This window comes from Ochotona princeps, chromosome 8, assembly GCF_030435755.1.
Source record: "Ochotona princeps isolate mOchPri1 chromosome 8, mOchPri1.hap1, whole genome shotgun sequence".
In the NCBI taxonomy this organism is placed as follows: Eukaryota; Metazoa; Chordata; class Mammalia; order Lagomorpha; family Ochotonidae; genus Ochotona; species Ochotona princeps.
The window spans coordinates 60,063,765-60,135,164 of NC_080839.1; the positions used below are offsets into that span (position 1 = coordinate 60,063,765).

General features: G+C 48.1%; 1 protein-coding gene across 1 annotated transcript; it reads right to left on the bottom strand.

The window, feature by feature from the left end:
• Positions 1 to 342: 342 nt before the first annotated feature.
• EHD3 (EH domain containing 3) lies at positions 343 to 25,258 on the bottom strand. Its single transcript, XM_004582713.4, has 6 exons — positions 24,589 to 25,258; positions 15,707 to 15,883; positions 12,493 to 12,590; positions 5,971 to 6,383; positions 5,318 to 5,482; positions 343 to 2,402 (listed from the first exon to the last, which is right to left on the bottom strand). Exons 1-6 carry the CDS (start codon positions 24,813 to 24,815, stop codon positions 1,875 to 1,877), a joined length of 1,608 nt encoding a protein of 535 aa, XP_004582770.2. The 5' UTR covers positions 24,816 to 25,258; the 3' UTR covers positions 343 to 1,874.
• Between the last annotated feature and the right edge of the window lie 46,142 nt (positions 25,259 to 71,400).

The window sequence follows — 71,400 nt, forward strand, 5'->3', positions numbered from 1 at the left end:
GTCCCTTGCTGGACTTGGCATTTTGGGTTTTCTCCAGCAAAGGCAGAACTCTTCATCCCTGCTATCCTGTCCCTTTATTTCATGGGAGAGAAATGGTGAACTCAGAGGTTCAGGGACCTGCTCCACTCCAGGGGAGCAGGGAACTATGGCCCCAACAGCTTGGTCTGGGCTGGTCATGGGGCCCCGGGAGGCCCCAGATCCATGTGGTGCTGATAGTGGATGCTGGCCTCTGGGCAGCTCTGGAGGTTTGTCCTCTGCTACAGATACTGACAGGAACCCCGCATCAAAAACCCAGCCCCTTCCCCTCAGCTTCCCGCGCAATGATGCTCAGGGCCAAGTGGGTACCAAAGAAGTGTGCTATATTAACATGAGGGTTGATGACAATGCACTGCAGTAGTAAGCACATCAGATACATAGAGTATTCTCTCTAGTCAGAACATAGATACAAAATAAGTTATCCTTGCTTTGTTTTCCATCCCAGGAGCAGCATAGCATATGAAGTGAGTAGACAAGTGACTGTGGAGCAAGCCCGGGGTGGGGAGGATTGCAGAGAGGGCTTAGGGCACTGAGTGTAGTGGGAATCCACAGAGTCCCTGGGGACACACCTCTCAAGTCACCCTTTTGGGAGTCAGCACGTGGTCCCACCTGATACAGGAGCAGTGGCTGTGTTGCAGCTGGAGAGATGCAGGTGGCTGGGGTGGGAAGCCAGGCAGGGACAGATCCGAACAGCCTTCAGCAGGCTGCCTACACTCCTGTTGGTGCTGCTGGCCCTGTGTTGTGGCAGGAACATGGGGAGCACAGCCAGAAGGCACGGTATTCTTGGGAGGTGACAGATGGCCAGACTGATGGCCCACCAAACGCTGGCAAGGCCTTCTGCCTCCACCCTTGCCAGCCTGCTATGTGAGAGGCTGTGAAGGGGTCCTGCGGGTTGAATCTGTGCTCCTGGCTTTATCAGGGAGTAACAATGCTGGGATCCCATACATATCGCAGTGTGTGTGTATGTGAGTGAGGGGAGTCTGAATTCTAAGGCCCTGGCTATGCATGTCCTCTGCAGCCCACGACCTCTGGGAAGTGGGAAGGTCAGCTGGGCTCTTCTGAGTCACAGAGGGAGCAGGTGAGAATGCACAGCGAGCTGGGGCATCAGTGAAGACCATACAGAGTAATGCACACAGCTGGAGCATTACTGGGGGGTCAAGGGCAAGCATCTCACAGCTCAGCTCCAGGCCATGGAGCTGGTTCTAAACAAAATGCTGCAGCACAGCTCCCTCGCTCTTTCCTACCACCATCATCTCTCCTCTTCTGGGATTCTTTGAAGTTCAAAGTCAGGTTGGCTGAGGAGGAGAATATTCTCTTGGAAAAGAGTAGGATGGAACCCGGTGTCCTGGAAGAGACAACCTTTCTTCCCACCACCCATGCTTCCTCTCCCAGCTGTAAACCATTCTCTGACCTCATACCTCCTAGCCCCTGAGAACATTTCTTAATAGGAAATCAAAGAGGGAAAAATAAAAGCACAGAAGAAAAGCAAATTGCTTATTAAATGAAATCTTCTCCATCTGCCCAGAACCAAAGTGTGTAGGCACCAGAGGGAGTGGAGTGTGTGGGGATGGGTGGGCCAGCTCTGTGGCAAGTGATTTACACTGGGTCTCAAAGAAGATGTAGGGACATAGGGACCAGGAGTGCAACTTCCTTCTAGAACTCCAGGAACCTGGAGCTCTGTGCAAACAAAGGTCAGCCTGGAGGTGTGGGGCAGCCACAGAGGCAATCCCAGGACTGGCCTACCCCTGTGTGTGTGTGTGTGCGTGTGTGTGCAGTCATCACTCTCATCCCACTCTAATGCCCCACCTGACAAGTACTTCCCACCCTACCTCATCCCATCAGTCAGTGACTTTCCTCTTGGAAGGGGGCAGGAGGTGGGCGGGCAGCTCATTGGGCAGCTCGTGGCCCTCCAGCTTGACCTTGATGAGGTGGTTGGCCAGGGCAAACTCCTCATCATCCAGCATGCCGTCCTTGTCGATGTCGGCTAGCTTCCAGATTTTGCCCAGCACACTGTTGGGCAGCTTGGAGCGCACCATCTCCTTCTTGGCATTCGCGCCCGTGATCTTGCCGTCCACTGGGGACAGCGTGAAGAAAATCTCATCATACATGGGCTTGTCCCTGGCCACCACCCACTCGGCGTCATCGATGCCCTCCCCGGCTCCTTCCCCATAGCCATGCCCGAAGGGGCCTTGCAGGGTGCCCTCAAACGCTCCGCCTTTCACCATCTGGACGGGCCGCTGGGTCTCCTCCTGGCGCACCAGCACCATGAGCTGAGCAATGTCGTGCGCCAGCATGTCATCCACCACTTCCAGCAGCTTGCTCTTCAGTGGCTGGAATTTACTAAAATCCTGGGCCTGGAGCTGGTCCTGGCAAGAGGGAGAGAAGAGAGAGAGGAGGTGAGGCAGCCTACAACAAGGGAAGGAAGGAGGCAACCACATGTATGAAACACACCTTCTGCTAATGGCAGAGTATTCCCAGCCCAGCAACTCTGAGTTCGTTACCTCGTGGGGTCATGCAAGAAAGGAGAGAGGTGAGGAGACAGGTGCAGCAGGCCAAGGTTGCAGCCTGTCGGTAGACAGTGGTAGGGGTGGGACACTCTTCATGGATGTGGGTTTGGTCTCACATAATTCTGAGAGTAAATCTCCCTGTTTCTCTAGACATAGGTTGGGCTATGGAATGGACTCTGCTTCTTTCTTGGGTATTCGAGATCACATATGGCCGTTGATCCAAGTGGGGACAGTGTGACTTGTGTGTGCTGGGCTGTGGGGGGTCTGAGCCATGGGGTCTCTGCTTTAGGGAAGCTTCAGGCTTTAGTTGTATCTCTGGGGCTACCATCCCAGGGCCCTCTGAAAGTAAGAAAGTCACACTCCAGCCCCAGCAAGGGACAGAAAGTGAACCAAACCCTACTAGCAGCCAAGGCCATTCGCACAATCCATGGGTGTTCAGGAGGATGCTGGCTGGAATGACCTAGGGAAAGTTTTCCAAATGCCAGCTTCTCCCCCAAGCAGGCAAGGCAGACTCTCAAAGGCTCCCTCCTCACCTTAAGGGACCACCTACCCACATGGTCACAGAAAGACCCTCCACTCTGCACAGCCTCATGATGTGGAAGCGTCCTGGGTCTGTATGGGTGACAAGCCCAGCACTTTCTACTCCTGCCCTGGCTCTGGCCACAGCAACTCCAGGACACTGGGAAGAGGCCAGTACACAGGGAGGAGCACACTGGGTTCACCGCCGAAAACTCTAGAAACACAGCCATGTGTCAAGAGCAGGAGTGAGCCTGGGAACTTCCCATCCATGTGCGAGGGTGAGGCTGAGCAAAGGAGGCAGAGGGGACTAAACCGGGTTGGGGACGATAAGCAGTCGATGTGGGTGGGGACTGCTCCCAGGTAGGACTCCTAATGTTTTCCATCACCCACATACCCCCTTCACAAGACAGCCATGGACACTGTTGATTTAGTAGAATCTACAGAGCAGACAGAACAGGATGCCACAGAAGCAAACAAATGAGAAAGTACAAATAATTTGCATTGCACAATGACTCTTCATATTTAAAAAAACGGATGAAGCTGGCATTATAATGAGATGAGCTGCCACTGTGATGCTGGCATCTCATTTGGGCACCGGTTTGAGTCTTGGCTGTTCTACTTCTGCTGATGTGCTTGGGAAAGCAGCAGCAGAGGATGGCCTGTGTGCTTGGATCCCTGCACCTATGGGGGAGACCTGGAAAAAGCTCCTAGGCTCAGCCTTACCCAGCGCTGGCTATGGCAGCCATTTGGGGAATGAATGAGTGGATAAAAATCTCTGTCTTTCCCTTTCTTGGTCTCTTTGTAACTCTGCCTTTCAAATAATTTTTTAAAAGTGTGTGCACCCTTGCAGGTGCCATCTTCCCAAATATTTGTCTACTGGCCATTAAACTCTGAACTGAAGGACAAAGTGCAGCAATCCAAGCCAGCAGCTTTGCTATCTGTGCCTGGTCACAGCAGGTAGTTGTAGGAATAAATGGCCTTCAAACACATGTCTACTTAGGATGTGTGGGGCTTCGCTTTTCTATTTCACCAGATGGGAAACGAAAAATGCCTATTAGGGCCTATGCTGATGTTTTGAAAATCTTAGTAATGAGTGTAGAACCCAAGGCCCAACCTAAAACAGGAAGGGCAGAATCTATTATGCATTCTTCTGTAGCTTTTGGTTTTCTAATATTCTGATTAAAAGATATTTCCAAATTTTCCAGAGAGTGAGACAGATCTTCCATCTGCTGGATCACTCTCCACACGCCCACACAGTTGGTCTCGCTCAGACCTACGCCAGGACCCAGAGCTCAGTCCAGCTCTCCCACGTGGGGTGCCAGGGACCCAAGTCCTTGAGCCATCTCCTACTACTTCCTGGGGTGCCCATTAGTAGAAAGCTGGAATAAGAGGTGGAATTTAAACCAGGCACTCTGATACAAGATGCAGGTTTCCCAAGCATATCTCAACCCCTAGACCAGATGTCTGCCCCTTAAACTACATTTTTATCCTGAGATGATGCTAGAATCACAGAAGCTGCAAAAATTATATACAGGACCATCTGGTGTTCCCACTGGTAACCTCACAGCTGATGACAGCTACAGTGTCTGAAGGACCCAGTGTGGGTGTGGCACTGAGCAACTTGGACCAACCAGAGCTCACACCACTTGCACAGGACACCCTTGGCAGCCTGTTTATGGAAGAGGCAACAGATGCTCAGCCAGCTCCCTGTCCCTGCAGTGTGGTGGCTTCTTCCTGGATTATGGAGACAGCTCCTGGCAGTTCTACTTGCAGCCTGTGTGGATGCCACTCTCAGAACCCAGCCTGCTCAGCTGTCAAAGTGGACCAAGATGCCTGCTCTGAGGATCTAGGCCCGATAAAGGAGCCTGCAATATGGTCCAAAATTGGCTATCTCCCTGCTTCTCCATGGCATGGGTCCCAAGGAGACCCTGTCAGGACTGGAGGGCCTCAGTCAGGGAACAGTTCTGCTGTACAGGAGCCATTAGGGCTGCCAGGCTTGCAGTGACTGGAGATGATCACAAGCCAGAGGGGTCAGCCCCCAGACATTAGCATGGCACCTTGTACTCCCTGGGGTCATTGCACTCTGAGTGTCACCCCAGGCATAACACCCCATGGGCAACAAGTGACAGCAGGGAAGATAGCTCAAGGGCCACCACTCTGACCTTGGATCCCAGGCTGAGTCTTCCCCCTGGTCTCTAAAGAGGCTGGCAGAGTATGACACTGTCTCTTTTCCTAGAGTCCCCCATGTTCCTCACCTGCATCCGCTTCAGGTTGGGGAAGTCCCCAGGTGAGATCTGGTGCTCTCGTTCGATGCGCCCATAGATCTCAGCTAGGTTGTTCACCAGCTCCTTCTTCTTGTTGTCCTTCCCAAACACTGAGGGCATCTCCTTCTTCAGGGAGCTGATGATGTAGGCGTGCACCTGGCAACAGGACCACACAGAGATCCTCCCTTAAGGATCATGCCCACCCCTACCCTCCTCCTGCACCTCCCTCTGAAGTCCTTTCCCTCTCCAGCCTCTTGCTCTAAGCTGCTGCCAGTACTGGGCTGGGCAAGGGAAGGTCAAGGTGGGGGGTGGTATGGGAGGTGTCAGTGCAGGTGTCACTGAACACCCTAACAGTGGCCAACAATTGCTGATCACTTCTTAAGGTGCCAGACGCTGCAACAGGGACATTAGTGTGGTTGATTCCATTTGTTCCCCCCTCACCCTCTCATTATACAGATGTCTCCACACTTCCTGGTCCTCTAGGTGCCAGTGCTGGCCTGGCTGACACTCGTGATGCCTATCACTAAGGCAGGCAAGAGCTCAGCCCCCAGAGGCAGCAAGCCTGGACTCAAGCAGACGATTCCTCAAACTCTCAGCTATGTCTGCAAGGCCATCGCCCTGGGAGGGCAGGGCGGAGGCCTCACCTTGGCCAGTCTGGCTCTCTTGATGAGGTCGTTGAGCTTGCGCAGGGCAGCATTTCGTGGCAGACTCTGGATGTCCTTGAACAGGTCCTGCTCCTCAGCCTCAAAGAGCTTTCGGTTGTCAGGGATGAGCAGCGGGTGGGACCAGAAGGAGCCGATGTAGACTCGGATCACTTCGGGCGTGTTCACGATCTTGCCCAGGGACCACATGAGGGCCCCGTAGACGCGCATCAGCTGCTGCGTCTCGATCTGGTCAGCCTTGTTGAGCACCACCCGCATCTTGTCCTCATGGTTCTTGAGGGCCTTGATGACCTCCGAGAACTCATCTGAGATGTCCAGCTTGTGGGCGTCGAAGAGCAGAATGATGCGGTCTACCCGCTCAGCGAACCACTCGAGGACAGCTGCGAAGTCATAGCCTGCCAGCAGAGGGACGGTCAGCAGAATGGAGCCTGTGGGGCACCTGCTAGGTAGTGGCTTGGTGGGGGCGGGGCATCAAGGGGCAGTACAAATAATGCAGATGGGGGAGTCAGATCTGAGTTCCGATCCTGGCTCCTCCACACTCCAACATCTCAGCCTGGCACAAGTTACTCAGAGTCTCTTGGAATTTTTCCACCTCAAACATGGGCATTGGAATGGTAATGGATAAAATGGGAGCTCACCAAGTGTTAGACATTCTCAACACATCTAACCCCTGAGCTATGCACCCAGCAGCCAGGGTGCTGCCCCAGCTGTGAAAGTCACTTCAAACATCTAATTTGAGCAAAATGGCCAGCATTGCTTTCTAAGACCCCTAGAAGCAACCAAAAGGTAAACTGGAAGATACTGGTGATGCTGGGCCTGGAAGAAATCAGCAATTCTTGTTAGGATACATGACTTATTCCCATGTGCACTCCTGGGGTATTTTTTCATCTGCAACTGCCTGGAATTCCCAACTCTCAAAACCACAAGGGCTTTCTTCCTTAAGATGTGACTAGATGTCTCACTGTGCCACCTGGGTTATAGGGAGCTGCTTCAGGTCAGGGTGATATCAGGCACTCCAGAGCACCTACTGGGCTCACTCCCCCATCATGTGGACCATGGGAGGTGGGAGAAGGAGGCTGAATTAGGAGTTTATATAATCAGAGTTGGAAGGAGCCTTATTTCTCTGTCTCAGCCCCCTCTTGCATAGAATAGGGTGACCATAGGTAAGGGAGTGAGGCTTAGAGGGGTCAAGTGGCTGTCCCATGGGCATTAAACCCTGGTACTAAGGCCCCTTCCCTGGATGCTGATGGGATCACCAGCACAAGTATTCAAAGGGGACACACACCCTGGGCACCCAACACCCACTACAATGTTTGTGCAGGAAATCAAGACACTAGGCAGACACAAGCAGTTCCTGCCAGGGACCAGCAGGCAAACTACTCAATGCCAAGTGATAAACTTGGCCTTGGGAAGCTGTGACAGCCTGGGTCATCAGTCTTCAACCTCAGGTTAACCATCATCCATTTTCAACATGTTACAATCCACTTATCTGGAGCCTTCCCACCCCTAAGTTTCTGACTGGGTAGGGCTGGGTTGGGCATTTCACACTGCTGGGCCACCCTAGGAGTTACTGTTTCTTTATCATCATCACCATCATCTTTGCCTACACACATACTTGTAGAGCACTCACCAGGTGGCCAGCACTACCCAAGTGACCCCCTTCTGTAGTCCTCAGGATGACCCTTCAAGGCAAACACTCAACTTAGCCCCTTGTTTCCAAAGAGTCACCAACATCCCAGCAGGGGGCATGTGGCTCCAGGCCAGCACTCTTAACCCACGACCCCCACCGAGACCTGCAGGCTGCGGTTTCAGACCAAGGTTCAGATGCAGCGGGGTTGCAGGTAGATGGGACCTGAGAGCCAGGATTTAGATATGCTCCCCACCCACATGGCCCCCTGGAGCATCCAGGGGTGTATGAAAGCATTATGGCTCACCCCCTTTATAAAGAGCTGCTAAGAGATAGCAGGTGACCAGAGGAGCACAGAGTGAGCCCATATCAGTGTGGACTCAGCTATAAACGGGCTGTGTGTCCCCAGGCAGGCAGGGGACCCTCTTGGTTCCTTGGTCAAACCATGATATTGAGCTGGGCAGTCTGTGAGCTTCATTTCTCAGCTTACAATTCTCTGTTGCTTAGATAAGGCAAGGCAGCAGGAAGCGCAGCAGGATGGACTGAAACTAGGATGCTGTCTCCACTACCATGTCCCGGGCTTGCCTAGATGAAGTCTAAGCCTGCCTGGTCCAGGCAGGTGGCTTCCCAGAAACCTTTCTGTGACTTCCTCCTCCTCTTGCAAATGTTGCGTGCTCTGGCCAGATGCTGTTAAATGACAGACACAGCCAGGCCCAATGCCTTTGCCCCAGGAGAGGCTGTGAGGACTGAGGGCATCGATTGGGTGATGCTTTCCGGGGATCCTGGGCAGCACAGCCTCCTTGTCTGCAGCTGGCCCAGAGTGGATGGGGCCTTCATGCCAGTGCTTTGGTACTTCTGTGATGTGGACCTGCATACACAGGGTTAGCTGCCCCATTTCTTTCCTGGACAAGCCTAAAGCTCAGTTGTCTCAGCTTCTAAAATGGGGACGATCATGACTATAGGAAAGGTCCATGGTGGCACTATGACAACAAATGGGGTGGCAGCAGCAGGGCTGTCCCTAGTCTGCAGACTCTGTTTCATTTACAGGTGCCCTGCATGCGCAGGTCAAGCCACATCCCCCTCTCTGATCGCAGGAACAGGAGCCCAGGAGCCTGTTCCCCCAGCTCAGGTTGTGAGAACACGGACTGGGGGCTGAGTGGAGAGGCTGCCCTTCCTGGAATTCCTTTAGACAAATCTGCAGGCTCTGAGATCTGGGGGCAGGCGCCAGGCTGGGGACTGTGCAGCCTTCAGGGGCCTGTGGTCAGCTCCCCCGCCCCTCACCAATGACTGCCTCAGCTTCAAGCTCCAGGGGACTGGAACAAAAAGCATTGCTAAGTAGTGCCTGGCAGAGGGAATCGATGAGCCAAATGCAATCAGCAAGGCCACTCCTTCATCACACGCCAGCCTCCTACACAGGGGCCTGGCTCTACACTGGCAGTGGCATGAGCACGTAGGATCTTGGGAGCTCTGTACCGGCTGGGATGCAGACAGGGCCGGCACCTCTGACAGGGCAGGGAGAGGACAGAGGCCAAGGCGTTTGGCAAGCTCACACAACCACGGGGTGTCAACTCAAACCTAGGACCCAGACCCTGGCCTCCTGCTTTCCTCTGAGTCAAACTGAACATGAGTGTGTTTCCCAGGCCTGAGCCCTCCACCCAAGCACGCCCCTCAGTGTACTCCAAAGTCCCAAATCTCTCCAAAAAACATGATTTAAGGGTGTTTTAGCAAGACAGATGAAAGGTATCGATTTCCAAAATGATACGCACTAATTCCCAAATTCCCTAGGAAAAGATGCCACATTAAGGACCCCTTGGAAGTAAGTCAAGAGTGACCTGAGCAGACAGGTCCCTTTTAAGGGTGCCATGCCTCAGCTGCTGGGTCCAGGCATGAGTGCCCACATGGGCTTGAATGGACAGTTGCAGACCCAGCTCTAATGCGGGTGCCATGGAAAAGACAGACAAGGGATGTGAGGCTGAGCACATCAGCATGGATTCTCCAAGGTCTGAACCCCTAAGCACTCCCAGGGGAAGCCTGTGGATGAGATTTGCTCTCCCTGCTGCCCCTAGCCAGCAAAAGTCTTGGGTGGCTGGTGATGATGCCCTGTCAGGAGCTCAGGGCACCAGCTGTGCAGCAACTGTGGGGCTTGGGCGGGACTCTGAGCTGCTCTGGTCCAGCAGAGTGTACCTGTCGGGGTGGGGTCTGAGGGCAGCAGCCCCTAGCCATGCACCTGTGCAGGGAGCACAGAGTCCAAGGGTGGCTTTTCTAGGCTGGGGAGGAGGGGGTAGATTTCGGGCTGAGAAGCGGCAGGAAATGTGGTTCCCAGTGCAAGGCCACACGGCTTTCCGGAGCCCACCCGCTGCTGCCACATCCTTGCTCCTTTCCAGTAAGAAGGCTGGCTCTGCACATCCTGCTGCTTCCAGGAACTGCCTCCTTCCTGCCTCTCCTGCCCACCCTGAGGAGACAAGCTGGTCTGACACAGCTCACGCTTGGCTTCCCAGGTGCTCCTGGCTTCATACCACAGACTCCCCCAAGCCTGAGGCCCGGGTAGAGAAGCCACACACCGAGAAGGGGCCACATGTCTCTGGGCTCTGGCCTTGGGAGCAGCTCACCTTCCTGGGGGGTAGGGGTAGTCCAGGGTAGCTATGGGGGCCCCTGTGCTATCATGGCACCAAATACCTCCTTTTCCTGGTGAGTCAACCCCAGGCCGGGCCAGGCTGGGCAGGAGGCTCAATGAGCAGAAAGGGGTTGCATTTCACGCTTGTTTATAGGCGTATGGCCAGAAGTCCGCACACAGAGCGTGGTCTGCAGACCTAACCATGGTCCTGTGCTGGCTAGAGGCAGTGGGGAAGGGAGCATGAAACTGCCTCTGTAGCCCAAACTGGGCAGCTAAGAGCCCAGGCTAGAACTTGGGACAAAATGAGCTCAGGTCGCTGTACATGTGTGCATATACAGGTGCAGGTGGGGAAGTAGCTGCAATTGAGATGATGAAGCGATCTGTTCAGTGGGCAGCTTGCCTGGTTGAGTGTTCCTGGTAACGAGGGTGTTTGTAGGCCCCTGACTCCTGGTCTCTCAGGGTGCTGAGGCCAGCACTGCCCCAGGCTGGCAATGCAGTGCAGCTGGCCTGGTCCCCAGCTTGCTTGCATCACCGGCTGCTTTTGCTAGCAGCAGCATTTATGGGTAGTCTGGACTCAGAAGGGCAGACCACAAAGTGACCACTGGGCTCATAAAGGCTGAGAACACAGGCGCTGTCACTTCTCCCAGGGATGGGTGGTAGCTGGTGCTTGGTCAGTGTGGGTAGAAGGGGACGGGAAGTGCAGGCAAGCATGCCACCCATCCAGGTTGTGCAGGCAAGTCACAGAGGGTTCAACAACCAAGGCAGGAGAGAGAGCAGAGGCAGGGGAAAACAGACTGGCAGGACAGTTAAGGAAGGCAGGAATCACCGAAATCAGGGCTGTAACATAAGGGGTGTACTACCCCTGAGCTAGGCTCCCTGGATGCCTGCATGGGACACATTGTGATACCCAGTGGACAGTTTCCCAAATGCCCCCCAACTCAGCTGCTTTCTTCCCTGCCTTCACACCCTGGCAACAGAGGCGACAGGACAGGGGGTGGAGCATGAGAGACAAGGTGAGGCTTTCTCTCACAGATTCTCTGCCTTCCCCTCTCTCCACCTGCTCTGGAGCAGAGACTCCAGGCTGAAGGTCCCTTAAGGACAGGACATGGGGGTACAGGGAAGCTTGGCCTTTGAGCCTGCAGCCAGGGCAGACTTTGTCCATTCATGCATAGCACAGGGCACCCCAAAGAGCCCCATATGGGCCTGTCACCCCCTGTCCTGCTGCTGTCTACAGGAGCACCCAACTGAAGGCCCAACCCCCCATGATGCCACAGCCTCAGGCAGCACAGCCTCAGGCAGCACAGCCCCAGATTTGCTGCAGCGCAACAGCACAGGGTTGAGGCTCACTCTGCCGGGCAGAAGTCCCAGCCTTTCCTGGAGACCTATCTCCCAGTGCCTGACTGTCTTGGTTCTAGTCCCAACTCCTAGCACCAACGCCGTGAAGGGTCTGGCTTTATCTGATTTTTTTTCCCCAAAGATCCAACATGTGGCACAGACAGGATGGGGGCAGGGAGCTACCGTGCATAGCTTTAAAAGCATCAACCTGGTACTTCAGCACTGGAGAAAACGGAACGGTGATGATGATGGTGATGATGCCTTGTTATTCCTCATGCATACCAGATGCTGACTACATGCCAGCCACTGGCATCTTGGCCCACAGTCTTTCACTGAATCTTCAAAAACTCCTGTAAGATGAGTAATGCTCTTTTCCCATCTTAAATATGCGACCCAAGTGAAGACAGACACCTGCTCAGAGGTGGCCAGTCTGGCCCTAGATTCTGTCCTTGTAAGAACACTAGTGTGTGTGTGTGTGTGTGTGTGTGTGCGTGCGCGCGCAGTGAGCAGGGCTTATGAGGTTTCCACATGTGCTGTCCTTTCCCCCTCAGGATCTGAGCATGGGGTTGCCCTCTACATGCACCCCCTTCTCCATGCCAGCTAGGGTTCTCTGTGGGCAGCATAGAGTGGCCCAGCCTCAGCTGGAGCCATGAGTTGGGACCATGACAGGTTCCCCTTGGAGAGTGAACATCACAGGCTCAGCAATGTTTCCATTCTCCAGATGAGAGGATTGAGGCCAGACGTTGAGCTGTGCGGTTCCTGCGTTCATCCACTGGCCCCTGCCCTAAAGCACCTACACAGCACACCTGGCGGGGTGGGGCAGCTTGAGGGACAGCAAGGCCCCTGAGGCTTCTCCTGAGGCCCAGAGGAGTGACGACACAGGAACCTCCTGGGAAGTCCAGAGCCATTGCCTATGCGCCCGGCTTACCTCGGCTGATCCTCTGCTTCTCCCCAGACAGGATTCCCGGCGTGTCGATGACGCTGATGCTCTCCAGCACGGGGTTGGGCAGCTGGGCACACACAAACCTGCACAGGCCAGAGGAACCCTGCCATGAGCCCTCGTGAGCCGAGCATCAACAGCCAAGTGACTGTGCATCCTGCACAATGGGGTGACTGAAGCCCTACTGTATATGGACAGTATGTGGTTGCCAGGGGGCTGAGGGTCACCTTTGGGTGAAGCCCAGGAAGCAGTGGTTACTGGAGATTTTCAGAACCTCAGTCCCTGCCATCAAAGAGCCCAGCTTGGTGGAAGACAGGAATCAGTTCCACAGACAAGGGAGCAGTGAACCTGCACCCACAGAGGACATCAGTGAAAGTTCTGGAAGACAAATGGCTTCTGTGGAGAACTTTTTGGAGGATGTGGTATCAGAGATGACCTTGCAGGAACGGCTCTTCAGGCGTCTAGTGGCTATGTGAACACCAAACAGCATTCCCACCATGAACGGTCTGCCTTGTTCAGGTCTCTGATGGGGGCTGTAACATGGGATTGTCGCAGCAACAGCATGACAGTGAAAAGCTGGAAATCTAAGGTTCTGGTTGCAGTGAAGCGGGCAGCAGATGGAAGGGGCCTCCCCACTCTCCGCACCCCTGCAGTCTTCCCAGCAGATGTGCCTGGTTGACCCCATCCCATCCACCCACATGGTGAGTGCTCCTGGAGAGAACTGTAAACCCTTCACCGTGAGTGGGCACATTCTTCCATTCTCCCTGCCTCACAGGCCTCACCAGTGCCCTGCCATGCCTGCCCTCAGCTATCACGGGTTCCCTCCTTGCCCACAGCTCCATGCACTGGAGTCTGCCTACTACTTCTCCCACCCTCATACCGGTCGCCACCCCCCGAGGTTCCCATAGCCACTGCAATGGGGCCTAGCATCAGTTGGAAGAAAACCTGAACTCTGCACCACAGCAGGGGCCAGGGAGTGAGTGGGCTGCCAGCGCTCTGCAGGGCCATGTTTCTGGGTCTCCGCAGGCTGATGCTGCAGGAGCAGGTGCAGGCTCTTGGCCGAGCCCACCTCCTCAGGCTCCATGTTTGCTCCCTCAATCACAGGCCTGGCCAGTGACTCCAGACCCCGTGACGGCAATACATGCTCTGTGTCTGCCATCCTCGTCTCAAAGCCTACCCCCATATTTCTATTCTAAGTTGTTTTTGGTCAAAACAAATGTATGAGGTAAGCAATGTAAAGTGTAGGAAGGCATAAAGTGAAAGACAAAGGCCCACTCCCCCTCCTTTCCCCACCACCCCAGCTCTACACCTTGCATTCAACCAGTGTAAGCAGTTCAGGCTGCCACACCATACATAGCTTTTCCCTTTCTCCCTAGGCTTTGTCTTACACACCTGCAGGAAGAGATGCAGAAGACTGGCAGTTTGCATCTTCATTCTTTTATGGACAAAGGTGATAAGGAGGTGATGGCCCCCAGGCCCCTCCTCCTGGTATCCAAACATCTAACAGCAGTATTAGCATGACTTACAGGCTTTAAGGCCTGGCATGGGGCTCCTGGGAACACACTAGCCTGTGATGGTAATGTCACATCTCTTCCCATATACTGTCATCAACAGAGGCATGACAGTCCAAAGTAGGGTTAACCACTAACCCCATGTTCCTTTCTGCCAACCATGCCAATGACCTCTGTGTGCCCCTGGCTTTTCCTTCCTCTCTCTGCTCACTTCTACCGTCAGCAGGAAGCTATGCCTCACCTGATCCCATCACTCATTGCAACTCAATGTGTCCAAATTCACATCCCTCAGCCCCTACCCCCATGTCACCTCCTCTGCTGGTCCTTCTAACTCATCCTTCTTAGCCAGGCTTGCCCCCCAGATTGGAAGGGAGTGCCCCTGTCATTGAGAGGAGGGCAGAGTCAAGTTCATTGTTTAGAAGAGTTGTCCGGGCAAGGAATTGTCCTTTTGGGCAAGGAGCCTCAACTTTCACAGCTGGAAAATGGCACTGGTGGATGTCTGCTTTCCTCACCAAGTAAAGGAACTGGAGAAAAAAACTGCATTGCCATGCTCTGACATGCTCCTTGTTTGTTCCCACATGCCAGGCGCCAAGGGTTTTGTTATCTCCCCGTGCCTCCCTCTGCCCCAGGAGAGAGGGTCTACCACCATCTACTCTGTGACAGAAAAGGTCAGATAGAAAGATCTTTGGTAACCTGGTCACAATCGGTGGACTGGCAGCAGCTGAACTTAAGCCGAAGCCATAATCTTCATCCATTTTTTTAAACAATTATTTATCTGTAAGCAGAGAGGGACACAGAGCTCCCATCTGCTGGTTCATTTCCTGAATACGTGCAATCACCAGGCCTGGACCAAAGCCAGGAGCCAGGGAGTCAATCTAGGTCTCCCAGGCAGAGCCATCAGTGCTGCTTGCCAGGGTTTGCATTGGCAGGAAGTTGCTGGGGCCAGGAGACGGGGTACACAATCTAGGTGCTGTTTTAGGAGACAGTGGCAACTTAATCAGCATCTAAAGCAACTCCCCCATCCCCCCAGCTTCTTCATCTATACTCCAAATATCTCCAATCTGAAAAAAAAAAAAACTAGCTTTAAGAGTACTAGGTGTGATGTGCATTTAAAATTGGATATATAAGAAAAACAAGTGCAATAAGGAGTGGCCTGCCTTTTAGGAGGTCAACTACTGACATGGTGGCCCAGTTAGCTTGCCAGGCATTCCCACACGCTGCTCAGGCCCTCCTGAGCTCGCTGTCTGATGGCCTGAACTTGTCCCAGGGAGGGAGGCATCCTGTCTAAAGACTCAGTAGGTGCAGTAGCAGTCAACACTTGAACACAAGGGTTCTTTGCACCAAATACATCCAGGAACAGGGAAGTACTTCCCTGGATTCTCTGCAGCTGGCTACAGATCCCACCTATCACATGGGTGCATGCACGGAGCTCTGTATAGCGAAACCTTCCATGGCTATCTCGGGAGGAGGCGGAGACTAGGGTACCATGGTTGAAGTCCCTGATGATCCTGTGCTGCTTTTTCATTAGGAGGATCATCCCAGAGATTGAAGCACCCTCATCTCCTGGTGACAATGGACACAGCCAGCAGCAGACAGTCAAGACGCTCCAGGTACGGAAAAGATCCTGCCCCCTCCCCCACAGCCCTTCACTGCCTAGACTCCTCAGGAGGCAGTACTTGCTGTGTGCTCACCTGTTCAAGAAGGCGTTGCCAAAGGCGTTGAGCTTCCTGAAGGGTTTCTTGGGATCCACCACGAGGGCATTTCCAGGAATTATTCCCTCCACGTCTCCCTGCATTACCGCAATGAAGGAATCGGTGGTAGGCTCGGGTCCGATTCTCATGCCTGGGAAGTCCTGTTCCAGCAGGTACCTGGTGGAAGTGAACACAGTCCTCAGGGATGCTGTTCATGAACCAGGCGTGCGTAGAATGGGAGTTCCAGGAGGGGTAGAGACACAGAACTTGGCTGGGGAGGTGGAACTTCAGCTCTGCCTCAAATACCCAAGCATTAGGGCAGGGGGGCAGAGGACTTCCTAACTGGAGGTACTGCCCAAGTACCTTCAGGAAAGCATGGTGGGAACTAGGCCACCCACAGGCTGCTGGCTTTGCATGGGTTTGCTTGTTTTTGTGGCATGACCTACCTGGGCAGGAGAGCCAAGATCTGATACCCTCCCTTGCTTGCTGCGGTGCAGGCCTCAGGTGGTCCTCCTCCCTTCTGAGGGCTTCTTAGGACCCTGGTCAAGCTGGTTTCTAAGGAACCTTCTATTCTAGTAACCCAAGCTCTTTGGCCCACCACACACAGGATCCATTTGTGGATGGTGTCTGGGTTGTGGTGGCTCACACCCACATTGCTCCTGCCCCTCAGTTATGGGCACTCAAGCTGGGCAGACCTACCGCTCCCTTGAGTGTCTGGCTGTGGCTGAGGTGGGAGGAACTTCCTCTTTCTCTTTCTTGACCTGGGTGTGAGGTGTGAGCCCAAGGTCACCTGCCTCTGGAAGTCAAGTGCAAAGGCACTGGAGAGTCAGCATGAGGAAGGAATGGTCTCTATGGATTCCAGAGCCCCCTGGGAGCACAGGACAGCTTTGTGCCCAAATAGCAAGAAGTCAGATGCAAGGAGTGAGCCCAGAACCACCTTGTGGTTGTGACAGGCCAGAGCAGAGTCCCGGCGACATGGTTCAAGACACTGACGTCCAGGAGTTAAGGGCTGCTGCTATTCTGGTGAACCTTGGTGGTGGCGTGAGGGCCTCAGGTCCAGGCTCTGGTCCACTCCATCAGGTGGGGCTCTGACAGTTACGAGTACAAGAAGCTCTCCAGAGTGCCTCAAGTGTGCAGCCAGGGCTAACAACTGCTCCTGACCAACCCTTCTGCTTCCCTGAGAACACCCACGACATTCAGTGTACTGCCACACTCCATTGTTCTTGACATTTTGTTGACTATCTCGTCTAGGGCTCTGCAGGAAATTCCAGAGGCAACTGAAGGACAGGGAAGGAGGATGCACTGTCTCAGAGTTACACTGCCCCAGCAGAGCTGGAATACAAACCCACCTTAGTGTGACAGCAAGCCCTATACCCTCACCCACTGGCTCCCGCCCTGAGGAAATCATTCCCAAAGGAGCTGGTCAAGGTCCCTTGGGCAGTCAAAGCAGAGCTGCTACAAACCCAGGCAGGGCCTCAGCTCCATCAGTAGGATCAAAACTTGGGGTCACAGTTCAGCCTCAGAGCCCAGGGTGTGGCGTGCAAGGGCTGTTACGATCAAGTGGCCAGCTTCAGGACTCAAGCCTGAGCTCTACTACCTTTGCATGCTGGGTCAGGGTCAGGGCCAGGGCCAGGGCCAGGGCCAGGGAGGTGTCCTCCCACCTGCTGCCAGGTTCATGGACATGTCCACTGGTGCCTTCGAGAAACATTATGAGCTGCTGCCAGATTCTGTAACCACAGGGGTATTTAAGCTGGGTCGCAACAGGCTCCCTCCCCAGGGAACAGGTGGAAGATCTGTGGCAAGTTAGGCCAAAGCTGATAATCTGCTCAGTATACGGAGTGCAGTGGCCCAGGAGGCTTTCTGGCTGCCTTGGAAGACTGTATCTTTCCAGGATGCCAGCCCAGAGACTGGGGTGGGAAGGCAGGATTTTCTCTGGTCACAGGATTGTTGGGAAGCTGGCACTGAGGGCGATAGAGAAGACACTGCAACCGCAGCACAGTTGGATTGTACAAGTGCCTGCTCCTTTAGGGCGTCATGGAAAGATGGGAACCTCAGCACCCCGAGTTTCTCCACCCATGAGGGATATGTCCCTCAGAAGGCACGCACCTCTGGCTCTCAGTCCCTGCCAACTAGAACAGGGATGACACTGCAGATGTAAGGCACATCTGTGAGGAGCCAGGCCCTGTTCTAACCCTTGCAGGGAGTCTCTGACATCCCCTTCACATCTCCTCCACTGTTAGTCCTATAAACCCTCCCCATAGGTTGTGCTGAGGTCTCTGTAAACACAGACCCAGCACCTGGCACCAAACCCTCACCTCATTGTAAGGAGCAGGAGGAAGCATGAGAACTGGCTCCAAGGGGCGCATCAGCCCTTGGATGGGAGAACCTGTGCTCCTAACCTCCTAATGCTCAGTCCCCCATTTTGCCTTAGGTCCCGCCTAGGCCAGTAAATGCAACCATGTCTGGGTACAGACCACCCAGCATTGGACCATGGGGAGGTGGGATAAGAAAAGCCAAGAAGGAGCACACATCAGCAGGAGACTGACTGGGGACAAGCTGAGACTTTACTTACCCCCTCCATCCAGGAATAGCCCCTTTCCATAGATTACAGCCATGGGATTCACAGCTCAGCATCCGGGTTGGGGCTTGCAAAATCTGCAGCCCTGAGGTGACTAAAGGTCAACCCAGGCATGCGGGCTCTGATAGGACCATTGTGGCACTCACAGAGTAGAAGGCCACATTCCGCATGACAAGCAGGCGTGTGCTGTGGTGACAGGAGCACTGGAAGGAGGAGTTCCAGGCAGAGCCCAGCACATGTGCATGGTGGGAGGGGTCATCCAAGGCTCTGCACAAAGCTGGGATGGATAAGGGTGGACAGAACCCCTCTGAGGCTTCAAGAAAGCTCAGAATGAATAGGGCCAAACAACACTGATGTGAGTGGCTCACATCCTGTCCCCGAGGGAGGTATGGTGTACCAGGCAGATGGACAAAGGGTGGTGCTGCTGACCTGACAGAGCAGCTTCCAGAGTTGGGGGAGGGGTAATAAAGCCCTAGGTTAGGCTTGCTGTCCTCCTTGCTACCAGGACCCCAAGTTCGCCAGCCATAGAACAACATGCAGGAAGCAGGTTCAGCCAAGCAGAGAGGCAAGGCTGGGGGCACCCTCAGGGACACTTGGGTATGGCATGAAGCACCAGGTGCCCAAGTCACAGGTACCACTATGCCCCAAAGAGAAATTTATTAAGGAATCTCACACATGGCTTCTCTGTGGGATGGTGTAAGCATCCCCGCAGCAGGGTGAGAAAGAGAGGTAGGGTCCAGGTGGGAAGAGCTGGCATCCCCCAGGGGGAAGGAGGGCCAGGACCCAGGACCTGGGACCCTACTCTTTTCTCCTGCTGTGTGCAAACTCAAGTACAGGCTGCCCATGTTCAGGGCCAACTTAGGATCTGAAACAGTCCCAGAGCTGAAACAGTTTGGGTACACCCCTCCCTTGCCATCCACCACAAATCTTGCAAATACAAATGTCCCAACAGGTGCATAGAGGCCCAAGGCAGTTCTGACTTAAGCGTTCTTGTGAGCACCACTTTGTTTTTCATGTTTGCTGAAGGATTTCATCACATTTCTCTCAGTTTTCTGGGCCCAGCTTGGCTGGCAGTCAAAGCAAGTGGACTGCTTCCCTGGTGACCTTAGTATTCAAGGTGAAGTGTGGCACTAAGTGTCTGAAGCCAGTCTGTCCCTGAGAACCCATCCCTGCAATAGTGAGGCCAGGACCATAGGCTGCCACTGTGACCATGCCCAGGAGAAGGGAATAGAGGGGCTGGGGCTCACAAACACTGCGGATGCAGGCATGCAGCTGGGGCAGGGGCTGGGGCAGGTGGTTCAGCAAAGTGGGCAAGTCAACCAACAGCCTTGGTCACCTGGCTTCTGAAATGGGAACAGGAACTAGTGCCAAATAACCTCAGCTTGAGTGAAAGTCTGCAATTACACGAGTTTCAGAAAAGCAAGAGCTGCACTAGACATTGGCCCATTTGGGCAGAGACAGTAATTAGAGAGAATGAACAGCCTGGCATTGTCTGTATGCAATCAGCATATTCCTGCCTCATTCCCAAATCCAGTTCAAACACCTCCTTCATGAAGGTTCTGTGACTCATTCCTACCTTGTCCCCCAGCTGGCTTGTGCTACCTCACTTCCCTGTAAGCCTTATAGCTCTGAATCTGCACACCTTTTAGATGCTCTAAAAGACTTGGCACTTTCTACAGGAATTCAGCTAATACATCCATATTGCAGCTAAGTTCATTCCTAAGCCAGAGAGTTCCAGCTTTAAAACCAAGATCAGGAAACAAATTCTTGCCCTGTCAGCGCCATGCAGGACTTTGGAGAAACCATAGAGCATCCACAGACACAGAGGGGAGTAGAAGATGGAAAACTCTGGAATGTCAAGTTGAATATAAAGCAGAGTCCACCAGGCAATCTCATCTGACAGGAGAGTCAAGTGCCCAGGCGGCCCACCTCCTGCTGGCCTCCCCTGACCCGACTGCGTGCACCCTGCAGGAGTCCAGCCTGCCCAGACACTATGCTGCTCTGCTCACAGAGGCTGGCCTCATGTATATCCTCCAGCCCTAGGAGGCATGGAGATGTGCCATGCCCCTCCCTGACATAGCAACTACAGTAGAGCCGGAGGAAGGCTTCCTCCCACCTGCTGAGGCTGAGGCGCCAAATCCAAGCAGGGCAGTGGAACATATAACCACTGTAACTCTCGTAATCCTGTCATCCCAATGGTAGCCCTGGAAGGCAGTGACTACTATCCACATGATGCAAATAAGGAAACTGAGGCATAACAGAGCTGGGAGGCCCAACCTCAGGTCACCTTCCTAACCCAGGACTCCTGACTCGGCAGTGGTGGAGCCTGGGTTTTGCTGACTTAGTCCAGGTGCCCTGGCCTCTGTCCCACTGTCATTGGTCTTGGATGGAGGCCATTTTCCTTCCAGTTCCTTCCAGTGAAACCTGATAACCTCTAGGCACTGACTTTTTAAGGCAGATCCTAAGCTGGACCTGAGGTAGGCAGACATGGTTTCTCTGGCCTTGGGGCATCTGTCTCCCTCTATGAACCCATTCCCATGCAGAAACCACAGAGCAGAGCCCTAGAACCAGGGCACCCACTGCTCTCAGAGGCAGGGAGAAGAAGGCGGATGCAGGCAGCATGGCTTGTAGGATGGTCTCCTTGTGGGTTCTCAAACCCTCTGGCTTTCTAGGGCAGCGAGGCTACCGTGCCTGCAGCAGGAAGGTCTGGGCAGGTAGGTCCAAGGGATGACGAAGGACAAGGAGCTAAAAGCAAATGACAAGTCACCTTTGGGTGAGGTTAGGACACAAACAAAGAGCTCCAACAGCATGGGAGGCTAGGAGGGCCAGTGGAATGGTTATCACAGCCCAGCACTTTCAGCCCCTGCAGCCTACGGAGAGCTGGGGCCTAAGAGCCAGGCACCTACCTAGCCACACCTAATCCCCATGACCTGTGCCCTGGCTCAGCATGGCCCAAGCATAGCTCCCCTTATTGGGGCCTTGGAGCAGCCAACCCCAAAGGTTCCCCTGCAGAGGAAAGGAGCTTCAGAGTGGGCCAGAAGGAGGGAGCGGAGGCTGCGTGCCAGTGCGAAAAACGGCGAGGTGAGAGAAAGGATACAGGCAGGAACAGGCAGCCGGGGCCGGAGGGACAGTGTGCTACTGTCGGGCAGAGAGGCACTCTGTGTGGCAGGGAGCAGCCGGGCCCATTTACTGTTTATTTGATTACTCAGGGTTGCCGGGCTGGGAGCCAGGGAAGTTATTTCAGACAGAGATCACAGCACATTAATTAGTTGTTAGAAGAATGTGTTTTTGTGTGTGTGTTTCCTGAGACAAGAAACGGTCCCCGTGGCAAGCACATCAAGCTGCCAGTGGATGGGTGCTCTGTGGGCACAGCGCCAAGGGCTGGGGACCGCAAGGCAAGGCTGTGTGGATGGAGACTCGGGCCCTGGGGCAGAGGAGCTGAGCATCAGCAGAGGACAGAGGCAGGGAAGGGGAGAGGGGGAGGAGCCAGGAGCTGGGGAAGGCATGCCTCATCCACTCTGGGAAGCTACATTTTGCACCCTCTTTGGAAAGCAACTGTGAAATAAGACTCTTGGTGGAAAAGTTGGGAAAGCAAAAATTTCAGAACAGAAGCGAGGCAGTAGAACCTTTTGCCCGACAGTTCTACTTCTGGGAAGTGCTGAGGAAACAGTCCGCGTGTGGATGGAACTGCCTGGTGATTTGACCTTGGCCAGAAAAGCACTGATGACGCCAAACATTTTAAAAGAAAGTGGCTGGTTCAATGAACAATTTTACATACACACACACGAAGAATTTTACATACACACATACACAAAACTTAGGGGAGACTGCAAAGATCAACCTGATTAGGGGCAAAACGTTTTGAAATTTATGTATTTTTTTTCACAATATTCATTATACATGACCTTTTCAAAATCCCCTTGTAGAAGACACAGTGAATTATTACATAGCTGTTAAAGCTTGAAGCATTTTTCCTGGAAGCATTTAGAAAAAAAAAAAAAGAAAGAAAAAAAGAAAATCCAGCATCTAAAATTATATAAATGGCAGGATCTTCTCTGGGTTATAACATAGCTAAAATTACTGGGAAGATAAATATATAATATTTAAGATGTTTTCCCACTGAGTCATAGCATTCTGGACCTTTTTCTTTCTCGAATTTATTCTTCTCCACAATTTCCAACTTTAAAAAATACTTTTTTTTTTGCAATTGCAAACAAGTATGTTGTTTGGTCTTGGAGGAGGTCCCTGGGGTACAACCCCTCATAAGTGTGTTGGCTGGATGTCTCTCGGGGGAAGAGATCTGGATGCGTGAGTTAAATCCAGTAAGTGACCAGAGCACACAGGGAGAACTTCTGTATGTGGAGGATAAGCAAGCAGAGGGCTCTGCCTGGGCTGGCCTTCCTGGCTCCCTCAGATAAGGAATAATCTGTGGCCATTTGACTCTGCCCCTTTCCAGGACCCAGGAACAGCCAGCAGGAACCCAGACAAAGACAGGGTTCAGAAGGCCTCTGCTACTTGCACACTTGCCTGTCCTGTCTTTCCCTTCAGTTTTGAAGCACGTCTGTTGGGAACCTGCTCTGGGTCAGGTCCTGGAGGCTTCCTTGTTGAGGGCCCGTGCCCTGGGCTGCAGGCGCATGCAACAGTGAGCTGAAACACTCCCAAGAGGGGAGGCTGAGCGATGCCAGGAGCCATCTGCAAACGGTGTGTGCATCCTGCCAGGCACAAACCAAGCCAGGTGGTGGGCGGTGGGGGGGGGGAAGAGATGGCAAAGGAAACATCACCCAGAATCTAGGGGGCTCTGATGGGCCTTGGGCAGCGATGGCGTTTAAGGAAACAAGGGTATGGATTAGATCAGAAGTTCTCGCCCTCAGGAGCGCAATATACGGAAACAGGGATGGATGGCATTTTCCTAAAGATAGGTCTGTAGCTTCCTTCAGATTTTCCAAGGAGGTGCTGACATTTAAAAAGGAGCCATGGACTGCAGTATTCTCCAAGGGTTCTTGCCAATCAAACAACAGAAAAGAGACAGAGGCCAATAAGCCTGTCACCCCCATCCTGGTCCCAAACTTCTTCAGCAATTAGCTGGCCTCTCAAAGCTGCCAAGTGAATTGCTGTCTGGCTCGCAGGAACAAACTGGCCTGGTTTTCTGGCCAGGCATGTCATGTTAGCACAGTGCACACCCAGCTCCCAGAGGCTGTGCTACACACTTCACCTTGGACAGCATTAGTTCTCCAAAAAACCAGTTTCCACACTCAACTTTCCCGTTTTCCTTCCCCAAAGCATGGGGCTCTGCAGGTTACAGGGACTCCTATAGTGCCTGGAGGGGTCAAGGGGATCCCTGCTTTCAAACACTCCATGGGAGACCAGAGCGCCCTGGCTGTAGGCGGGCGGCCACTGAGTGAACCCTGTTCCCACGTTGTAGGTGCCTACCTGTGGGGGAATGGTGGTCAGTGGCCTGGCCTTGAAGCCCATATGGATTGAGGACCTGAACAAAGCCTGCCCTGTAAGCAAAGGAAGGAAGACAAGGACTTTGGTGTCTGCATGATGGACATGCTGACTTTTCGTGGCTCTGTCCAGCTCAGCCATCTGTAATTCAAGGGCCTGGGTGACTCATCCTCAAAGGGACAGGCCTCTGGCCAAGCATCCTCTCCTGTGCATCTGGGACTAGCATCCCAGGCCTGCCATGCACCCGCTATATGGCTTTATTCAATTATTTAATGTACCATACCTCAGTTATCTCCCCTGCAAAGTCAAGGCCTGGATGAGACAACAATATCCCTGTGTTTCTCTAGTCTTTCACATCTTTATTAAGCCATTTAGTCCGCACAAGAGAGGAGGTATTCAGTTTCCAGACCCTGCTTTTGCCCGGGTATGCATAGGGGCTCAGCATCAGAGAAGGAAAAGATAAAAGGACAGCAGGCCCTGTCTGCCAGGCACCCAGGTGAGCTCCAGGTCACCTCTGTGCCCAGGCCTACTCCTACCTGCAACCGCCGGCCTTTCACTCACACCCTCCACCACAAGTGGTAGGCCTCTGAGAGGGAGCTGGCCCGCCCAGGTCATCCCTCACGGAGACAGCGTAAAGTGCCTCAACTGGAGGGAGCAGCAGCAGGTCCGTCCCTTCTGCCTCTGAGGCCCAACCTCATCATCCGTAAAATGGACAGAACGGGGATGGCTCTGAACTTAACCACCACCTGGGGACGAGGGCAGACGAGGAGGGGGCCCAGCAAGGAAACCACAGGGGGATAAGCCTTCCTTGCCACACACAAGGACTGCCCACCGGGCCCCAGCATCAGTGGCCGCTCACCTGATGAAGGTGGTCTTCCCGGTGGAGTACTGGCCAACCAGCAGAACCATGGGCTTGTTGTCAAAATCGGCATCCTCCAGGGCGGGCGAATGGAACTCGTGGAAACGGTAATGCTCTTCCAAGGGCAGCAGCTTGCTCTTGTAGAGTTTCTTCAGCCCCTCGCCCACAGTCTGGAAGACCTCGGGGTCCTTCCTCCGGCGATCATCACTCCCCAGCCAGCTGAACATCGCTACGGCCGCGCGCCCCGCCGCCCAGGCGCAGGCTCTCGGGGGGAAGGGAAGGGGCAGCTCACGAGGAAGGCGCGGGGCTCAGCCGCACCATGGCCGGCGCGCCGCTCGCTCTCTGCTTCATCCAGCAGCGGCGCAGGCCGGCTCGCAGGCTCTTTCGCGGGGCTGGAGCCGGAGCGTGGCGGTCTTGGAAATAAACGCAAGGAAACCTCCAGAGGCCGGAGTTCTGCGTCGCCACGCGCGCACAAGCACGGCTGACTTAAGGGATGCTCGGACAGCTCCTCAGCGGCAACCCACGGCCCCCCTGGCGCCGTTTAAATGCCAGCCGTGCAGGAAGCCGGCGAGTAAAGGAAGTTCCCGAGTCCTGGCAAGGCCTGGCTGGCCGTGCGGTCCTGGTGAGGAGAAGCCGAGTAGGGCGCCGCCATGTCTGAGGGCAGCGCTCTGGGAGCCGGGCCGACGGCGTCCCCAAGGGAACGCGCCAGCCATCAGGGCACCCCCCCCGCCTCCCCCCCCTCGCGCCCCAGGGGCCTGGCTTTGCGAACAGCGCCCTCTTCAGGGACGGCTGTGAAGACAGAATTGACCGCTTGCCTGAGAAGCTGAGGTGCATTCCCTGGGAACACAGGTAGTCTAGTATTTGGCAATATTTTTCATGGGGGGTGGAAAAAGAGGTCCAATATTAGGTTAAGTAAAGCAACTCCAGTTGTCTCACCAGTGGAGCTTTTTGCCAGGCTGAGTTCCCATCCGTTTACTCTTTGATCTGTACCTTCTTACCAATGAGACGCAACAGGCCCCGCGGCGCGAGTTCTGAGTCCTTTAGCACAGGGAAAGGTTCAGTAGCCATGACAGTGGCTACCAAGTGGAGTACCACATACACTCGTGTCCTGCAGAAGCCATCAAAGCGAGAGGCTTTGGGAGACCAGGGGAGCATGGCCGCCCCCAGACCTGGACTGCTGGCTGGGTGTTTGGTCATGAATGGACAGAGGAGACATTCCACCAGAGCAGTGACTGGTGCTTTGTGAAGCTCTAGCAACACGGAGGCATCTGGGTGTTTGCACCGCTGGGGTGTGCTCTCTGAAGGCTGTAAAGGAATGACAGAGACTAGGCAGGAGGAGCTGAGAGTGCCAAGGCAATGTTTTTCCTAGTCATTATTACACTAACAAAATGCTGCCAGTTGCAGGGGCTGGGGCTATGTTCTCTGCAAGCGCTCTCCTCTAACCTCTGCAAGGTTTCCTCTAACCTTCAAAGCTGCTGGGATTTGAATAAGATATGGCTCCTGATCTCATTCGGGAGGTCAAATCTCAAAGACATAGATTGGCACGATGAAGAACATGGAAACGTGACCCAATTTTGGTGTTGTGGAGGTAGGGCCTAGTGGAAAGTTCTTAGGTCAATTAGGGTATGCTGTGGCGAAGGCATTCTCCCAAAAGGGTTGGTTGTAAAGGTCGAGCTGATGATAATTGCTCTGATTCCTGGTTCACCATGTGATCATTCCTTGGCCACCTTCATCAGTAAGGTCCAGCTGGTCTAGGACTCCCAAATCTGGGAGCCAAGAGAAACCCTCTTCCTTTGCAGGTGGCTAGGTGGGGTATTTAGGTGTCATCATGTAAAGCTGATAAAAGCAGCCAGCCTTAGAGGCCACTGGTATCATCTCCAGCATTGAACCAAGGAAAGAGGGTGGGAATATTGGCCAGGTATAGGCAAATGGAGGTATATTGTCTTGGCGGGGGGGGGGGGGGTGGGGGTGGGTGGGTGTTATCTGACTGATCTGCTCTGTGTTAGCATCATTGTAAACAGTGTGCTCCCATCCAGAGAGCGAGCCCAGGACAGCCAGAATGGCAGGGTGAAGTTGGGATGCCCCATTATGGAAATGTTGCAAAATTTTAGTCATTCTATTGTGCTAATAAATGTGCTGTCTGAATATCTGATTTACCTTGTGTCTATTGACACTACTACTCTGGTCTAAACCCTAAATATGTGGAAATATACCTTTTAAAAAAAAAGAATCAGGTAATAGTACACATTTATATATAGCAATAAGTTATAAAAGAAAATGTAAATATCTCTCTATATAGATATATATGTATCTCACAAAATACCAAATAACTTAGGAATGGATCTAACAAGACATACAAGGTCCTCTTATGGAAACTGATAAAAATTTGATTGAAATATGTGGAAGAAATGTGACATATTTCATCAGGAAAGATTGCCTGTCACAAGGGTGTGGATTCCTGACAGCATATGAGAGGGCTTCAAAGAGTTCATGGAAATGTGGAAATATCAGGCATATGTTCCATGAAGCCCTCTCATCATTGATCAAATAACTGATGGAGCTCGTCTAAATCAAAATCCAAAGTGTTTTTCACAGAAATTAACATGGCACTTCTAAAATATATATGGAAAAGTGGTGTAAGAACTACTAAGTTTCCCCAGAAGACAGAAGACAAGGAGAAAGAAGAAAGGGAGAATAAGAGGAAGACAAAGGAGAAGGAGGCAGCTGTGTGAACAACAGGACAGCTATGTCAAAGGAGCGTGCACTGGTGGACACTATGATAAAGTCACACCCGTGAAGATAGTGTAGTTTGGCACAGAGGTAGACTGATGAAACAATGACACTGTAAAATCGCCTGCAAATATTGGCTCTGGGTATACATAGAAGTTACAATAGAGATCACACATTACAGATGGTAGAGTCAGGAAGAATTCCTTGAATAAGACACCAAAAGCACAAAATATGAATTAAAAAGCTTAGCAATAGTAAAAATAAGAACTTTTGTTTGACTAAAGATACAAAAGACAGAAGATATTTACATTACACTAAGCCAACAAAAGCACATTCTGCATACGTAATTAGTGCCTGTCTGTCAATAAGAGCCTGCAAAAGAAAAAAAAATACCGGTGAAAGTTATAAAAATTTCTCTTGCACAAGAAGCTATGCAAATATGCTAAAATCAGTCCTAAGTAAAGATGTCGAAACTCATTGGACATCAAGATCACAAAACAGAAACCTTGAGGATACCACATAGAACAGCAGGGTGGGGACCATGTGGTCCAGGAAATCCTTTAGTCTGGCCCTACCAAGGCAACCTCAGGTGGGATTCGGAATTCAGTGAGTCTATGGGAGGCTAAATTTTGAGCTTATAACTTTCTGTGGTTTGCAGATGATGTCATACATATCAAATGACCCTTGGCAGAAAAAAAAAAGTCTCCCCACCATTACCGTAGAGTCAAGGGAGTCCTTGAAGACTCCTGGTGGGTGTGTAGATTGGCATTGCCACTTGGGAAGCAGTTTGGCATTGCATAGTGAAGCTGAAAATATGCAGATTCTACTCCTTATGTCATACAAGTCCACCCCAAAGCCTTATCAAAAGAAACCCTTGTCCTCATGTGTAGGGAGATAAGTATGTTAGTGACAGCATCATTTGTGGCAGCAAAAAGGTGTCAACAATTGTCCCTCACTAAATGATAATGGATTGAACAGAATTGGGCTCCTCAAATACATGCATTATGTTGGAACCCCAAAGGCTTTTGCCAACACTTCTTTAAAGGATTAGCACTAGTGGTGGATGGAGGAGGGTGAGATGTGGTCTGATCTGGCAGCGAGGAGGTGGGACCAGCGGGAGATCCCTAGGTCTTTGGGGATTTGCTTTTGGAAGGCAGTCCTTGCAAGAGGACTGCTCCCTTAAGTTGAGGCCAGCTTGTTTTCTTGCTCTGCTTTCTGACATTCCTGGTGATCATTCCTCTCTACCTATTCCATCATTGTCAACCTCCACTAGGTGCCAGACTAAGAGAGCCATCCAATTGTGGACAATTAGCCTCCAAACCCTAAGCCAAAATAAACCTCTGTCTCAGATATTCAAAGTTATGAAAAGCTGACTAATATATCAAGAAAAGAGATACATGGGCCATATTGATGTAATAGGAATATGTAGTATATGGAGGAAGAATGAGGGGAGTGGAGCTATCAATACCAAAACAGAGTGTTGAGTGAATGAAGCCAGAGGTAGTGAATGAAGCCATGTTGTTTTTTTACAATTTGAATTATGCAAAATTTGCTGTCTTGTTTAAGATGCATGTGTATGTGGAGAGAAATTTTTAGAACCAGAAGAAAGTGTTAACACTAATTAGGAAATTATCTTTTGGGAACAAGAAAAGTAAATGGAGCTGAGGATGGATACATAAAGGAGTTCAGCAATCTTTGTAATGTTTTGGTTCTTAAATTTTGTAATCAAGACTTAGCTGCTCCTTTCTCATTCCCTTATCTTTTTTTATTCTGATCTCCAGAAATAAAACAATACACATTTTTTTCGTAATAATGGTATAAAACAAGCTCTTTATACCTGGCTCTCTTAGTCCTTTAAAATGACATGAATCATCCAATTCAAGGACTTGAAAACTGAGCAGCAATTACATCTACCCACATGTTCTTCCCCTCTCCTGTCCCCTGTCCCTTCTCCAACCTTCTGCGGAAGGGGAAGCCCTGTTGTGACTTACTACATCTTATTCCCTTTTTTGAGAACTAGAGCCGTTATATAAAAATACACATCTCATGAACATACCATTGGAGGTTTTATGTTTTGGGACTTCATGAAAAGTATTTCTTCCTGCGTGTAGCTCCCCGGAAACTTGGCTTTTCTCCCAGTTTGCAGCACTTGTGTTCAGGCCTCTCTGGGTCTTCGGGGCTGTTAGCAGGTGCATCTCCCACACCCAGCCTGTGGCTGCCTTTGCTCTGTCACCTGGCAGTGTCTGGGTGTCTCCAGTCAGGCACCCTGCATTGTGTAGTTGCTTGGTCTCTGCATCCTTTCCATGTGACCTCTGGGGAAGTAGCTTTGCTCGGATCCAAGCTGAAAGCATTTTCTTGGAATTAAAGGAGACAATGCATGTAGAGTATTTAGTGCCCTCTAGGCTGTTAATGTGTAATATTATAATCACTATTACTTGTGTTTACTACATGGTACTGCCTTGTGTGCCATTTAATAAGCTCTTGAATATACTTAATGTTTAGTAGCTTTAATAATTAATAAGGTATTTAATAAGCATATAATGCGTGAATAGTTCCTTTTGGTTCATTTGTATTTTAATTGAGATGTCTCACTGACTTCAGGGAATATAATTGCTAATAGTGGAGTCTTTGGCATTCACCTTGAAGTTGACACTGAAGCAGTGATCCTTCTAATCTCTTCTTTTGCTTATCAAGACCCCCCATGGTCTGGCCAGGAAAGAAGGGATAGAATGGGAACTGCAGTGACAGCCTAGGACATAAGCATGAGGCCCAGATGGGGAGGTTTGTCAAATCAAGAAGCATAGCTTAAGCACAGCCAACTGTCTGCCATCCTGGGGGTCCAAAGCGTCTCTCAGCCAGGCCCCACTTCTTGCTGCGGCCTGGGGAGCCTCCCGTGGTCTTGCCTGCCCACATGGGGCTCTCTCAGCAGTGCTGGACTGGACTCCTTCCACACCCTGGCCTTGTACCTGGCCTTGTCTCCTCCTCCTCCTCCTGCCCCCTGCTGGTGGGTGCCCACTCCTGCTTTGGGACTCAGCCCAGTGGTCTCCATTCTGAAGGGCAGGGTCCGCAGCTTTTGCTAAGAGCTGGCTGCCCTCTCTGTCCCCTTCTGCCAAGCTTTGTTTTTTTGTATCACCTGAATCTGGAGTCTCATTTATTGTATTTGACTGTGATTCTGTGTTCCTACGATTTGCCTCCTGAATAGATAGTGCACCTCCGTGGCTCAGAACCCTAATGGTTTTTCAGTAGGGTTGGACATCAGCTTTGTGTCTTCCTGCTGTTGAGGATCAGGCTGGGTTGTTGTGTTTTGTGTTGTGTTGCTACCACGAGATCCTTGAGACTGGACAATCGATCATTGACACACAGTGAGTAGCTCCTAGTTCTGGAAAGTGGATAGTCTGAGACAGAGGGACCATCATCTGGCAAAAGGACTTGTTGCGTCATCCCTCAGTGAGAAGGCAGTCAGGTGAGAGGAGGCAGGAGATGGAACTCTCAGCTGAACCCTTCTATAATCAGCTTTGCTCCATTCCCTGGGATGGAGCCCTTGTGACCTGAACACCCCCATCAAGTCCTTCCTGCCAGCACTATTGCACCAGGGATCAAGGCTTTTTGGTGTCACAATCAAACCGTAGGAGCTCCTTCCCTGCCTAAGACAGCACTCTCAACTGTGACATCAGACCCAGTGATCATACTTTATAATGTTGCTAGGGGGAGGAAGCTGAGGACCTAATACATGTGCGTGTATTGACGGAAAACAGTGCCCATGCTCTGTCCCTACAGAAAACACTTGAATAATACTGGTCCACTTCCCCTTGCAACAACTAAAACCAAATGGACAAAAGGGATGGAAAGTCTGGATCACAAATAAATCCTGGCTGCTCCACTACCAATCCAAATGCAGCTTCCTGCCTAGACTGCTGGGAAAGCAGCAGAAGATGGCTCAGATGTGTGGCCAGTCTTGTGGGAGACCTAGGTGGCGTTCTAAATTCTTGGTTTTGGCCTACCTAAGCCCTGCACATACAGTATGCCCCTTTGGGGAATGATCTACTAGTTGCCAAATTTCTATATTTTCCTCTCTAACTCTGCCTTTCAAATAAATGAATACATCTTTAAGATATATGTGTGTGTGTGTGTGTATGTGTGTGTATACGCACAAAAAACTACCCTTCAGCAGCTACGTCTTTATTTTAAATTTGTATTTATTTTTTTCTTTCATTTGTATTTTACTTTTACTGTTTATTTACTTTAAAATGGTTTTAGAACAATAGGTACTTTTAAAAAATTACTTTCTCCTACAATACATGTAGAGTTTTTCTGGATAGAAACTTGACAATTTTTTTCCTCTAAGTGTTGGGGACAATGTCTGTGGTTTTACATTTCTGTGTGAGACCTACAATGGCTTACCTTGTTAGGGTATAGAGGTGAGAAGTGAACATCGTTTGGAATGCTGCCTTGTGAACTCCTTTAGTCATATCACCTTTCATTCTCTTTTGATACATCAAACTTCCTAAGGAGCAATTATTATAAATGATTGAGTAATTTAAGCCCTATCTCAATATTACTTACTTCCTTTCAGTGAGCTATTCATCTGTTATTAGTAGAATGCCATTTAAGTGATAAGCCATTATGTCTTGTATAACACAGTTAAATATCCAGTATGGATAGCACCCTGTTTCTGATCAGTGTATTCGAAAACTCACTTCCTACTTATCATTTTCCTTCTTTTCTTTTCCAGTCTTTCACTTGTTCTCATTGAAAAGCAATGATGAAATCAGGAGTTGCTTTGCTTCAGTCTCTGCCATCCACCATGTGTATTTATTAACCAACTGCTCTTCTCTCTCAGCAGACCTCATGCCAGGAGAATTTTTACATCTCCTGAAAAAAAATTAAGATGATTAAATCGGAGTAAATGCTAATTTTCAGTTATATGAAGATGCTGTAATTTAATTAGCCGTGCTTAATGATGGACGCACAAGGCATTTGCACACTTGTCAGGGATAGTCAGAGCTCTGTTTCACAGTTAGCGATTCTGTTTTTGTGATCTGCAAGGCAGGAACAACACTTATATGCCTAAATCTTCATCCACAGTTTTATTTACTTAGTATGTATTTGCAAGTGGAATTATTGAGAATGTTATTACTGCTTGTAATCCTGATCACAAATTGACTTTTTAAAAGAAAAGTCATAGATGCATGTCCTTGCTCTAAGATCAGTGCTCCTATGATATTCTTCACCAGAACCGTGTGTCATCACACAAAAATTAGTTGAAAATTTTTTATCTTATAAAAATGTATAACTAAATACAGCATGATTTTTGAAAAGTCTCTGGGTCAACCATGATAGCCTGGTGGCTAATTCCTCACCTGGCATACTCCAGGATCCCATGTGGATGTTGGTTCATGTCCTGGCTCCTCTACTTCCCATCCAACAACCTGCTTGTGGCTTGGGAAAGCAGTCGAGCACAGCCCAAAGTCTTAGGATCCTCTACCCATGTGGGAGACCTGGAGGAAGCTCCTGGTTCCTGGCTTCACATCAGCTCAGCTCTGGCCATTGTGGCCACTTGGGGTGTAAACTGGTGGATGAAAGATCTTTCTTGTCTCTCCTTTTTTTTTTTCTGTAGATTTGATTTTCCAATAAAAATAAATCTTTTTAAGTTTTCTTTAAAGATTTACTTTATTTTCATTGGATGTGGTTTGATTGGGCTTTACTACAGTATCGGTTAGTAGATGCTGGCACAGGGAGCAAATTCTGTCAAGTTAAACTTCAGAACCACCTGGGCGTGATAATGACCCAGTAGGGAAACAGTGGGTGCCTCCCTCTTGGGTTGCCACTCTTATTGGTGAGCATGAGAACCAGGACTGGGGCAGGCATGGCTAGAAAGGCATGTAGCAAGCGTGGCTACACTTGGTTTGTGTAGAAGACAGGGCTGGAGACAGAACTGACCCAACAATTGCAACTAGCAGTATATGTGATAAGACTGTGCCAGACCCTGTATTGGCATGCACACACAAGAATCAGGTCTGGGATCACCTCAGATGAAGTTTCTGTGGGGATCCCCCAACTGATTCACTGGACTCAGAACCCCAACCATGGAGAGAAGTGCAGGTTCCATGGTCTGACCATGGAGTGCAGGTGTCAGAGCTGGGCCTAATCAGTGGCTTAGGTAGAGCAATAGACAGCATATCCAGGTGCATATTGAGGATATGGCAGTACATTGGAGCCTACAGTGGATGCCTGGTATCATAACAGAGGATGGAGGACAGAACAAATTGATCAATTACCCCAGCCAAATGTTGGCAGTGAAAATCTGGGCAAGCAGAGACACTTAGGTGGACTAAATCAACTAATGGAATCTGGAGAGATTTCATCTTGCTTAGAGTGGCAAGATCGGCAGTAATTCAGAACTGTTGAACTATCAAAACCACTTGAGCTGGACCCTCAGAGCTTGCCCCAAACTGGGGACCCTGGGATGGTGTCAGGAGGCTGTCCTCCATCCTAGGATACGGAGGCAGTTGGGAGGCTGGGTGTGGCTCCGTGCAGCTGACTGCCAGGTTCATGCTGCATCCTCCCGAGGTGGGAAGCTGAGTTTTCTGCATTCCCTTTGGTAAAGGTACCTCTCTCATTCATGGAGTCTTTGACTCTTGATATGACAGCCTTCCAAGGCCTCCCCACCTGACCCCATCACATTGGGTTTCGGGTTTCTACACAGCAGTTTGGGGAGTGAGAGGAAATAAGCATTGTGTCTGTAACACCTTTGAACTCCGAATCTGTCTGTTTCTGAATGAGTTAGCCTGAATGTATTTAGGCAAATTACTCTCACTTCCAGGAGTTAGGAGTTTCCCAAAACCTTCTCGGTAAGTACTCAATCCAGTCCCTAGGGAAAATTCTAACTACTAGTTAGCAAAATTGATTTTTTTTATTATGTGCCAGCTCCTGGACTTACGGTTTTATATTTATTATGAAATGAATAACTCCAGTTGTCCACTAATCATGTAGACTATGATCCCATTCTTCAGAGATAACACTAAGGCCCTCCAAGGTGAGTCAGTGCTTTGAAGCTCTTCAACTCATAAGGGGTAGCTCTAGATCAAAGGCTGGGTCTACTTGCCTCTGAACAGAAGCCCTTTCAAGGATGCCCACTCTACATTCCTGGAGAGGGCAGGGTAAGGTGAGGATCAGGTATGAGGGTATCTGGGTAGGGTGGCTTTCATTTTCAGAGTCACTTCCTTATTCACTACTCAAAAGCTTATAGACATTATGTTTCTCAGTTAAAGGGACATTGAGATATTTTCTTTTTTGTGATGCCCTTTCACTTGGAGTTGCTGAAGGAAAACATCTTTCAGCAAGGATTCTGCCTTGCTCGTATTGCTGAGGTTAGCCTGAAAACCTCATGAATGCATGTTATTGTTTGAGCAGAGAGAAAACAGTCATTTTGAGATAATGAGATAGTTTAGGGGCCAGTTGGTGTGGTTGGTGAATTCTTTCTTGGACTGTGGGTCCAGAATGTTCCGTACTGGAGACATCACTTGAGATCCTTGTGTTCAATGGCACCCTCTCCAGATTCAGGACCAGTGTGTTGGCAACTCCTGCTAGGGGCATCAGTCCAGCTGGATGCCATGGATGGCAGGACTCTTTGTACTTTCCTTCTGGCATCTTCTTGGCATTAGATATGATGACCCCTCACTTTTGCACCCTTGAGAGTACTCAGGGTTTCACTGTTGGGATATATTCCCCAACTCTACCCCTGATGACGTGAAATACCTTGTACTGCCCCTCCTCCCTTCCCAGAAGGAAACCTTGAAAACTGTATGTTTTCATTGGCAATCAATTTTCTCAGTCATGAGCATCATCCTGACAAAGTCACTACTGAGAAAGGCAGGCCAGGTTGCAAGTTAAAAGGAAGCAAAGCAAACAAACTGAAACAGGCAAGCAAGCAGTGGCAAAATGGCAAGACAACTTGGGAAGAAGATCTAAGCACCAAAGAAAGGGTCAGGAAGAAGACCATTTAGAGATAAGGTTTTTAAAAAGATTTATTTTTATTTGAAAGGTAGATTTACAGAGAGGAGAGAAAAGTTCTTTAGTAGCATGTTGGTATGGATGTGTTTATGTCAGGGATACAATTAAGAGCGGAGGCAGAAAACAAGAGATGTACACCATGAGACTTTGAAAAAGTTTAGGCAGCATTGTAATCTGCCAGGGAGCCAGAGTAGTTGCTAAAAATGAAATGGAAAAGCAAGTTGTCCTGCGGAGACTTGTTTTGTTTTGTTTTTCTCTCTTGGGCAGCATTTGTTTGGAAGAATGGTCTATCATCTCTCAATGGTGTGGTTTCTGGGTGTACCAGGAAGGCCCATCTTGCTGAACAAACTGCTCCCCACCCCCGTGCCCTCCCACCCAGTGACCTGCTGTTAATTAAAGTTCTAAGCTTTGAAGTCAGTGTCTTTGAATTTCACTGTTCCTAACCCTTGACCATTAAACTATTACCAATCATGAAGTCACTTGATCACATCCTTTCCAATGGTCATGGAAAGAAAGCTTGTTAAAGCAAGAACAGGCCGAGAATGGATTCATGAGTGTTTCCTAAGCTTGCTAGAGAAATGCTTACATGTACTGCCTAACTAAAAAATGTGATGCACCTGTCTTATATGTGTGACTTGCCCCAGTATGACTCCAAGACCTGCTATCTGGACCTGAAGCTTTGTTTTGATAACTGCTTTTATCCTGTTTGATTGCCCATGATCAAGCCATTATCCTGCATGCTAACAGTACTAAGGACTGTGTGCCCAGAGACTAAGTTCAGACCAAAGTCCATCAGCCTTGTCCCTGTCCCATTTTCAGGAATCCGCTAGTGCTCCATGGCCAGGTCACCATGGCTGATTTGGCCCCTTACTGTTAGCAGGGAGCTTGACCTTGGTATGTGTGTATATGTCCTCACCTATGAAGACCTTCCTGACAATTGCCCAGTGCTGGGATGGTGCCCTCTGTCCTCCTTGCCTCCCTGGCCAGTATGGCTCCGGCCTCCAAGCCCTTCCCAGGCAGAGCCTGTCTGGTCAATTTAAGTTCACTTAGTGTGTGGCTTATCAATCAATGTCTTTGAAATTCTAATGAGCTCTCTGATGACTTAGGAAGACACCCTTCTGCTGAGAAAATATCTCATCTGCTTTTATTTCTAAACTTCACCATGAGTCCCCTAAGGCATATTTTCTGATGACATTCTGAAAATATTATGAATGTCAAGGAATTAATAACCTAGGGCTTGAAATTTACTTTGGAACCTCAGAGATGATTTTAAATTCATGAACCATCCCACAAAGCCTCCTTTTATTGTTTTGGGTTTGGGATAGATTTCTAATGCTTGAAATTTACAAGGGGATCACTAATTATTCCTTTTCTTCTTCTGAACTTGCTGTTCCTTCTCTCCCACTCATTAAGCCCTCTTTCTCGTTTCTTTGATTCTGGTTTTGAATACCTATAGGAAATGAATGAAAACTGAATGGGAAAAACAATCAAGGAATAGTACAACCTGTTGCCTTGAAGTGTTTGTGCACAGACCCTTGCGTCAGAGCCTTGCATCATTGTCCTAGAGCTGCCAGGAGCAACTGGCTAGAGTAATGGTTACACATATGTATGTCATTGCAATTGTGTTGGACATATGATTTGTATTTTTTCAAAAATATTTATTTACTTGAAATAATTAGAGGAATACACACACACACACACACACACGGAGAGAGAGAGTGTGTTAGTTATCTAACCTGGTTCTCTCTCCAAATTGTCACAACAGCTAACAAACTCTGGGCCAAGCTGAAGCTAGGAGCTTCCTCCAAGTCTCCTAAGTGGTTGCAGGAGCCCAAGCACTCAGTCCATCTTCTAACTGCTTTTCCCAGGCACCTTAGCAGAGAACTAAATCAGAAGTGGAGCAGCCAGGAAACAAACCAGTGCCCATGGGATGCAGGAGTTGCCAATGGTATCTTTATCCACTATAGCAAAAACCCATGCCCTAATTTACATGTTTTCAAAAATGTAAGTCTAATAAAATAATATAGATGACTTGTACCATGATGAGCTGTCACTGTTTGCTAAAGCAAAGACCTTAATCTATTTTCCAACTGGACTTTTTCAGCTCTTTTTTGACTGTTCCAAATTATATTAATCAGGCATTCATGTGGGTCAAGGGTCTTCTACTTAAGAGAATGCAGCTACTAAACAGGCAGTAGAAAGACTAGTGAACCCATCACTCTTCAGGGGAAGCTAGTTTGATGAGATAGTTTTCCAGGGCGTTGGAAAAATGAGAGTTTTGACTGCAAGAGAGGGAAACAGCTATTTCCAAGAGTGTACTTGGGTTTATGGGTAGGGCAGGTTGTTAAGGTCACTTGGGATTTTCTGTAAGAAAGTACCAGGATGTGGGCCTAGATTGATGGCTTAATGGCTAAATCCTCACCTTGCAAGTGCTGGTATCCCATGTGGATATTGGTTCATGTCCTGGCTGTTCTACTTCTTATCCAGCTCTCTGCTTGTGTCCTTGGAGAGCAGAGTAAGATGATCCAAAGCCTTGGAACCCTGCACCCATGTAAGAAACCTGGAAGAAGCTCTTGGCTCCTAACTTTGGGTTGACTCAACTCCAGCTGATGTGGTCATTTGGGGGGTGAACCAGAGGATGGAGGATCTGTCTCTCTGTCTCTCCTTTTCTCTGTGGATTTGATCTGCCTTTCTAATAAAAATGAGTTGATTAGAAAAAAATAAAGGTACCATAGGCAAATCTGATATCCTTTAATGCTTGTTCAAGGCTGACCCCAAAGAGTCACAGAATGTTGTGACAGAATAGCGAGAGATGAGGGAGCACAATGTCCCTGTCTCACTATAGTGAGTTCCAGATGGGGAAACAGCTCATGTTAACTGGATGATCAGTGCACCTGCACCTTTATTTCTTGAGCCTTGAACAGTGCCCATTCTGCAGTCCTCTGCTGTGGCCTCCAGGAGAAGGTGACACTTCCTTCCTTCCTTTCTCCTTCTCACCTCCAGGGTCCAGAACTCCAGCAAGTGCTCAGCTTCTGCTGCCTTGGAGCTTATGTAATATTCTGAAGCTTCACCATGCCAAATGCCTTCATTTCATAAGAAAACAAGTACCTGGTCATAAATAGCAAGCTTGCCAACCCACTTTTGGTTCACAGCTCCTCCTAGGTCAACGTCTGCCTGTGCCATGCAGAAACTGAAGGGGCATTGCCCCATGTACTTGATTTTATTGCCTTTCTCATGTCTCCTGGGGAGGCCTTACCTGATCTCTACCTGCCAGAAGGTCAGGGGGCTGGTATAAGAGACCACTGAGCCTTCAAAGGTATCTGTGAGATGATATAATTCTCAGGTCTTTCCTCTGTGTCTTAATGGGCCAGCTAATCCCTGGCACAGTTTAGAAAAAGCCCCATGATGAACACAATACAAAAAGCACACAGAGCGTGAGCCCACCCCTGTACTAGGTGCAGAGTGAGGTTCTGTAGGAAGAGATACATCCCCCAGGCTGGAGTTTCTAAACAGTGAAGAATATAATGGGGGATACTTTGGTGGTTGGCTGTGCGAATGAAAAGACTTAAGTTGTGTCTGGAAGGCAGAATCAACAGTAACAATGAACCTCTACCTTCATGCCTGCAGACCTGTGTTTAGCTTTTATATAATTTTCCTCTGTTTATGCTTTGAGTCTTAAGTTAGAGATAAGTGGTTCTGATTTCTCAGAAGAGAAAACTGAAGTTTTTACCCCTGAACTTTTGATCTCTAAATCCACTGCCCCCTCATCCCTGTAATCCATGCTGCTTGCTAGTGGCAGTTATCTTGGGTAAGTTGCTGTTTGTACTTCAGTTTCTTTTCCCTTGCTTCATTCCTTTCTCTCTCTCTCTCTCTCTCTCTCTCTCTCTCTCTCTCTCTCTCTCCCCCTCTCCCCCTCCCTTGTAAAAATGTGCATAATAATAGAACCACCTTCTGAGATGAGAATTCAATGAGACATTATGTGCAGTTTGTGTGTCATGAATACTCAATAAATATTACAGTATCATTATAATACTAGTAAAATGGGGGAAATGATAGTCCAATAGAAAAAATAGAGGTGTGAAAGAGTGGAGTTAGAATAAAGACAGAGGAGCATGTTGGGAGGGAGAGGACTGGGGAGTTCCAGAGGTAAGTGACTGATTCACCTAACATATGAATATCTGCTGAGTGTCAGGCATGGGTCTAGGTTCTGCAGATCCAAAGGGTGTGGGCATGGAGGTAAACAAACCAGAGCTGCCTTGGTTATAATGAAAATGTGTACAACTAGTGGTGGGTGCCTAGAAGGACCCTGGGTGAGTGGAAAAGTCTTCACCCAATAATGACTCAGTGAGTGCCAGAAGACATTTTGTGGGAAGAAATCATCAGACTTAAAGTCAGATGTAGAGCACTGAACCCAGGATGGAATGTGAGAAATAACCAGTACAGGTTGTTTAGTCACCTTGGGGAATTAGGACAGCAGGTGTGGGAAGGAAGAGGAAGCTCTCTGCAAAGCACGCATCACAAAATTCTCCAGGTTAGCAAGAAACTTCCCCCAAGGACTGCATCAGACTCTGAAGACTCCAAAAGAAAATCACCAGTTACTAACTGTTCCCTAATTTCTACCCATGACCAGGAACCTCGGTCTTTGCTTGTTGGTAGCCTGTGAATGAGTAGAGATGTGAGTAAGTGGGGCCAATGAAGTGTACTTAGGATCATTTCTCCAAACACCTCCCTGGCATGCATGTGAAAAGATGACAAACTCTTCATCAAGGCTTACTGGAGCACACTCTGTTCTTTGAGTATTGTAAGAAAATAACTGGCTTTTCACAATACCATCAGCAATCACTGGGTACTCCCCTCCTTTCTGGAGAACTCTTGGGGGGAAGTTAAGATCCTGTGAGGTGCAGACTCTCAGCTAAGCACCCATAGTACAAAGAGCTCAGGTACAAAAGTTGGTTTCAATTGCTCCTGACTGTATCACGGCTATACCTAATGGATGCTCTGGAGAACTGTATCAGGCTGCTTGAAGAAGCAAGGTCTCCAATGCAGGTGAACTTCTTTAGAGCCAATGAATGGCCCAGTATCTCACAGACTGGGGTGGGAGGGTGGGGAGGAGAGTGTCTAGGTGCAGAAGGCAAGAGGGAGAGATTACCCTGAAGGCTGGAAAATCAACTTTTGTTCTCAGTTTTGACATATTGTCTCAGCATGACCTTGAGGGATGCTTTAGCCCTTTGACATCAGTCTCATTATAAAGAAGGCCAGGGATGCCTTCCAACCTGGATCATTTTTCTTAGCTACATTTAGCTAAGAAACAAAAAGTTGTTTTGATAGAGTTATTGAGGTGCTCAGTACTATCCTTCCCTAGTACACAAACCATTCCAGGGCCCTTTGGAGCTGCCTGGTTGGGAGGGCTCTGCAGCTGCCTGAGACTTGTGGGATCCTAAAAGTCCCGCAGACAGACTGCTGTCTGGGTACTGTTAGGCAGGAGGCCTGCTTTCTTCCTGTTGTAAAATGGGATGTGAAGACTCAGGGGCTGATGTCTGCTTTCTGTGAGTTAAATAGCATCCTACATGATAGTAGCCAGTGTGATGCTGATGGTAGCTCTCATCTAGACTAGAAACCTAGAAATCATTTTTTGAGTAAGCCTGGGAAGTTGCTAATGGATGTTCTGGAGAACTCTGGAATGAGGCAGTTGGTTCGCAGGTCAGTATCTGACTCTCTCCTAGGGAGGCAGAGGGTGGCACTGTTCCGTGGCTAGAAGGCTGCTTGGACACTGGTTCAAGTTGCCAGATCTAGTTAACATGAGCTCATGTCTGAAGCTATGAATTCTCACTTGAGCATATGAAGTGGGTCTATGTTTCCCAACCTGGGGACATCTTCCAGGCCTGATGGGGTAAGAGAGCATCTTTAACTTTCTAGAATGCGAGTTCTCAAATCGATTGGCAACTGCCCATTACAGTCTAAGCACCTAGAGTGTAAGCCTGGCTACTGGACTGTGACTTCCTTGAGAGTGAAAACAGTCTCATTCATCCCATTCTCCTTCTCTTACCCTGGGGTGGCGGGAGGGGAGGGGAGAGCAATGCTTGGTCCAGGGGGAGACTCAGTAAAGCTTTTTGTTAAACAAATTGCATCTTGTACTCTTCAAAATCCCTTATATGTTTCTCTCCTGACCATCCAAAGAATCAATAGAAAAACAGAGTTGGTCTAATCACCAGTAGCATATTTAGTGTGGTGATAAATTGTTCCACCTCAGGGGTAACCATTGCATTGACTTCTAACAGATAGAACTGGACTTTCCATCTTTGAAAATTTGCATAAAATATTGAGACTCACAGCAAAGAAAAGTAAAAGTCTGGGGCAGCCAATGTTATTTGGAGCTAGTCAATATTCTTATTTATATGCATTGTCTTTCCAGGGCTTATGTGGAATGTACGTATGTGTTTAAGGCACTGGGATCATGTTCTCTATACAGCTTCCTTGCTGATTGTGTATGTGTCTGTGGTATTCATTTTGTGAAATAATCTTTTTGCCCATGGAATCATTGATTCCTGCATCTTGATTAATGGCACCAAGTTACTGATATGATAACCTGGGTTGCTTATTAAATGTGAAGATTTCTATGTATTGTTGCTATTGTAAAATAAGACCCTTGAATTTTTCTGCATGGCGTATTTACCTTGTGTTCATTGATCATGGATTTTGTTCTTTCCTATACTTTTCTTTTGAACATTTTCTTGACTGTTCTATATGTATAATAATGTCTTTTAAGAATAGTAATTATTGGTTTTTTGCTTCCTACCTTTTAGCCTGCCTTCATTTAGCTTTACAATAAATACTAGCATGTTAACTGAGCTGAGAGTTACAGAAGGGCGGGAAACCTCTGAAGTTAGGGTTTGGGGTGTGAAGTGTCCTCTGCTGATTGAGTGTCTCCTCACATTCCTCACTCAGTGATGCTCCTTGATGCTCACAGGCGGCCTCTGATAGGTCCAGGACATTAAGCTTGGGGCCCATGAACATCATGCATCATCATAATGCTCTCCTGAACCCCTGCATGTATAGTTAGAGCGAGCATAGCCAGGATAGAAAAAGCAAAGATTGAGACTAAGGCTGTTTTTTTGCTCAGTCAGTATGAATGGGTCCTGACCTAGGGGAACATGAAAGAACAGTCCTAGTACTGTCAGAGGAGCCACAAAAGAACTCTCAGGCCCAGGGAGGATGCCTTGACTGCACCTTCTGCTATCTTGTATCCCAGACTGCTTTCCCATTGCCACAGGCATGGTCTTGGTTTTGGGGCCTGCTCTATGAGCATACGCCTACAGTAGCCAAATGAATTTTCAGGTATAACCAAGGGCTATTTGGTCATTTGCACAGAGGTCGTCTGGGAAGGAGCCAGTTCTATCCACAGCCTGTAACTTGTAAGGGTAACTCTCCACCCACATCTACTCCCTGATTCTCATTAAGTCGACCTAGGAGCACCTGTCTAAATACACACTGCTTGTCCAAGCACGGCCTCATTCTGTAGTCTGGACAGTGGTGTGCATCTTGTGATAGGAATTTTGTCGTCTGAACCCATGCAACAGCAAGCCTGCCACAACATGACACATTTCCAGACTTGGAAGCACCTAGGTCTGTATCACCTCTGAAGTCATGAGACCCTCCATCTTTGATCCCATTACAAGCAGTAAAAGCCTACAGTGACAAAGATGTGAGACATTACCTTTGTGCGGCTTCAAGTTTGTTTATCAGAGTACATGCAGTAGAAGAAACCTGTTAGGAAGAGATATGGGTTAGGCTGGCAGATGTTTTGTCTGCTCTTCCATATTAGGAAGAAAAACTCAGGGGCATACCTAAGACCTGAGTAATGGCTTTGGGATCTCTGTGAGCTGGATTAAAAGTGCTGTGTCTTCCCTTGATGTGTGCATGCAGTGGTGGCAGATAAGAAGTGCTAGGCACTCCAGGAAGACTACCTAGGAGAAGGGCTCAAGTCAGACTTTGGAAGATGATGGATGGGATCTTGACAAATGGAGAAGGCCTTCATTGGTTCCTGCAGCTATGAAAGGATCCTCCCATTTGGCACAGACACACTATTAGGCTACGTTTAGTGCTGACACACCTAGCCTGCTCCAAGCACCACATTGGGCTTGAGAGGCAGTTGCTGGCCCTGATGGTCGAGCACTTGTATGAGCATCAGGGTTCTGTATAGAACCAGGGAAATTATCTTCCAACCTCCACTACTAACCTGTTAGAACTATAGAGTCAGGTAGAGATTTCTCTTACCTAAGCTGAAGCCTGGCAGATGGTAAGCTCCTAATAAAATATTTTGGTTTGATCCAGTTCTAACACCTGGAAAATAAGGGGGACTTGAAATGACTGATGGCTTCTAAGCCCTTAAAGTATGAGGAGATGCATGATGATCATACTTGCTGGCTCAACCCTTTGTCCTTGTGTTTCTCTGGGATTTCACTTAAAGGAGGAGTTCTAGGGCCCGGTGGCGTGGCCTAGCAGCTAAAGTCCTCGCCTTGAAGGCCCCGGGATCCCATATGGGCGCCGGTTCTAATCCCGGCAGCTCCACTTCCCATCCAGCTCCCTGCTTGTGGCCTGGGAAGGCAGTCGAGGACGGCCCAATGCATTGGGACCCTGCACCCACGTGGGAGACCCGGAAGAGGTTCCTGGTTCCCGGCATCGGATTGGCGCGTACCAGCCCGTTGTGGCTCACTTGGGGAGTGAATCATCGGATGGAAGATCTTCCTCTCTGTCTCTCCTCCTCTGTGTATATCTGGCTGTGATAAAATGAATAAATCTTTTTTAAAAAAAAAAAAGGAGGAGTTCTAGCGAACTAGATGACTTCTAAGGCTCCTTCTGACTCTGACGTTTTTTAAATTCTGAATGGACAACAATAACAGAGGCTGTAGAATTCTTGACTTTACAAAATCACAGCTGTGCAAAAGCAAGTGCAGGTGCTCTAAGGATGTGAAGGAACACTGGAGTTGGTGGGGCCCAGGGGGCTTTACAGAGCTCTTAATGTGAAGCTCAGGAGCTTCAGACAAGGGATCCACTGACAGTAAAAATGTCTGTAAAATTTTACCTGTCACCATACACCAGTTGAGAGTGCTGTGTGCAGTGGACATCTACGTGGGGGATTGCTGTAAAGGACATGATGGAGATGGGCAACTGCTGCAGTGGCTGAAGCAAGGAAATGGTTCATCCTTCTGCTGTAATAGATCTGGAGGTGCATTTGTTCAAAGAAGTCATGAAGTCCTAGGCTCCTTCTAGCCTGTGGGTTTTGTCCTACTGGGCCCAAGATAGCTGCTCTGTCTCCAGAACTCACATCTTAATTTCCAGCAAGGAAAAAGTGGTGAAACCAAATGGATGCCAGCTGAAACTATCCCCTTTCATTTAAAAAAATTCCCAGTGTTTCCAAAAGCCTCTCCTAATAGACTTCTGCCTTTATCTCACTGGCCAGGACTGTATTATATGGTCAGCCTGCCCTGCACAAAGCCCCAGGAAATTTTGTAGCTGGGTCAGCAAAATTGGGCTTCTGATAAGGGAAGGGTGAGAATGAGTAGATACAGGCAGTTGTATTTGCCGGTAATCTCCACGTGAGAAGTTTTAATTTTATTTAATTTTTTAAAGATTCATTTATTTTTATTGTAAGATCAGATTTACAGAGAGAAAGAGAGACAGAAAGATCTGTTCACTGATTCACTCCCCAAGTAGCCACAATGGCCAGAGCTGAACTGATCTGAAGCCAGTAGTCAGGAACTTCTTCTGCATCTCCCATGCAGGTACAGGGGCCCAATGCTTTGGGTCATCCTCTATTGCTTTCCCAGGCCACAGGCATAGAGTTAAATGGGAAGTGGAGCAGCTGGGATATGAACTGGTGCCCATATGTGATCCTGGTGCATGCAAGGAGAGGACTTTAGCCAATAGGTTACCACGCCAGGCCTCCTAGGTTTGTTGTTGTTGTTGTTTTAAGCTGTCCTAATGGTCTTTAAGGAAGAGGTTCATTTTGAAGAGACTGTGGAAGGAGGTTTTACAAGGGAGAGCAAGGAAACCATTGGGGTAGGGAGGATGGTGTGTGGCCAGCTTTTATGGAGGACAGGACATGCAACCATTGCTCCCTGCTGCCCTGGCAGGCACAGGAATCTTGAGCCCAAAGGGCCAACTTCGCCTTCCAACTTCCCTCCTTGCTGCCTTCCTACAGCATAGAAGTGCCTCCGTGACTTCAGGATGGTCAGGATCCAGAATGTTTCCTGGGAGCTGCTGAGTCCTTTCCCTTCATTTCAGCTTTTTCAGTGGGATCCCAGATCTCACCAGGACCCCCAGCCATAGTACAAGTACTCAAGGACCACCCCCTGCTCCCATCTCTGACACAAGAACTGGGCCCACAGCTTCAGGTCTTTTCTTTCTCCCTGGCTCATTTCTCCTCTTACCTTCTTTCCATCTTTCTAAGGAAAGATGTCTGTTCTGTTCTTCCTGCAAGTGTCTCCATAGTCATCTTTCCTGTGCAGGTGGAAGGCCCCTGTTGGGCAGCTGCCTGTGGAGGGCCACTCTCTTGGAAGCTCAGCGGCTTCCCAGCCATTCTGAGCTCCATCAGTAGCCAGCTGACCTTCCAGGGACTAGCTAGGGGCAGGGGAAGGGGGCCAGTGTGAAAGTTAGGCAAGAGAAGGCTTCAGAAGGAGGCTTCAATTTACACATTCAGACTTGTGCTTCCTTTGGGTCCAAGCAGGATCCAGAAGCTTTCAAACCGTAAGGCACAATCCTTCACATCATTAAGGTTCCTTGTATGTTGACTGCTTTTTCTTTTGCCATAATCATCGGTGCTAATGTTTGTGGAGGGCTTGTCAGCCTGGACTAAACCTCATGCATGTTTATTTTTTCATTGATTCCTTCAGCAATGCTATTATGAGGTATCTAGTCTCATCCCCCCTTTACCATTGGAGAAAACAATGCTGAGATGAAGTGAATTGCGTTAGGCTGTACAATATGATTCCACCAAGGTCCTGGGTGTCCTAGCCTAGTGTTCGTTGTGGTTCTCTTTCTTGTACATCTAGACTGGCAGCTATTCCCTGGTTGTGTTTAGTGACCTGTGGATACTCTGGTTAGAGTCTGATTGGGTGCCTGCATTTAACTCATGTCAACCTAAGCATCTCTCCCAAGAGCTATGGGTTCTATAGGCTGAACTGGCTTTAGGGTGTAAACAGAGAAAGGCCAAGTGGCAAGGGCCTTTCTCCTGTCATGAACACTTACAGAATATTCACACCACGTTAACACTGTAGAATGTCTGAGTATCCTTCCAAAAATTTGTGGAGACTGAACTTTTTAATGCACTACAGTTTTTTTTTATTAATGCATGTTTTCTACGAATTTTCCTCTGGTATGTAGATTACAAAAACTTTGCACCAAGATGAACTTATCTTTGAATTCCATTTTTCATGAAATTTCGAAGGTGCTGCCATAGAAACATGTGCATTATTGTTACGTTTTTAAATTGTTTATTTAATTTATTTGAAAGAAAGGGGGAGAGGGAGAGAGAGAGAGAGAGAGAGAGAGAGAGAGAGAGAGAGAGAATGAATCGCCTGTCTGTTGGTTCTTTCCCAAAATTCCTGCACTAACCAGGACCAGGACAGGCTGAAGCCAGGATCTAGGACCTCTTTCTGGGTCCCCACGTTGCTAGCAATGACTCAGCTTACTTGAGCTATTACATACTATCCTGCAGGGTGTACTTTAGCAGGAAGCTGGAGTTGGGAGTGGCACCAGAACTTGAACTCAGTCATCCTGATATGGAATTCAGGTATCTTAATTACTGTGCCAAACATCTACCTCTCACCTAATCATTTTATAGGTGAATGAAGAAAGGGTCATAAAAAAAGATGAATTTTACTCCTGATAGTATGTATTACTCGTATTTTTGTATGTTAGTAAACAGTTGTCAGATGAACCGAGTCTTAGTGGGAAAAATAGCCTTCAAAGAAATATATCAATTACAAACAGCTTACAGAAACATGAAATCATATTCTCAGTGGTGGTGTTCTATTCCATTGAAAAACAAATATTATCATTAGTGATAGATGGTGAGTAAAATAAGAGTTAAATAATAGCAAAGTTGTTCGTTTCTCTGGGCCAGAGATGTGGTAAAGATTGAATAAGATGGGTTTTTAATCCACAGCATCTGATCCGCTGTTAATCCCAGGAAGTTTAGTTTTTATTTTACATGTAGTTTTCATTTCTATAAATTTTGAATTTCACTTGAGAACATCTTCTATTTTCTCCCTCATTCTGTCCATATTTCTCCTGATTTCCTTGAGAACATGCTGCACATTGGTAAGAGCTGCTAATAGTCTTACCTACTATTCCAGCAGCTCTCATTTCTAGGTCAGTTCCCACTGACTGTTTTCATTTTTAGGCAGGAATCACATTTTCTGCTTTTTCGTATTGCTAATAATTTTTTGGTTGAAGGTTGGACACAGTTAGTTTCAGTTTCTGGGTGTTGATGTTGACTGCATTGCTTTAAAAAGTCCTGGGTTTTTTCTGGAAGGTAGTCTTGTTGCTTAGAGGCTGTTTCAATACCTCAAAACTCTTTAAGTACTGTTAGAGCAAATTAAAGAAGGTTCAAGTCCAGGAATAATTTGATTGCCCCTACCAAGGTTTAGGTCCTTGAATGTTTCTAAAAAAGATGCCGTGTGTGCACTTGTAACTCTGGTTTTGCTGGACTTATGGAATGTCCAGCACTGTCTGTGTCCTGGGCATTTCTGTGCTTGAAGTCTAGTCCAGTGGAGCTTCACTGTGTTCATGCACAGGTAAGATTTTAGTCAAAGACTCAAGGGAACCACTGTGATGTTTTCAGGAACTCCTCTGTGTGGTTCTTGGCCTATCAGTTCTGGCTCTCTTGGTCTCCCTGAACTCCACACTGCTTCTCTGACTCAGAGAGACTGGTGGGATTTTGGGGGGCTTTCCCTCTAATTCACTTTCCAGGAAGAAGGCCTGCATGACATAAGGCTTCACCTCATTGGCTGCCCTCTTTTTCAGCAACGTGATCCTATGCCCCCCACTGTCCATGTCTGAAAATCTTCTTGTATTTCATCCCGTTTGTATTTGCTTGTGGTAGGACACTGATATAGAGCAGTCTTACTCTTTCATAGCCAGCAGTAGAATTTTAACGTGATGGGCTTAGAAAATTAATAATGCCAGGCCTGAATGCTAGCTCTGATATTTAATATATTTGGGACTGCACACAAGTTTCTTAACCTCTTCTGACTTTAGTTCCCTAATCTCTAAAATGGAACTAAATATTTCTACCTTTCCAAATGATTGACTGACTTTAATGAGATAAAGAATGTTAAGAACCAAGACTCAGCTTAGGCTCAGATCAAATGTTCCATGCTGTTATTATATGGAGTGTAAGCGTGAACTGGTTGCAAAGCAGCATGGAAATAATAATAAATAACACTATGGATGTTTCCTGAAGAATGTCCAGCCTGCCCTTCACTATCTTTATGATCCCCATGGAGAGATTTCTGTTTTCAGTTCAACCACATGGGGGTTGCCAAGCCCTAAGGAGAAAATTCTGCTTCTCAGGGAAAGTTCCAGCACTTGCCTGAGGGACTTGGCTTACGTGATGTCCCTCCTGCAAGTGTTCACTGGGTGTCTCATTTATGCCTGGCACCTCAAATAAAGAGATCAATAAACAGGGCCAGCAATCCCTGTAAGCAGCCTGTCTGTGATGAGGGCCGTGACCGCTGCCACGGAGCCCAACAGGTGCACTGAGCAGGACTAGGTGGGAGGAGCTACCTTCTCCCTGGTTTCCCTTCTGCTCTCTTATTCAGTACACTTAGCCCTTTTCCTGGCCTGCAAAGGAGATGAGGAAGGAACAGACTACAAAGTATTGACTACAGATAGGCCCCTGAGCTGTGCCCTCCAGGGCAAAGTAGCTCTACTCCTGCCACAGCTAATCGCCACCTTTCATGGAATGCTACCAAACACCCCTGAGCTGGCGTCCTCCACCTAATTGGTTTTAATTTAAATAATATATTTGAGGTGGAAAGACACACACACACACATACACACTTCTTCTACCCGCTAGTTCATTCCCCAAAGGGTCACAAAGGCCAGAGCTGGGTTGATATCAAGCTTGAAGCCAGGAGCTTCTTATGGGTGCAAGGGTCCAAGGACTTGGAGCATCCTTTGTTACTTTTCCAGGTCATAAGCAAGGAGCTGGATCATAGCTGGGGCTTGAACCGGTGACCATATGATATGCCAGTGCCACAGGCAGGCGACTAGCTTGCCCCTCCTCCCATCTCGTAAAGGGGCTCATAAGGGAGCACACAGATCCTTATAGATTCTGCTCTGTGGCAAGCATTTCATGTTACCTGCTGTGCTTAAGGGCACCCTATGGTCTGCCAGTTTTGCAGCGAGAAAGGATCGGGAACTGCCTTTGTGCTCAGGGCCTCAACACTGAGGGTCCAAAGCACCAGTGCACAAGTGACACCTGTGCTTTCCTCTGCTGCTCTCTACACGTTTTGAAATATTCTATCTTAACGGCCATGTGTCAGTGGAAACATAAATTTGTGTTTTTCAGACTGGTTTATTTAATTAAGCATAATATTTCTAGTTTCATCCATTTTATTGTAAAAGGTAGGATTTCATCCCTTTTTTATGGCTAAGTACTATTCATAGGGTATATTTACCACATTTTCCTTATCCAGTCATCAGGTGATGGACATTTTGATTGATTCTACATCTTAGGTATTGTGAATTAAGCACCAATGGTTCTTTCACATGTAGATTTCATTTCATTTGGGCAAATTCTCAAGAGTGGGATGATTGGGTCACATGGTAGATTTATTTTCAGATTTCTGTGGAATATCTATTCTGTCTTTCATAATGATTGGGCTAGTTTACATTCCCACCAACAGGGAACTAGGGTACATTTCCCCACATCCTTGCCAGAATTTATTATTTGCTGATTTTTGGATGATAGATAGCCATTCTAACTGGGGTGAGGTGAAACCTCATTGTGGTTTTTATTTGTGATTGCTATGAGGAAACATTTAAGACAATGCAAGGTCAAGTTCAGAAGCCTGGGAGTCATGGGACAGGCACAAGAGCCTGCAAGGATACTTACGTCCCTGTGTCTGTTCTCATAGACAACTGCTGACCAAAACGATGGGCAGAATGAGTCCTTCATGCAGCTCTCTAAAGGTAAGCTGACTGGGGCTGGCAGGACAGGCAACACAGCAGAACACATAGTTTGCTGAAGGGTGAGCTTGCATCTGCTTGACACCAGGTAAAAACTGTTTTTTGTGTTTCCCTATTCTCCAAACTGCCTCTTGTTCTTAAAGTCCTCACATTTTCAGACACGTGTGTAGAGTGCTTATCTCCAAAAAGCGATAGTAAAAGGATTCTGTTTGTGGAAGCTGCACTGCTGAGTTGTAAGAAAAACGCCTTTGATCTTCAATCCCTTAGAGCATAGAATGAGAGCCGGTGTTGGAGCATGTGACAGTGACAGCACCGAGAGTCTAGGGAGGGTTCCTGTTGGAATCCCAGAGAGAAAGGTCCCTGGGGCAGTGGCCTGGAGAGGCGGTGCTGGTGAGAAGACACTGGGCAGCAGGAGGCCTGAGGTCACCCCTCTGGGCCTCCTAAGTTCTTCTGTTGCACTGCTGTAGACCTGGGCCAGCTGTAGATCAGCCATCAGGGCTAGTGCAAGGCTCTGGGGGAGCAGGGCAGTCCCTTTCCCTTAACCTATAAGATCTGGGGAGAGCTCAGGCAAGAAGCATGCATGGAATCTGGGGACTGAGATTGGAGTCATTACAACAGGTGGAACACAAGCTCATTGTATTAGTGACACTTCTGTTTAAATTCACAACTTACATACTTCCCCGTCTAGTGTTTGGCTGAATACAGTCAGAGAAAATCATCAGAATCTTACCTACATGTTTATAAGGGATTTTCCTCCATAAAAGTAAATTCTAAATATTTTATGCTGCTCCTCTTTTGTCAACTGACATCTGCAGAGAATCCTCCAAACACAGGCAATAATCAGGAAATTATGAATACAATGGTATTGCAAAGGGAAAATAGAGTTTAAAAATTGATTATGGTGAAAACATCTTTGAAATCCATTACTTTTTATATAATGCACATTTTCCATGAACTTTTTGAAGACTACTTGTATTTATTAATTTTTTAAATTAAATGTATGATACTTGTATTTCGTTGATGTATACTGAGGTCAGGTGTTAATGAAGTTGTTTTGGATAAACTCTATTTAAAATATAGAGTTTGGTGACATTAAAATCTTGTGCATTTATTCATTTGAAAGGTAGAGAGAGAGAGAGAGGAAAGGAGGAATCCCATTTGCTCAAGTCTCTATAAAGCATAACTGGGCCGGGTCAAAGCAAGGAATCAGGAACTGAAAACAAGCCTTCTATGTGGGTGGCAGAGATAGAAATACACTTGGGGCATCATCTGCTGTCCCCTGGGGTGAGTGGTAGGAGGAAGCTGGAATTGGGAGCAGAGTCAGGAATCAAACTCCATCCTTTTGATGTAGAATATGTTCATCCCATGCAGTGTCTTAACTTCTTAAGCAAATGCTCCATGACATTTGGTTAAGAAGAAAATCCAAATCCAGTTGTTTGTGGAAGCACCAGAATGCAGTCGGAGAATCCCTTCCGGCCCCCCTTCTTCTTGAGCACCCACCCTGTCCTGCTGAGGTGCCATGGATCTGATATCTGGTTAACCAGCATTGCCAAGTTCTTAATGAAAACACGGATTGGGTGACATGTCAAGTCAAATTACTTATGCACAAAATGAAAGTGTCACTTATTTCTGCTAAGAAATGGACCACATTGAGCCCATGCTGGGAAGTACCTCTCCAAGATTGCGGTCCCTCTGCCATCTGCAGAGTCTGTAGTAAGGATACATTCCCTCTTGCCATTTTGCCTTTGCTCCAGTATCCAGAAACAAATGTAGTTCAACTACAGAAGCTCTTGAACCAAATGAGCTGCTCACAAACATGGCTGTCTCTTTTCCCCTTGGCACGATGTGTGAATCACTGAATGCTGATTGTGCAAAAAGCCATGTTTGACTCCAGGGTGGGCTGTGTGGGCTGACAAAGGAAGGGAAAAATGTGTAGTATAGGAAAATCATTTCTTAGTTTGGGTGGGCAGTGATAAATGGAGGTGAAATGAAGATATTCGCTATTTTGCTTGTTGGAGAGGAATAGGTGATCGCTTCTTGCTTGGCATGTCAGTTGCATGTGGAAAAACTGGCTGTTTCCTCATCATAGAACATAAATATGAAGTATTTACTAGTCTACCTAAGGAGCTCTGTGGCAAATTCACATGCAAATCAGTCTAGTTACCAAAATCTAGGAGGAGACAGCACACCCCTGATACTGCAAGTGGGTCAGGTTGATGCTGCCATTTAAAGCCCAAGATGTGTTTAGAGGAGACCTTGCAGTGATATTTAAAAAAATGTCTTATGCAAGCATTTGGAGTGAGCAGAATATGGAAGAAGTAGGATGATTTCTCCAGGGAGGAGAATGAACTTCAAGGTGAAAAAGGGCAAAATGATTAAAGGGTATCTGCTGCCTAAGATTGCTTCCCCTGTACATGAAACCACAGCTCCAAGCCCAAATTGTATGATTTAGGGTCTGAAATAATTCCCAGATGCTTTTGCATAAGCCAATGTGGGTGTCAGCAAAAGAACTAGAAAGGAAGATTATAGGAACCGTGGAACATAAAAATCCCCTTACACTCTCCCCACGAAAAAAAAAGTTAGCTTATGCACATTTAAGATGTTTGAAGGGCCCAGCATGGTAGTCTAGTGGCCAAAGTCCTTGCCTTGTGTATGCCAGGATCTCATGTGGGCACTTGTTCTAATCCCGGCAGCCCCTCTTCCCATTCAGCTCCCTGCTTGTGGTCTGGGAAAGCAGTTAAGGACAGCCCAAAGCCTTAGGACCCTGCGCCCATGTGGGAGACCCAGAAGAGCTTTCGGGCCCCTGGCTTCAGATCAGTGCAGCTCTGGCGATTGTGGCCTCTTGGGGAATGAATCAGTGGACAGAAGATCTTCCTCTCTGTCTCTTCTCCTCTCTGTATATTTGACTTTCCAATGAAAATAGAATAAAGATCTCTTTAAAAAAATAAGATTTTTGGAATGCATTGATCATAGTATAAAAGATGGCTTGCCAGAGAATGGACAAATTTGCTTTATTTATTTCTGTAAGAGGATTTCTGGATTGACAGATCAGAGCACCACCAGATTTGGGCAAAAATATTTAGTGAAATTTTCCAGAAGGAATGATGAAATATACTTTGAAAAATAATACTATTAGATGTCTTCACAAATTTTATTACCATTCTCAAACTGCATAAGTGTAAAAATCAGCAGGATTGCTCAGTTATAAGTGAGTCTCCAACCGTTTCCCTTTATCTACAGGAGATACATCCCAAGAACCCCAGTGGAGGCCAGAAATCACAAATAGCATTGTGTTTTCTTATGCATGGATCTCTGGGTCAGAGAATCGCAAAAATAGCAAAAAATACAATGGAACAGTTATATCAGGGCACTATACCACAAGCTATTTAAAACTTATGTCTGAAATTTTCTACTTACCATTTCCAAATTACAGTTGACCACAGTTAACAAACTGTACAAATGAAGTTGTAGACAGGGTGGAGGGCCCCCTGTGTGTGTTTAGATGCCAGTCCCTGGATTCAGCCCTTTGTTCCTTCCTCTTACCTAATCTATCTCAGGTGGCTTGAAAGAAGATATAGAAAGTTGATTTATCAGATCCAAAGATGGCAGGACATGGGAGGAACCCTTACTCTAAAAGACAGCAGTGTTGAAACCTGGAATATTCTCAAGTTGTGCCCAAACCAAAGAGGTGAAACATTGTCAGGATGATCACAAACCATGGCCTTTTTGTTAGTTTTTTTAAAAATTGGTCACATAAGTTCCTAACAGAAAAGACCTCATCATGTTGGTTTAGAAGAAAGGTAACCTGGCTGATTTAGTTGACTGCCTATTTAACACAAGCCTGTAGCTCCAAGTGATTGCCAAAATCATTAATACAAATTAGGCTGCCCTCAGTGAAAGCACATAGATTTGTATTTTTGAAATTGTGCTACAGAAAATATTAGATGCCAAGAGGTTTCATGAAGTGTCTCATGAAAGAGGTTACATTCTGAGGTCATGGATAGTTAGGGAAATTCTGAGCCACACAAAGTATCAGTGTGGGCTGCTCTGCACCTGTCACATGCTAAGGTCTATGGTGAATGGAGAAGGGGATCTACAGAGTGAAAGTAGCAGTTGATTATGAAACCAAGGACTTTCTTTGCCCATGATCTTTCTTGGAAAATATTCTGCAAAGGTTGAGTGAGAGTGTCAGAGGTGCCCTTTGTCATCTAACTACAGTATATCTGAAGGATAGGGTTCAAGTCCTGGTGTTATATTTTAGAGAGACACTGTCTGGACATAGGGTCCAGAAAAGAGGCAACACACATTTAGAAAAGCCCTATTGACTGGATAAAAGCTGGAAAAACAATGCATGTCCAGAAAGGACAGGAAGGGAGATGTCCAAGAAAGGATACCTGCCATATTGTGCTTTGGGGAAAGAGCTGGGCCAGTGGGCGAATGTGGTGGCAGTTCCTGTGGGCCTGGAAAGGGTCTCTTCTCTGCAGCTCTTCATCCCTGTGAAGGATTGAGCACCAGCCAACCGAAAGAGACCTGTCCAGAAACCCCCCAGAAAGCTGTCTTTATTGGACTGCAGCCTGACCCAGTGGGCCTCTCATGTCTCTTCTGGATATGGGAGCTCTTGGCCTTCCCTAGACATACAGACACTGCACAGTTAGCCCATGTTGTAAACAAATGCTAGCAGTGTGTCCTCCTCAGGGATTCATGGATAGTTGCCCTCTGGGTATATGAGTTACCTGTGGGCCCTGTCTCCCTGTCCACTGCTCTTCCCTTCTCACCTTGGAATCCCCACATCAGGGTGATTGCTAGAACCTCTGGGGGATGCTGCCTGCCCTCCCTGTTCAAAAAAAGCAGCTGCAGTCCTGGACCAGCCTCCTCCCTGCCACCTATACATTCTTTCTTCTAGGTCAATGGATCCCACAGCCCTTCTCTGTCCCAACACCTGCTAGAAGAAGCCAGTGCTACTACACATATCTTTTCAAGTTTGTGGCAGATGCATGCTACCAGTTGAGAGCTTGGCTGTAGATCCAACCCATCTAGGTTTGAATATTGACTTTAGACTTCATTAGTTGTGAGATGTTGGACAAGTCACAGTCCCCATGGGACCTCCAGGTACATATGTAAAACAGATAAAAGCATTGAAACCTCTCTGTAGGACAGGGGCAGGAACACAAGTGGATGTCACAGGTAAACCACTTGGGGCACAGTTGTCTTTAGTGGTGATCAGGATCAATGTCACTCACAATTCTCTGATTTCCCAAGAGCCAGGGTGAGGTGATTGGTAGAGTCGTGGTCAACAGCCCTTCCCCAGGTTCAAAGAGCCGTAAGTATCAGGGCCCCAAGGTTTCCATTTGATGGTGGTGTGAAGGATGTCAGGAAACCAGCACTCAGGGCAACTCAACAGCGTGCCATGCACTCAGCTCCCCTCTTGGCTCCTGGTTCTGTAATCTTCCTGGCAAATGCTCAGCCTTTTTAAGTGGAAAATTCAAATCCAAGTTTGATTATCTATACTGCAGAGAGGTACATGGAGTGGACAGTCAGAAGGAGGTTATAAAAATACAAAGCAGCCATCACAGAAATTCAGATAGTGTGAGATGGTGCTTAGGTGCATGGCTTTGGATGAACTTGGGCTTGAGTGTTCATGTCATCATCTGGAACATGCAGGAGCTAATGTTTGCATCACCTTCTACAATTAAGTGAAGCATGTGAGATGCTTCATTTAATTTCCATATCAAATGATCTAGTGTTCGATCTAGTCTGTCTGATACCAGGGATATTCAAACATGGTTTGCAAGACCAGTGATTAAGCTCTTATCAAAGAGGCACCTTAATCATGCTGTACCTCACTCCTACTGTAAGTAGGTTTTAGAAATAATGAGAAAAAGGCTACTTTTAAAAATTAAAATCACATCACATTGCCATGTCAATATATGCCGTGCTTCACTGAACAGCAGTTGTCATCATCATCGTTGCTACCTTCCATCATCATCACCTCTCTCAGGGCTGCTGTGTCTGGCTCCCTCCGTGTTTTCCCATCAAGGGCAAGAGGGCAAACTGGCTTGGCCAGAGTTGAATGGAGCTGCCCATAGATCACACATTGCTAGGTGGAGGGCAGAACACTGCCTCTGAGCTGTGGATAGAACTCTCGCCCAACAGCTCTTACCTTGATCTGTTACTGCCTGAAGACATCAGATGCTGTGAGCAACCAGGAGTTTAGGGACTGGTGGAAGCAGCTGATGCTGTTAGGTAAGCAAGTCTTAGTCACAGCCCTTGGAAAGGTAATGGACAAATGATGATTCTGCAAAGCTACACTCAACAAAAAAATCTTTTCTTCCCTTCAACCTATTTATACCTGACCTCTCACCAAATCTCTACTCTCCATTCAGCTGGGCCCTTCCTCCTTTCTGCCAAAATCAAAGAGCCTGTTGCAATGATCTCCTGAATTTCTAAAACACCCATCTGATCATCTGGCTTCCCCACAAAAGCTTTTGAAGACTCCCTATTGGCATCAAAGAAAGTTCAATTTCCTTGAATTTGAAATCACTAGACATTTGAAGTCATCCATAAATGGGTTCCTTTCCTGTCTTCTAGTTCCAGTTCTCCTACTTGTCTCCTGAATCATGAAGAGACTCCCACTAAAACATGACTAATGTGCTCAAATTGGCACATTCACTTCCACTCAAATGATGTACAGTCCACAAGAAGTCCTGTCTCAGACACCTAGGCAGACTTGGCAACATTGGCACTGGGATGTCTAGATGCTCCAGTGATACTAGGGGCTGCCTGGCTTCCATAGCCTTTGGTTTGGGTTCTTTGAGGAAGGCCTTCCATAATCAAGACAGTAACCAGGACCTACTTGGTAGAACAGTGGGCTAAATTGCTGCTAGCAATACCCAAAACATATAGAAGTGTCAGTTCCAGTCCTGGCTGCTCCACTTTTAATCCAACTCCTTGCTGAATCCCAAGCATTTGGATTCCTGCCAACTATGTGAGATCCAGGTAGAGTTCCAGGCTTTTGATTTTAGCCTGGCTCAGCACCTTCTGTTGTGGCTATTTGGGGAGTGGATCAGTGGTGGAAGATCTCTCTGTGTCACTCTACTTTTCAAATAAATGAACAAATCTTTAAAAGAAAGCAGGCAGAAAATAAATAAAAGGAAGCAGGCAGTGACTTGTCCAGACACCTATACTGAGTGCAGCTATGAGCTTATAAGGAAGGAAGATGGGTGTGATGGAGCTGGTACTGCTGAGCAGGTTGGCAGGTACAGGTGAGGGAGGTGTGAGGGGAATTAATTTGTTAAGTGTCTCTAATACACAATGCTGCTTGCCAAGCACTGAGGTCAGCAAACAACAGTTCTCAGGTTATAGCAAACATTTATTGAGAACTGGTGCCTCCATTTTCAACAACACCCTGTTACAATCTCCATGTAGCAGAGGAAGAAATTGAAGCTCAGAGAAGTTATCTAAGTTGCCTGGGCTTACAATAAAGATTACCAGGCTCCAAAGCCAATGTTCTTGGACTGCTAGGCAGACTGCTCCTGCCTTGGAGTCCAAGAACTCGCCTATTAGAAGATCCTTGTGCCATAGGTCGAAGGGGGCAGGGTGGAGAATGATTCAAAATGAAGTGCATAGAAAAGGCTCCCATGCTATCAGGATTTCAGGCCTTAAAGTAGGAAAACAGTCTAAAGGGGTTTGCACAGGAGGGGAGCTGGGTACGGCCCCAACCCCGCAGTGGGAGCTTGTGCTCCATGTCATGGGCACTTGCCAAGCAGTGCCCATACTGCCCATCCTCTCCAGAAGTCCCAGCCTCCAGGTGAATTTTCTCAGCTTTGTATTCTTACAGAAAATAAGGAGGGTGAGCTGCTGGAGAACAGGGAGGGTACAAGACTTTCTCCAAATACCACATGGCTCCCCACCTGTCCCTCATTCCAGCATGAGAAAGGACAGCTGCCAGCCCAGCAAGAACAGGCCATAGAGGCCAGGAGAACACTGGCCAATGTGCCCTTGAGCTTGACCCCCAAACCAGTCACACCCTACTCTTTTTCACAGGTAAACATTTGAAGCAGCTCACGTGTCACAATAAACATGACCATATATGGTTGCAGGAGACCAAAGCTGGACTCCCTCATGTTTTCAGCATAGATGCAGTTAATGTAAGGGGCATGAATTGGAAAAACAATTTTCAATATACATAGGAAAACAAACTCTGTTTCTCCCTGAAAATCTGAGACTCAGGTTCCAAACTGGCAAATCCAATGTCCAAAGCAAGTTATGTGACCAAGCCCATTTCCCACATAGAGGGAGAGGGCCACCTCCCCTCTAGTCTACTTGGTACACAGGAAGCAGCAGGGACATGGAAATAGGAGAAGACAAGGAGCCAGGAAGGAACTGTTGCACAGGAGCCCGAGTCCAGATAGGATGTTCTGCAAAGGCCTTCCTGGAGGAGACAACATTGAACTTTAAACCTTAAGGGCAAGAAGAAACCATCTAGGTGGAGTGGAAAGGTCAAAGCTAAGTGCAACTCTGTGTGTGTCTGGGTGTGTATGTGTGTGTGAGACCCTGGCTAGAAGACAGAGGATGGGAGCAAATCTGGCACAAACTGAGTGTCGAGAGATGAGGGGCAGATCAGGCAGGATTTCTAGATCAGAAATAAACCTGCCTGGAAGGCTGACATAGCCTTCCCCCCACCAGCATCAGCCTCATCTCCGTGGTTTCTTCCTAAATCTATGCAGTGCCTTGCACATAGTAAGTGCTTGGCTGATGTTTGTCCATTGAATGAGGTGATATGTCTAGTTGAAAAACACACAGAGGACAAACACAAGGTGTCTTCCCTGATCACCCAAACTGCACTGATGTATCCAGCACCTGTATATGCTGAGTATGGTGCTAGTATGTGTTCACTGTGAGATGTTGAAATCTAGAGTTTGTTTTCTCTTATGCTTTCTCTGAGCTGCTCAGAAAGGACCCAGAGAATGCTGAGAGTTCTCCCTTGACTTTTAATTTTCATCATATGGAGCAGTTTTCCAAAATACAGGCACCATCAGCATGTCACTCAATATTTGAGAATAAAGGTGAAATTCAGCTGGAGGTATAGTGGCTAGATTCTTTTGATTCCATCTTGAACTGCTTGGCCCCATACCTGGAGGCTGAGGTGTCACCTTTGTATTCCAGCCTCACATGTTGGAAGGCTCAAAGGTGGGAGAGCAGGGAGACGTGTGTGGTGCCTGGAACAGGACATTCCACAGTCCAAAGGATTGTACCTTCATGGAAAGATGACTGGACTGGGGTCTGAGCCCCAGGCTGAAGCCACAGCATTCCTTGTAAGACTTTAGGCAAATCACACTGCCTCTTTGGGCCTCATCTGCCCTCTGTGTGAAATGAATGGTTGAGACAGGTGTCTCTAAGATCCCCTCCAACTCTGACCATCTCAGACTCGCTAGGGAGAAGACCATCAAGACCATACCATCTGGGGCCTTCTCGGACTTGTTAGTAATCCCATCTGTATCAACAGCAGCAGGATCATCAGTCTGATGTACTGGCCTTGGGTGTGGCTGACTCAGAGGGGACATTCATCACATCCAGACTAACGGGTCCATTAATGCAAACATGTAGATTGGGCACTGATGGATTCCTGTTACCCAGTCAGTTTGCACACCTGCACAGAGCTGGAGTAAGCATGCCCAGTTGATTTCATGGGGACAAAAGCTCACTGAGAATTGAATAGAGAATGAGCCTGCTCCTTGGCTGTCATCATTCATAGACACCCTGAGAAGTCAAGGCTGAATATATTTCAGGTTGATTTATACTTACTACCAGGTGGTGTGGTCCCTCTGGCTAAACCATCCATTAATGTCCTAGCTCCTTGGCTCCCTATGAGTGAGGGGAGGAGGCTTAAGGCAAAGGTGGATGGGAACTGGCCAGGATTTGCTTTTTCGGGATGCACAGGAGCTGATGATAACACTTGTAGCCTTCAGAAGGCTGGGGTGTCCTCTGCCCTCACGGAGGACTGACGTGACTAAGGGTCACTCCCATTTACTGCTCTCCAGGACCATGTTGGCAGCCATCACCTTCTCAGCCAAGAAGGTTTCTCTCCTGCAGTAAAAAGGGAAGAGAAGTAGTAAAGCTTGCCTTGGCGTTATAAGGGCTGACTGTCCTTGTGGGTGTAACTTTGCACATAACCAAATGTTACCTATTGTGTCCTAAGCAGTCTGATGGCAGAGCTGTTATACTGAACCTCTACAACAGTGCTGCCCCATAGCAGCCCCCTTGAAACCTCTGCACTGCTAACAGCCATCACATGGGAGATGATAATCTGCATTTTAAGGTCTGGAGAGACGGTGACACATCCTTGGACAGCTGTGCCTATCAGCAAATTAGTATAGGTAAAGGCAAAGCTTCAGTTGATATTGTGGCTAGGGTTAAAGTAAGCTCCCCTGGACATGGAAAGTAAGAGAACTGGCAGAGTCCAGTGGGCTGGCTGGGCATCAAAGGTGGCTGGATCAGCTCCTGCTGTGGATATCTCCAGATGATTGCATTTGGGTTGAGTGACACCTCAGTTCTAACAGGATTTTCTGCTTGTGACAGGTGTCAGTGCATCTTCTTGACTGACAGATTTTCAGACCCATTTCAAGGCAGTCCAAAGCTTCTCTGTGTACCTGCTTCAAAGAAGAACAACAAACCCATGCTCCAGTATAGAGCAAATCTGTGGAGCGCTGTTGTGACCTTCATCTTTGTGACATCCTTACCAACCCAAGACTCAGGTGCAAAATCAGAGCCAAGAACATTTCCAGAAGGCTATGCATTTTACTCACAGGAAAGGGCTCCAGAGTCATTCATTCCCATCAGATTTGCCCTTGGTTTATAAGCAACCTTTACAGGAGGTGGATGCTATTTTCAAGTTCATAGCCAACTAAGGGATCAAGCATCTTTTGGCAGCAGAACTGAGGGTAACTTGGCAGCCAACCAATGGGCTCTTTCCCAGCAGAAAGAGGAAGACAGGTGTTTTTGATAGAAAAGATCTTAATTTAATACAAATGACAAAATGTAAAATGACTTGCCATAAAGTGCCTGATATATAAGATACTGCTTGTTTTATACATGGTCACAGATTTGTCTTTTGAAGATTTTTAATGGCAATTCATTAGTATTTATATCTTTAGATTCTGAGAGGGTAAATCTTTGCTTTTTGAAACCAGTTATTGCCTTGGTCCCTGAATCAATTCTGAACACTCTCTGGAAGATGGTATCACTGTCCTGCATTGCACGTGGATGAGTGTGCCGACTGTTAGCACAGGCAGATCCAAACACAGCTTCCTTCCAAACCAATGAAGTCCAGTAGAGCCCCACCTCCTAGTTTCGCAGCGGTCTGCGGTCCAGGACGCCCTCCTGTGTTGCTTGGAGGTGGGGCAGAAGCACCTTCCCACCCCCAAATTCCAGTCCCCTCTTGGGTCCCTCCAGAGCATGGGGGCAAGCAGAGATCTGGGCCAGGAGAACCTGAACGAGGGTGAGGGAAACATTGAGTCAGAGGTCAGGAAGGAGGCTGTCGGTGGTTCCACAAAGTCCAAAGTTGACCATGACCAAAAGCAAGGGAAAGAATGATGCAGAGCAGCAGGCTATCCAAGGAGAAACAGGGAATTCTCGTTGGGGAATCCAGAAGATTGGGTTGAGCACAAGTGCAGGCCAGAGCTGCAGAAAATCCCCAGGTGAGCCAGGTCTCAGGTCTCAGAATCACAAGGGAGAAGTGACGCTGGTAAAGGGAAAAAAACTGTGTCAGGACAAAACTCCCTGCCATTTCTTGATGCCTGCTTTCTCCTCACTGCACCCCACCCCCCACTTCTTTCCTGTTTTATGTGAAAATCCAGTCAACCAATGAGCATCTTTTAGATTCCAGACAGGTGCCGTAGCAGGGAAATCAGCATCTAATTGCAGATAACATGGCTTTCCTGCCATTGCCATGCTGGGCTAGAGAAATTGTAGCCTCCAGGGTTTTCAATCTGATGTCTCCTCTATGAAATATATGTAATTGTAATGAAAACATGAAAGAGTGTCGTGGGTCAGGTAGTGGCAAAGGGAGGCTGCCCTGTCTGGCTCTGCCGGGGGGCAGGCAGGTATCCAACTGTTGGGAAGTGGAGAGATGACCCTCTGGGTCTCTGGCCTTGGATTCTGCCTTCCCATCTCTTCTACAGCCTCCTGAGGACAGAGAAGCTGCACACCCAGCAGGGCTGACAGCAACTAGAAGCTGGAAGATTGTTGCAGGCATGCGACAATGGGCTTGGGTTTACTCATTTGTAGAACAGACCCCTGGTGTCTATGTCCCTGGATCAGTGAAGCCGAGGTCGGGCTAGCATGCTGTAGGCACTCTACAAACAAAATCTCAGAGCTCCTCGTTTTCCCCCTTAGGCAGTGCAGGATGTTTTTTGATTGTTGTTTATTGTTTAAGAACATGTTCACTCCTACTCTTGCCTTTCTCTGCTTCCCCCATGCCTCCCTCTTGGTGGCTATCAAGCATGTGTGTGTGTGTGTGTGTGTTTAGCTGTCCCAACTTGCAAGCACAGATGCTGGGCTGCAGGGACTCTGAGAAAGTGACAGTCTCTTATTAAAGTCCCTCTGCAGTCTAACAAATCAAGACTCTACCTATTTTCCTCTCTTCTCAGAAACAGAATGTGTAGTCCTCAGAGTTCCAGGGTGTTAATTCAGGATATTGTGGACCACAGACCAAGCAACTAATCAAATATGCCAGCTGACTGACATGTGGTTTAGCGTGACCTGGGGATGCACAGAGCACTGTGCAAATACCCAGAAGGACATCAGGAGGTTTCTTGGAAGATGCTGGTTGGTCACTTACAGGGGAAAGAGGCCCCTGGTAAGGGCACAAAGGGAGAATGATGTTCCAGACAGGATGATGCATGTATAGGGGGAAAAAAACCTGTAAGAAAAACAAACAAAAAAGAGTGGACTCCTAGAGCTGTTACAAAGGGGCAGTCATGGAAACTGGGGCACGTGGCTAGGCAGGACTCATCTTGTGGGCATTTCATGCCACCCAGGTCCTAGCTGGAGGCCAGAGGCGTCCTGGTGTCACCCGGCAACTCTAAGCTCAAGGTCGGCCTCTTCAACAAAGCCAGGAAGTCAGTGGAGTGAGGGGAGCTTGCTTTTGATTCTGGGGGATATCAGTAAGATGACTCGATTTTTCTGGACTTCGGCAATTTTGTGGGTGAAATGATGTAAACAGAGACCCCACGGGACTATTGTGGGCATCTGGTGTGAAAGCACATCCGAGCCCTGGGACACTTGGCAATGCACTTAACAACTCAAAACTCCACTGTCTCTCCGCGGCTGGGACGCTACACTTCCCCGTTTGTGTCTGTGCCAGTGCAGACTCTGACGCTAGATGGCGCGCAGGCCCCTCACAGGGCTCCTTCCCGCCCAATGGTAGAGGCCAACTTCAGCCCTGTGCACTCTGCTGTCCAGCCTTCCCTCTATTCTCTGGTTTTCCTTTGCTGCACTCCGTTTTATGTACTGCATTTGTTCCTGAGGAGTGCCAACCGTGGACTGAAGCACGCAATTTCTTTAGGGATACACCCAGCATTCTGTCCACTTACTTTACTTCACAGTACCTGGGTGATTAGGGTCTCCTGTTAGGAGCTAAACAATTGAATGATTGTAAAATGCATTCAGGTGAATCTTGTTATTTCTGAAGTCAGTCTCTGGATCCAATGAGTTCTGCTGCCAGAGTTGGGGTTCTCAAGGGAGTGAGGATGATCCAGGGTGTGCTGCTGAGACGGGACACACACATGGCTGGATGCTGGAGGGTCCTGGCTGTATTCACTCTGCCATTAACTGCCTGGGTGGCTGCGACCTGAGGTGAGTCACTGAACCTGAGTTGTAGTTGACTCCCTTCTGAATGCCAGCGTTAATGCCTGCCTCCCAGCATGATTACCAGGAGGAATCAGGACTGGGTATTTGAATGACTTTGACAAGTTGTCAGGTGGGGTTCAGAGTTGGGATAGCTTTTGGCAGACACAGGGTACTTTGGCTGGCATAGGGTGCATTGGAATTCTGCTCCCAATGAGGAAGCAAATAAATAAGGGTATAGATAAAATGAAGTACAGAGGCACACATGAGCCCCAGATAAAGCGAGTGAAGCACAAATGTGTGAACATAGATAGGAAAGGATGCAATAGCTGAGTAGACACTGAATATTCATGACTCACACTGAATATCCATGAGGCATGTAAAGCCCCAGACTCTCAGGATGTGCCAGCCGTGCACACGAGCCATAGGGCACTCAACATTCAATCACTGTGGTCCCATTTGAGTTGCTAGAGTGCTGATAAACACAGCTTTCAGTACACCACTCAACAAGCTGTGGCTGTGGCCAGCTGTAGCTGTGTACTACCTCTCTGCTGGAACACACGTATGGTTGGGCTCCTGGTGACTTCTGGTTTTTGGGTTCTTTGCTGAAACCCTGACTCTGGTGCTTGCTACAACAGCAGCAGGTGAGGCTGAACACAGGTGCATTGGGTAACCTGGGAATCCATGTGTAGCCCTGGTTTCCTGTTGCATGGTTTTCTAAGTATGTCCCCTGGCCACAGCTTCATCCCCTTGTTCCACACCATGAGGCCTCTGCCCTTGGTCTGTGAGCCCTTCTGTTTGGTAACCAGATAGACCTTAAAGTCATCATGGTAAGGAGACGTCTCCCATGACAACAGGACAGGGAAGCTGTAGCTGGCTTGTTGGCTGAGATGGGGGGCCATGTCGAGTGTGACAGGGCACAGATGAGGAGAGGGTTCTGCTGCCCCCCAACACTCTCAGTTCCCGAGAGGACAGAGAGTAAAGCCCTTTTAGCAACACCTGTTAGCATCTCAGGCCTCCCGCCTGGCCTGACCATGCTCTACAAACTCTCCCCATCCCTTCCTTGTAGCCCCTCATGTGTCACCCACAACAGGTCAGTGTGGGAGCCCAGCCTCCATAATTTATCAGCGCTGGGACTTGAGCAAGTCGCTAAACATTTAGTGTCTTAATGTCTTTATAAGTGAAAAATGTCACTGGATGCAGCTACCCACCCAGCTCCCAGGACCAACAGCTATTGAATCATCCAAGCCACGGGTAAGACAGGTAGTTCTTTATTTTATGTCATCTCATCTTGTTTATGTCCTTTTGTGTTTTAAAATAGACACACAAGCATTAGACAAGATGTCTTCACATAGAGATGAAAACACAGTGCCTGGTCATAAGGTGCTAGCATAGCAGTCCCACTGAGGGCAAGTACTTGGAGGTGTGAGGAGTATACTGGAACACTCAGGTCATATGGGGCCTTTCCAGTCTAGGCTGCTGCCAGTCCCCACCTTCCTGGCTGCACATCCCACAGCCCTGTCCATCAGAGACTCAGACAAAGCCCCAATTGAGTGTTGCGACAAGGGGACAGCCATTCTGTCCCAGCCGCTCTTCCTTGGGAGGGGCCTGCAGGGGATGAGGAACAAAGGCGTAATGAGAAGAGGCATCAGCTTCCTCCTGCTCAGCTAGGCAGCTGTTTTCATTCTTTCCATCCTGTGAGAAGGAGCAGGTCACCAGGCACTACCCAAGGAATAAAGGGAACCTATTAGAGACTAGGCAAGAAGTTATCTACCCAGACTCAGACCATACAAGACCAAGTCCTCTGGGCAGGAGCTTTGAAAATCCTTTTGTTGTTATTGTTGCTGTCATTGGATAGAGTCTTTAAAAAATATATTTATTTGAGAGAGTGTGAGAGAGAAAACACTCCGGTTTCTGTAATAGCTAGAACTGGATCAAGCCCAGGCTGGGCAGGCCAGGAAGTCCAGCCTGGACTCTCACATATATGGTACTTGGGGCATCAGCTGCTGCTTCCCAGGGTCTGCATTAGCAGGAAGTGGTCAGCAGGAGCCAGAGGCAGATAGCAAACCCAGGTACCCACACACAACCCAGGTGTGTGTGGTAATAATGAGCGTGGGGGTTCATGGTTCAGTGTGATGCCGCCGTCTTGACTGGGCCAATTTACCCAGCATTGCTCTTATGCCTTCAGCATGACATCTCAGAGATGTTGTTGAAATAGCCTGAACTCCCTTGTCCCCCAGAAAGGAAGTTGCAACTCCAGGCATTCCCCAAGCCATGGTTGGAAACCACTGAGTTATATGACTTACCCAAGTTCCAGACTCCAAGTGATGCAATCAGAAGTCAGAGGTGAGCTCCCAGCATCCGTGATCTTCCCACCAAACGTGTTGGGTCCCCCAGCCAATAGTATGTTTCTCCCATGTCCAAATGCTTAAAAAGTTGAGAAAAATTAGAGTCCAGGGTCATTTTTATTTCTGCTGGATATCAAGTGGGAGGATGTAGAATGAGATCTATTAACCAAGTAGGCTGCTGAGCGTGAGAGTGCTGTGCCCATCAGCCATGTGACCATGGCCTGGGAAGAGTCCAGCATAGGAGAAGGAGCAGTGCCTCCCAACCGTCAACACACACACACACACACACACACAGAGAGAGAGAGAGAGAGAGAGAGAGAGAGAGAGAGAGAGAGAGAAGGAAGGACAGGCTTGTCTGCACTTGTCCCCACTGAGTAAGAGGGCAGAACTGAGACCAGTGGCTTATTTATAAGCCAAATACGTCCCCCCAGTGGGGGAGAAGACTCAGCTCAAGGCCCTGGTAATCTGGTGGCTAACATTTGACACTCTCTCTGTCACAGCCCCAGTCCGATTCCTGGCCTGATGCCTTGACATTCAATATTTCAGCTCTTTTCTGTGCTTCTCATGCCTAATACCTCATCCTACCCAACCAGAATGGTTTCTAACTAATTTGCAGTCATGTTTTTTATATGATTAGAATCCTGCCTCTTCACCTTTACAACTTTACACATCAATTTAAAGCAGTCATATACTTTTTCAGACAAATAGTGCATATTGGACGCCCACAGATCATTTCACTCCTTATTAAGAGACAAGGGTGAGGTGTGGAAGAGAAGCAGCCTCATTTCATTTGTGCTTCTAGGGGACGGTACTGTGATGGGGCATCCCCAGCTCAGGGCTCAGTTGATCAGAAACTCTAAGGGTGGGACACCCAGAATTCATTACTAATCTCTAGGAAATAGAGTCCTCATGTGTCCTGTTCATGACTTTGTATTGTATCCTGGGAATTCAACCCATCAATTGCCAATGGAGAACACCCCTCTAAAGTAAATAGAGGTTTGCATCTGCATTTTGGGAAAGGCCACCTATGTGGGCATCTGTTATGTGGCTGGACACTCTTAAAGTTCGCAGTGAGACAGGCATGACTCACTCACTATGGGACAGGCTTGTTGGTTATGAAATATTTGTGATGCCATGTGTGAACTCCCTGCACCCACCTGGGTGGGGTGGGCTCGGCTTTGAGAGACTCCATACTGGCTGGTTATCAGTTGCTTTCCATCATCTGTCCGTGTTTGTCGTGACATTGTTTCCTTCGTTTGAATATCAGGTGTGTGGAACATCCTAGTGACTCTTTCCCAGTCACTCCATAGCACACTTTTCTCCTGGGAAGATTTCCTTTATGGGCAGGCAATCCCTTCCAGGAGTGGAAGACCCTGCTGGGTCTGATCAAAGAGCTCCCTGCAAACTGCCCTTGCCTTGGAGCTCATGTGTGTTGGTTTATGTAACTAATAGCACTGCCTTTAATGTTGCCAGGAACCCAAGGGAGCTGATATAAATATCCTTTAAGCCAAAAACAATAAATGGTACATTGGGGGCTTATGGAGAGCCAATTGTTTGAGCTTAAGTTTGGAATTTTGAAACTGAAACCTTCTACTCTTTACAAACAATTATTTTAAGACAAGCAAACACATATTGTTAACAGGTATTAGAGATATAATCTTTAGAAGAAACAAAACCCTAAACCCCAAGTCTTGACCTTCAAGTGTGAATTTCCCTCTTAAAAATTCCATATTCAGAAAACTTCATTTCAGGTAGCTTGATCTTTTATTGTAATATACAAATTCATTTCTAAACAAAGTGGTCTTCGAAGGAGCCAGAAGGTAAAAACTGAGACTCTTGCCTTAATTGCTTCATTTAGAGTTGATTAATGGGTTCAGCTAATTAAATGTTGTAGGATACCTGGACACCTCTGATTCTGTCCAGCAGTGCACTAGGAAATCCTCTGGGAAAGTTTATTCATTCATTCATTTTAAAAGATTTGCTTATTTATTTGAAGGAGTTACACAGAGGGTGAGATACACAGAAAGATCTCCCATCTGCTGGTTTACTCCACAGATGGCTGCAACAGTTGGGCTGGACCAGGCTGAAGCCAGGATGCAGGAGTTTCATTCATGTCAGTGGCAGGGGTCCAAGCACTTTGGCCTTCTGCTGCTTTCCCCAGATGATTAGCAGAGAGCTGGATTGGAATTTGGAGCAACTGGGACATGAACTTATGTCCATATGGGATATCACCCTCACAGGTGGCAGCTTAATTCACTATGCCAGGACATCAGCCCCTTTATTTACTAGAAAGGAAGAGCTTGAGAGAACAGGAGGGAGGGGTGGAAGGAATGGGAGGAAAGAGATAGAGAGAGATTGAGTTTCTATTCACTGGTTTACACACTAAATAGTGTCAATAGCCATAGCTGTGACTGAGCCAGGCTGAAACCAGGAGCCTGGAACTCCATCTGGGTTTCCTGCATGAGTAGGAACCCAGGTATTTGGGCCATCTTCTGCTTTCCCAGGGGCATTAGCAGGGAGCTGGATTGGATCTGAAGCAGCATGAACTAGAATGGATGCTCCTATAGGTTGTCAACCTTACAGGTGCCTAACCCATTGTATCACATACCCACCCACACCACCAACTCCCTTCCTTCAGAAAGGTTCTAACCACACAGTTCCAAGGTCCCACAGATCACTTGCTCTGTTTGAACATAGTGTGTATTTGCAGCCTGTCACATTCCTCACTTTTACAGACGAATTTGTGTTGGTTGAACTTGAGATCAGCTTGTTCCTTGGATATCTTATTTCAGCACTGTCTTAAATTCTGGGGCAAAGATATGGAACAACCCATGTTTTCATTAAGCAGTATTTCAGAGCTTTCTGAGGAGTACAAAGAGATTCAGAACTCAACAGCTGTCCTTTGTAGGATCTCCTTGTTCCATTCATCTCCAACGTGGGATTCAATTAGTCCTGATTTCTGTAATGGGCCAGATTCTGTGAGACTCTTGAGATGACCTTGTGACATAAGGGAAAACGCCAAATAATTTGGACACTTCTGCACCTTTAATAAACTTGCACATTCACTAGGGCTCTCCTTCCCTACAAACAGATTGCTTTATTGCTTCCTTAAATTCTTTGAACTCTTGCATGAGCTTCTCATTGTTGATCAGAATCTTTAAAATGAGTCTTATGGATTCTGTGTTCCCCACTTTCTCGATGTCTTCCTCAGTTAACTCTGAGGTTGGCATAGGGTTTTGCTCCTTTTCAGGGGAGCCTTCAGTAATATTCATTGTGTTTTTGTCTCTTCTTTTGCTCTTGGTCATTGCACTTCTGGTTAGCAGATTCTTCTATTTGTGGCAGGTTTCTAAGTTGTGTCACCCACAGGGCTACAATGCAATTTTACTTATTGCAGTTGGTACACAGCTTTTTGCTTGCAGCCACTTGTGCCACAACCTCCAGTGAGTTCCAGGTCTGGGTTCTTATATCAGATTTCCACCACGGTCTCCACAGCCCCAGCTCTTGGCTCACCACTCTCCACCTCCTGTGATACCGTGCTGAGGCTGCACCGTTGTCTCTGCAACCTTTCTCCCACTTCTGCTTGGAGCAGGTCCCAGGATTAGAGAGATACCAGGTGTCCTATATAATTAGGTTGTTGGTGGCGCTGATCTTTTGGAACCTGTTGGATGTTAGGTCTGGGTGCCACACAAACTAATTTTGACTGGTACAATGCCACAGTCAGTATTATTTTCCTGCGGGACCAGTGCTATCCACAGACCTCAGCGAGTTCTCACGAGATCAGCGCATGTGCAGTTCACTATTATCCCCTGCAGACCCAAAGCTATTGCCACAGTGCCCAAAATGGCGCCTGCCGTACAACCACTACAGTTCTTGATCTGCTGGCCATCAGATCCGAGGGCTATCCAGACCTATCCTGGGTGGAACCCGTAGAATGCCACGTTGTTGCAGTTCACTGAGACAGAAATGAGCTCACTTCCAGCTCAGCGCATGCTCCGTCCCTTCCCTTGCCCTTTCCTCCTTACACAAAATGGCGCCCAATTCAGCTCTAAGGGGCTGACTGGGCTGTGAAATCCACTCTGTTCTCGCACTGCCCATCTGAGATCTGCTGCTCTGTCTCTGCTCCTGGTCAAATCAAACGGACCAGCACATCGGACAGTTCTTTGTCTGGGTTCACCACCTGAGCTCCCAGTGAAAGTCCCTTCCCACCTGGTTGCTGGTGGCGTTCCCGATGGTGTTGGAGTTTAGATCGCTGTGCTGGAGTATCAGTCTCTGCACCACCACACCGTTGTGTCCGCTGCTTTCCTGTGTCGGTCAGTCTCCCGTACCCCTTTGCTATTGTTCTGTCCCTTCCTATTTCCTGAAATATGTCCTCTCTGCTTCATCCTGATTAAATGTTTTTCCGTCCGCATAAACGTGTCCTTACCCTATTCCGCCATCTTGATTCCCCTACAAACAGATTGAAAGCTGTAGAATCTGCTCTGGAGGTGGAGGAAAGCGTAAAGGACTGAGCATTTAGTGTACCAGTACTGGCCTACACAGGCTGATTTAGGGTCTTCATCTGTTTTGGTAGAAAATTCACAAATGTTTCCATAAATAACCATGTCTGTTATGCAAATGGGTTTCCCTCTGCTGGTCTGTTGAGAATAATCTTCCATAATTACAACAGTTATTTACTTATGGG

Excerpts from the sequence above, each read along its gene's own strand:
- EHD3 (XM_004582713.4), bottom strand. The coding sequence starts at position 24,815 with ATGTTCAGCTGGCTGGGGAGTGATGATCGCCGGAGGAAGGACCCCGAG. Across the intron at positions 5,483-5,970 it reads AGAGAGCCAGACTGGCCAAG|GTGCACGCCTACATCATCAG; the intron begins GTGAGGCCTCCG and ends TCCTGTTGCCAG. Across the intron at positions 2,403-5,317 it reads CCAACCTGAAGCGGATGCAG|GACCAGCTCCAGGCCCAGGA; the intron begins GTGAGGAACATG and ends CCCTCTTGCCAG.